Raw genomic sequence first — 65,042 nt, forward strand, 5'->3', positions numbered from 1 at the left:
ACCTCACTGGTTTTACGTATAATATCATCATAGAGATGAGTCTGTGCCGATGACGTGACTGTATGTGGACGACATAGTCATCGTTTGGCCCAATAATGGCAGATATAAAGGAGTTTGGTCCGTGGTCAGGCGTAAACATCAGTTGGGATAAGTCATCTATATTACCACTGACCCGCTCCCACAATTGCACCAGCTCGGACACAAGTGGTGGAACAGATTAAATATCTCGGTGTAGTGGTTGGTTCTAATATTACAGACTATATAGCGTTAAACATTAAAGTCTTACTAGACAGATTTAGATCCAAAATAATGTGTGGTGTAAATTTCCTCCGTCTGTAATAGGTCTGGAATCTCATTACACTGATTTTTTTAGGCCACAATTGTTGTATTTGCTTCACAATAACCCATGTGGGATCCCTCCTCCGATATTCCAAAAGGTGCGGTCATTGTTCAGAGAACTGATATGGTGCAAGGGAAATGCGAGGATGAAACTGGCGTCACCTCAAAGGGACAAAACTGAGGGAGGTTTGGAGATTCCAGATCCATGATTACATTTTATAGCTTTGCAGATACAATATTTTCATGGGTGGGAAAAAGAGAGAGTCTGGACAATGGTAGCCTCGTCCTACAACACAAAAAATGTGTCGCCCATACACGTGCTGGAGGTGGGCACTAATTTTACCCCATTATGGCAAAATCAGCAACTGGCTGAGTTTGACAAAATGGCTGGTCTCGGAGGTTGGGAATCAAGGGGAATTCAGACTTTAGATCAGTTAGGAGGAAATGGAAGACTTAAAAGCTTTATCAAACTACTGCAAGAGTTTGGAGTGCCTCACGGCCTCAATAACCTGCACTTAGGCATGGAGATCTGACACAATTTAACGCTGCGGCACCAGATATACAGAAAAAATATTTTCTCGCCGATATTCCTTACACATACAGTATTTAGAACACCGATCTTTCTTTTTAGAATTTAGGTACTTTAAAAGCAGATTGTCCAAGATGTGGAACTGGAGATGCACATTTGTTACACATGTTCCTGGTGTGCAGGAGATTGGGCTCCTACTGGAAAAACACACTAACATTAATAAAAAAGGGATTTGGTATGAAAATCCAAACAGATGCCAAAATAAGCATATTGGGATATTTGGGAGAATCGATACATCTCAAATCCATCCAGAATGGCTCTAGGTCTTTCTCAACCACTGTATCAGGCACGCAAACTTATTGCACAACATTGGCCAGACGCCCAACCAATGACCGTTAATGAGTTAATAAATAAGCTAAACAATATTATTTGGTTGGAAAAAGAAGTATATAGTGACAAGATCTGGGGAGCCTGGCTGAACGTTCCACACCAGCCATCTGCAGTAATCCTGAGAAGAGATAACATATGACACTTGCTGCAGGATCATTCCTGGTTAAATGATATTGGTATGGCCAGTACATATGCAAAACAATTATTAGAACTGAATGGCAGATATTCTAATGTATGTACACATCATTACAAAAATAATATGAATACAGAATTAGTTTGTTTCAATGAAAAAAATTGAATCCTTGGAAGAAGACGACAACTTTATTGTATTTTATGTATAAGAACAATGATACCATGTAACATTGAAAATATCTTTGTTCCACCGATGTCTCATTGTAAAAACTTTATTGTGTAATTTTCTTAATAAAAATGATCTGATTAAAAAAAAAAAGTGTTTCTTATAGTCCAAGAAATACGGTAAGTTCTGAAATAATTTCCCTTTCTCATCTAATTATATGACTGTCTCTTGTATGTGTTTCCACAATTTGTCAATAATATATATATAGTTTCTTCCTGTCCGAGTTATTTTTGATGGTCAACAAAGTACAATTTTCCAGTTATTCATTTTTCACACTCTATGTATGATAATGCCTTCTCTCTCTGCGGAATTTTTGACGTTTAAAGGGGTTGTCCACTGTTTGGTTCTGTTAAAATAAAAACACTTATATAAACCTCCCATGCCGGCACTGTTCCAGCACTTGTGTTTCGAGGGTGAGCCCTGCGTCCAATTAGCGATGGCCTCACTGTTCTTACCATCGAACAAATTGAACAGTAAAAGGAAGTCAGAGAGAAGTCATAGCCCTGGCTACCTGTTGATGTTGTGGACAGTAAACCAAGATTGATTGGCTCCGGGAACGCGAGTGCTGACAACGCTAGAACGGCACCAACACAGAAGGCGAGTATACAGTTGTGGCCAAAAGTATTGACACCCCTGCAATTCTGTCAGATAATACTCAGTTTCTTCCTGAAAATGATTGCAATCACAAATTATTTGGTATTATTATCTTCATTTAATTTGTCTTAAATGAAAAAACACAAAAAGAATTGTCCTAAAGCCAAATTGGATATAATTCCACACCAAACAAAAAAGGGGTGGACAAAAGTATTAGCACTGTTCGAAAAATCATGTGATGCTTCTGTAATTAGTGTAATTAACAGCACCTGTAACTTACCTGTGGCACCTAACAGGTGTTGGCAATAACTAAATCACACTTGCAACCAGTTGACATGGATTAAAGTTGACTCAACCTCTGTCCTGTGTCCTTGTGTGTACCACATTGAGCATGGAGAAAAGAAAGAAGACCAAAGAACTGTCTGAGGACTTGAGAAACCAAATTGTGAGGAAGCATGAGCAATCTCAAGGCTACAAGTCCATCTCCAAAGACCTGAATGTTCCTGTGTCTACCGTGTGCAGTGTCATCAAGAAGTGTAAAGCCCATGGTACTGTGGCTAACCTCCCTAGATGTGGACGGAAAAGAAAAATTGACAAGAGATTTCAACGCAAGATTGTGCAGATGTTGGATAAAGAACCTCGACTAACATCCAAATAAGTTCAAGCTGCCCTGCAGTCCGAGGGTACAACAGTGTCAACCCGTACTATCCGTCGGCGTCTGAATGAGAAGGGACTGTATGGTAGGAGACCCAGGAAGACCCCACTTCTTACCCCGAGACATAAAAAAGCCAGGCTGGAGTTTGCCAAATCTTACCTGAAAAAGCCTAAAACGTTTTGGAAGAATGTTCTTTGGCCAGATGAGACAATTGGGCAAAGGCATCAACATAGAGTTTACAGGAGAAAAAAAAGAGGCATTCAAAGAAAAGAACAAGTTCCCTACAGTCAAATATGGCGGAGGTTCCCTGATGTTTTGGGGTTGCTTTGCTGCCTCTGGCACTGGACAGCTTGACCGTGTGCATGGCGTTATGAAGTCTGAAGACTACCAACAAATTTTGCAGCATAATGTAGGGCCCAGTGTGAGACAGCTGGGTCTCCCTCAGAGGTCATGGGTCTTCCAGCAGGACAATGACCCAAAACACACTTCAAAAAGCACTAGAAAATGGTTTGAGCGAAAGCACTGGAGACTTCTAAGGTGGCCAGCAATGAGTCCAGACCTGAATCCCATAGAACATCTGTGGAGAGATCTAAAAATGGCAGTTTGGAGAAGGCACTCTTCAAATATCAGGGACCTGGAGCAGTTTGCCAAAGAAGAATGGTCTAAAATTCCAGCAGAGCATTGTAAGAATCTCATTGCTAGTTACCGGAAGCGGTTGGTCGCAGTTATTTTGGCTAAAGGTTGTGCAACCAAGTATTAGGCTGAGGGTGCCAATACTTTTGTCTGGCCCATTTTTGGAGTTTTGTGTGAAATGATCAATGTTTTGCTCTTTGCTTCATTCTCCTTTGTGTTTTTTTTTCATTTAAGACAAATTAAATGAAGATAATACCAAAGAATTTGTGATTGCAATCATTTTCAGAAAGAAACTGAGTATTATCTGACAGAATTGCAGGGGTGTCAATACTTTTGGCCACAACTGTAAGCATTATTTATTTTAACAAAGCCAAACATGGGGAATGACAAGGGGTTGCCTTAGTAGTGCACAATCCCTTTAAGAAAATACAATTTTCGGTTAAAACATTTCCAACATTCTGAACATGAAAAAGGCTTCTCCCCTGTGTGGGTTCTCTGGTGCTTAACAAAATGTGATTTCTCTGTAAAACAGTTCCCACATTCTGATCATGAAAATGGCATCTCCCCTGTGTGCATTCTCTGGTGCTTAACCATATTTGATTTCTGTGTAAAACATTTCCCACATTCTGAACATGAGAAGGGCTTTTCCCGTGTGTGGGTTCTCTGGTGGCTATTAAGATTTGTTTTCCATTTAAAAGATTTCCCACATTCTGAACATGAAAATGGCTTCTCCCATGTGTGAGTTCTCTGGTGACTAACAAGATTTGATTTCTGTGTAAAGCATTTCCCACATTCTGAACATGAAAATGGCTTCTCCTGTCTGTGGGTTCTCTGGTGGCTATCAAGATTTGTTTTCCATTTAAAACATTTCCCACATTCTGAACATGAAAATGGCTTCTCCCCTGTGTGAGTTCTCTGGTGACTAAGAAGATTTGATTTCTGGTTAAAACATTTCCCACAGTTGGAACAAGAAAATCTATTTTCTGCTGTGTACATTTTTTGATTTTTAAGAAAAGATTTTTCGAGGGAAAAACGATTTCCATATTCTGAACAGGATATTGGCGTCTTTGATTTAGGAGGAGTTTGTTTTTTCATGCTAATTTTGTGACTATGATTTTCTTTAGTAGTTGGTAAAGAATCAGAAGACAGGAACTGTTTCAAATGATCAGATGACAGATCTTTGCAGTCAAGGGATGATGGTATATCTGGAGTAATGACAGTCACTTCAGTTGTATCCTGTGGGATCTCAAGATCATCTGATTTAAAAATTGAAGACGTCAGCCGTCCCTCTGATCTGCTGGTACAGTCATCTGCTAAGAATAAAACCAATTATTATTTTAGAATAAAATATCCTCGAATTTTAGATTTAACATTTCTACTTAAACTGTCCATAAAAATGGCAAGTTATGTAAAAAATTTGAATTATTCACCAAGACAATGACAGTTCACGGTCTAATAGAAAACCACATAGGATGAACTAGTAGAGCGTGGAGTTCAACTGCTTGTTCATTCTGCCTCCCAAATATGGAATAAAAAGCCACCAAACAATGTTACGTTTTACTCTTCTTACAAAAAACCAAGTCCCCACTAAAGGTCCATCACCTGTCAATGGAAAAACTGAGGTTTCCATATTATTAGTGGCGCAAAGGCTCTTGAAAAGCAACATGGCTTCCATAAACCAAACCACCAATATCCGCTCTCCCAAAGTCAAATTTTCCCCCTCGCTTTTGAGCCCTGCAGTGTGCTCAAACCACATTTAGCATCCATGCATTTGGCATTTCTATAATGAGAAGAACCCACTAAAACTACTGTGTGTGCGTCTCCTGGAGAACAATCTGGGCACTATGTGTTGGGTAATAAAATGGCATATTTGCAATTTTTACTCACCAACATTATTTTGTGCCACTTACCAGGACGTGACTGTGAAGGAAAATAGTCACTACTCCGATAGATTAATTCACTGAGGGTTATAATTTCCAAAATGGAATCACCTCTGGTTTTCTGACATTTTGTAACGTTAGGGCTTCTATTATTATTCTACAAATGGTGTATCCCATCTCCTATGGAACCTGCTCCTGCAACGTCTGCTTCTGTCACCAGGCGCTGCCTCATTCATTTTGAAGGCAGCGCTGGTAATGGAGGAGACATCAGAACTAGAAGTGGCACCTGCTCTGTCCAGCCATTAGGGTGCCTTGGACCTGTAGTTGTTTCCAGTCTAGCAGTATGGGTGTGTGTGCTGTACAGCTGAAGTAATCTGCTCCCTACTTCAGCCAACTGGAAAGCACCACACCCTACTAAAGCTTGAAACATTGTCGGAAACTGCCAGATACAGCCTTGTTCTCCTCTGGTTCAGTCCTCTGTGCTCAGCTCCCGGCTGGTTTATTTGTTTGATGTTGTAACCCGGACCCATTTACTGACTACTCTTATGGCTTCTGATTTTGGATTTTCTCTGATTTCATGGTTGTGACCTGACGGCCATACTATTCTTCTTACCATCTCACGCTACATAAAAGCAAGTAACAACGTGGCCCAACCTAGAGGTCTCTGTGTAAGTTCAGATTTAGAGAGGTTAACCTTTTTCTGACCTCGGACAGGATAGTACGTGAGCCCGCATCAAAGCCGGGACATGTCAGCTGTTTTGAACAGCTGACATGTGCCCGTAATAGGCGCGAGCAGAATCGCGATCTGCCCACGCCTATTAACTAGTTAAATGCCGCTGTCAAACGCAGACAGCGGCATTTAACTACCGCTTCCGGCCGGGTGGCCGGAAATGATGTCATCACCGACCCCCGTCACATGATCGGGGGTCGGCGATGCTTCAGAATTGTAACCATAGAGGTCCTTGAGACCTCTATGGTTACTGATCGCACGTCGCTGTGAGCGCCACCCTGTGGTCGGCGCTCACAGCACACCTCCATTTCTGCTACATAGCAGCGATCAGCAGATCGCTGCTATGTAGCAGAGCCGATCGCGTTGTGCCTGCTTCTAGCCTCCCATGTAGGCTATTGAAGCATGGCAAAAGTAAAAAAAAAAAAGTTGAAAAAAATGTGAAAAAATAAAAATATAAAAGTTTAAATCACCCCCCTTTCGCCCCAATCAAAATAAATCAATAAAAAAAAATCAAATCTACACATATTTGGTATCACCGCGCTCAGAATCGCCCGATCTATCAACTAAAAAAAAGCATTAGCCTGATCGCTAAACACCGTAGCGAGAAAAAAAATTAGAAACGCCAGAATTACGTTTTTTTGGTCGCCGCGACATTGCATTAAAATGCAATAACGGGCGATCAAAAGAACGCATCTGCACCAAAATGCTATCATTAAAAACGACATCTCGGCATGGAAAAAATAAGCCCTCAACCGACCCCAGATCATGAAAAATGGAGACTCTACGGGTATCGGAAAATGGCGCAATTTTTTTTTTTTTTTTTAGCAAAGTTTGGAATTTTTTTTCACCACTTAGCTAAAACATAACCTAGTCATGTTAGATGTCTACGAACTCGTAATGACCTGGAGAATCATAATTGCAGGTCAGTTTTAGCATTTAGTGAACCTAGCAAAAAAGCCAAACAAAAAACAAGTGTGGGATTGCACTTTTTTTGCAATTTCACCGCACTTGTAATTTTTTTCCCGTTTTCTAGTACACGACATGCTAAAACCAATGATGTCGTTCAAAAGTACAACTCGTCCCGCAAAAAATAAGCCCTCACATGGCCATATTGACGGAAAAATAAAAAAGTTATGGCTCTGGGAAGAAGGGGAGCAAAAAACGAACACGGAAAAACGAAAAATCCCAAGGTCATGAAAGGGTTAAAGAAGTTAAATGGTGATGGGCAAAACTGTGACTATAGACAATAACACATCTACTGAAATGATCAAGCTGAATATTTTTCTTAGGTATAAAGAAAAAAAAGAATAGTGGTGAAACGTCTCTGAGGTAATTAGAGTATGAGGCTCTGTGGCTCTTGGCAATCTAAACTTTCGTAAGGGCCAATATTCTCTATCACACGATGTGAAGATCTGAGGTTGTGGGTTGTAATATTCACCTAGGCAGGTTAACGATGCAACTATTTTTAATTTTATTCCATAAAATCCATGGTTGTACAACAAATCCATTTAGATGGCCAACATACAATGTCCTCAGTCCATAAGTTCCCAGTCAGAAATCTCCAAAACTCCATAGTGCATCCATCCATCCCAGCTCAGATCTTCTCACATCGAAGTCACTCTCACCACTGCCTGATTCAACCCCTTGTGTCAATATCTCCCTCTCCCTTAAACATTTTTCTTTAGCTCACAGAACAAAGCATATTCCATCACTTAAGGCTGATGTGTGATGAGACCCCTGTGGTGATGGTTCCTCTGGGTCTATTATTTCCATCCACACAATGGACCTAAGTTACCGTCACATTTAGCGACGCTGCAGCGATATAGACAATGATGCCGATCGCTGCAGCGTCGCTGTGTGGTCGCTGTAGAGCTGTCACACAGACAGCTCTCCAGCGACCAACGATGCCGAAGTCCCCGGGTAACCAGGGTAAACATCGGGTTACTAAGCGCAGGGCCGCGCTTAGTAACCCGATGTTTACCTTGGTTACCAGTGTAAATGTAAAAAAAAAAAAAAACACTACATACTTACATTCCGGTGTCTGTCGCGTCCCCTGGCGTTCTGCTTCCCTGAACTGTGTAAGCGCCGGCCGTAAAGCAGAGCGGTGACGTCACCGCTGTGCTATGCTTTACGGCCAGCCGGCGCTGACAGTGCAGGGACGGCCGTCGTCACATCCTGCTCACCTCCTCCCTCCCTGCACTATCCCGAGCCGTGAAGATGCCGGTGTTGTACCGCACTTTTCAATAAAGGATTCAGACCGTACAAGGAAGGAAGATCTATGAGATGGAGGAAAGATGATGAGTTCGGATTTATCCACATTGAGTTTGAGGAAGCGAGAGGAGAAGAAGGAGGATATGACCGATAGACACTCCGGGATTCTGGACAGCAGAGCGGTGACGTCTGGGCCAGAGAGGTAGATCTGAGTGTCGTCCGCATACAGGTGGTACTGGAATCCATGGGACTTTATGAGTTGTCCCAGGCCAAGTGTATAGATTGAGAAGAGTAGGGGTCCTAGAACAGAGCCTTGGGGGACTCCAACAGAGAGAGGGTGAGATGAGGAGGTAGTATGGGAGTGGGAGACACTGAATGTGCGGTTGGAAAGGTATGAGGAGATCCAGGATAGGGCGAGGTCTTTGATGCTAAAGGAAGAGAGGATCTGTAGTAGGAGGCAGTGGTCAACTGTGTCGAAAGCAGAGGACAGGTCTAGAAGGAGGAGTACAGAGTATTGTGCAGTAGCTTTTGCTGTAAGTAGGTTGCTAGTGATTTTGGTCTACTATGAGTCCTGACCAGAAGAGTAGAGAAATTATTAGCGCCCCTCATTTCAGGAGAGATTGTGCAGTAATCTGAATCCCTTAGGATTGAAAAAACAATGGAATTTATGACGGAGTGAATCCATGAAACCAGGGCGCGAGCCAACACATCTCCTGCAGGCGTGGATGTATATATCAACCATCAGCCACGCACAGCTCAGAGATAAATCATGGCACCGGTGTGATGTTTTATGTAGTTTATCATAATCCCGTTTGAGGTTAGTCGATTGTAAAATAAATTGAAAAGTCAGAATAAAGGAAACTCTGTTGTTATTGTCCAGAAATTCACACTTGGCCTCACTGCACATTTAATGTTGTCAATCATAAAAGTGAAGTTTGGTGACAGCCGGGGACTGAGGAGAATCTGTGACCTCTCTGCATTTAGTGGTCACTACTCACCTGGGTAGCCATATGTAGGAATCTCCTCTTTACACCGCTCATCCCCCCTCACATATGTCTCTGTAGTATTATTATGGGTCAGATCTTCACCCTGAAACAAATATTGTAAAAGTCACCGACAGATGGAGAAGTCCCATCTATGATCAGCTCTAATCCTGCCGTCTCCACCGGTCTCATCACACAAGTATGAAACATATAATACTGGAGGGTAAAACAAGACTGAGCAGGGTAATTCCATGTCAAGTGATCCCAATCTGAATTTTTTTTACCCAATGGCTCCAGATATTTATTTTCTTTGTTGTTTGAAGTGCTACTTTAGTGAATTACAAAAGTAAATTTACATTTTTATCTTCATTAGTGCATTTTGTATAGATTTTTAAAGTTTGCAAAAAGTCTGAATTTTGGGGTTGGATAATGTTACATCTATTATCATATCTCGGGTTAGAAACAAGATAAAAAGACTGGAGAGACACCGTTTTGGTTAGAATGCTACAGGGTTTAATTTGATCTCTCACAAGATTATATTTGATGATATTTTGTTTTTGAGGAGTCAAATTCAAAATTTTGATGGGTAATTTTAAAAAAACAATATGTTACTTGAGTTGTTGGTTACATTTGTACAAGGATTCAAGTTGGGCTCTCCTGGGGGTCATATTTTTAAGTGATTTTCTAAATACAGCCTCATCCTAATTATAATGTTTAATGCTAAAGTAAAATCTTCCTTCATCTTCTTCTGTTTGGCTCAGTGGATAGCGCTGGGGTCCTGGGTTCAAATCCCACCAGTGACGACATCTGCAAGGAGTTTGTATGTTCTCCCCGTGTTTGCGTGGGTTTCCTCCAGGTTCTCCGGTTTCCTCCCACATTCCAAAGACATACTGATAAGGATTTTAGATTGTGAGCCTCATAGGGAACAGCGATGATAATGTGTGCAAAATGGAAAGCGCTGCGGAATACGTTAGCGCTATATAGCGCTATTTCACCTACCAGTTTTTGGGTCACCTTTTTGCTGCATTTTCTAATTTTTCTTTGGAATAACCTGGAAAACGCAATAGGTGACTCTTTGAAGTTAGAAATTTATTTATTCAAACACTTTATTATTAAATCAGGATTTGTAAACTTCTCATCCGTGTTTGAAGTTCCAGGTTCTGGCAAAGTTTCTGCCTGTATAGTATCTTTCTATTTGTATAGTATCTTTCTCTTTGTATAGTATCTTTCTCTTTGTATAGTATCTTTCTATTTGTATAGTATCTTTCTCTTTGTAAAGTATGTTTCTCTTTGTATAGTATTTTTCTCTTTGTATAGTATCTTTCTCTTTGTATAGTATCTTTCTCTTTGTATAGTATCTTTCTCTTTGTATAGTATCTTTCTCTTTGTATAGTATCTTTCTCTTTGTATAGTATCTTTCTATTTGTATAGTATCTTTCTCTTTGTATAGTATCTTTCTCTTTGTATAGTATTTTTCTCTTTGTATAGTATCTTTCTCTTTGTATAGTATCTTTCTCTTTTACAAGTTGCTTTCTACAATGGTCACAAATTTTCACGCCTGCTTTGATTGATGGATTTATATGAAACATCCAATCTTGCCTAAGATTTCTTATTGCAACAGTTTATACTAAAAGCCATTGGGAGGTTAGAGGTACCAGCCATTGCTGGGTGAGAAACAGACCAAACAGTTAATGTTAGGTAATAAAAATGGAGATTTTCAGTACTGTGCGCTCTGTAGCAGAGGTCCCCAACCTGTGGCTCGGGAGGCTCTTGTGGCTCACAGGCCCATGATGTGCGGCTCGTAGCTGTCTACAAGCTTGGTGCATTAGCACCAGGTCTAGCAATCAGCTATGAAGACTAGGTCTCCAGATGGTGACTGTTGTAAGTGGCCCCTCATAGAAGTGCAGATCGACAAGGGGGTAAGGTAGGAACCCCTGGAGCTCGGCATACTGCCTCAGTGTGATTTCTGTGGCCAAGCTTTGGCTGTCATAATACTGATAATGGGGGCTCTGGGAGTCACTACTGAGAGTGTGGCGAGAGCTGGATGTGGCGCTCAAGGTCAGAAGGGTTGGGGACCTCTGCTCTATAGTATCATAGTAGTAAAATGGAATTTTTCAGTACTCTACACTGTGAAGTTACAGTTTTAACTAAAGTCAGTTTTAATTTAAAAAAAAGAAAAACGTTAAACTATTAATACAAATGCACAGAAAGTGAACCCACCAGCCAGGATTGTAGTACACGGACTCAATGGATGCCTCTGTAGAGACTACTGTAACTCAGCAAGAGGGCAGAGGTCCAGGCTCGTCAGGACTTGGGTTCTCCTTTGCCTCTCTCGCTTTTAAAATAATACTTCACTCCTGTAGTAATAACACCTTAGTTTTCTCCTTTGGGTATTTATTCATTTGCTCCTTTTTATGTTAGTTATTGCTATATTCCTCACCCCGTCTGGGGCGTGCTTGTGGTACTCGACTTTCTAGAATCTGCTCAGGTTGTCTCCGTTACTGGGCAGATCGGGGAGATGTGACTGGATTGGTGGAGAGCAGTTTGAGCGGGAAGAATTGGGTGTTTATAAAGCTCATCTCATGTTACTGGGCAGATCGGGGAGATGTGACTGGATTGGTGGAGAGCAGTTTGAGCGGGAAGAATTGGGTGTTTATAAAGCTCATCTCATGTTACCGGGCAGATCGGGGAGATGTGACTGGATTGGTGGAGAGCAGTTTGAGCGGGAAGAATTGGGTGTTTATAAAGCTCATCTCATGTTACCGGGCAGATCGGGGAGATGTGACTGGATTGGTGGAGAGCAGTTTGAGCGGGAAGAATTGGGTGTTTATAAAGCTCATCTCATGTTACCGGGCAGATCGGGGAGATGTGACTGGATTGGTGGAGAGCAGTTTGAGCGGGAAGAATTGGGTGTTTATAAAGCTCATCTCATGTTACCGGGCAGATCGGGGAGATGTGACTGGATTGGTGGAGAGCAGTTTGAGCGGGAAGAATTGGGTGTTTATAAAGCTCATCTCATGTTACTGGGCAGATCGGGGAGATGTGACTGGATTGGTTGGGGGCAGTTTGAGCGGGAAGAATTGGGTGTTTATAAAGCTCATCTCCCAGTCCAGGCAGCTGTTCGTCGTGTGAAGAAGCAGCTGAAGGGTTTAGTCTTTTATTTGAAAACCGAGACCCTACACTACTAGACCCCAGGCTGAACAGATCTGAATTCAAGAGTTTCTAATTGACACTGTTTATATAGAGGTTTTCTTTGCTTTTCTTTTTTTTTTTTACTTAAGAATGATCACATTGAGAGTCCAACTTGAATTTTGGTACAGATGTGGCTAGGAGCACAGGAGACACATGGGATTTTATTGTAAATTTTATTTCATATTGATTTTTCGGAAATGCGTTTTGAAATTTTGCGTTTGATTCCTCACAAGATACTCTTGTGACAAATCTGTTGAAAGCTTGTATTGTTCCAAGTTGAAAGGTGTTTTTCCCAGAAATTCACATTATTTCCACAACTTTGAAAATTAATTAAAAAAAAAAAACAAAACCTAAAATTTATAGAATTTTTCTTCTTCACATTTTACATACTATAACATAGTATTACCAAAGAACAAATTGTCAAAAGAATTAAAAATCTAGTGGTAATATTCATTAGTTCACTTGACATGGAATGACTGAGCACAAGACATTCACCGGCGTCTACACATCATAGGGGAGATCTCCTGACACCTTCTCTCCATCTACCTGATGGTCCTGAGGACCATTGGGATCTTCTTGGTTACAGTCCTGTGGAAGAAGAGGACGGGGACATCTCTCTGGTGTTGTCCTCTTACTGGACAGATCTGGAGGAAACACATACAGGGAGTGAATTAATTCTTTACATACAGATAATTATAGGCCGTGTGTATTTAGTCCTGTATTACCTGGAGATGTGAGGGGCTGGGGAACCTCCATCGTGACGTCCTTGTACAGATCTCTGTGTCCTTCTAAATACTCCCACTCCTCCATGGAGAAATAGACGGCGACATCCTGACACCTTATAGGAACCTGACACATACAATGATACCGTCATCCCCCGATCCCTTCATAGTGTTACTGTATAATGTCCCAGCATTCCCAGCAGTGTCACCTCTCCAGTCAGCAGCTCAATCATCTTGTAGATGAGTTCTAGGATCTTCTGGTCATTGATGTCCTCATGGATCAGGGGGTGAGGTGGAGGCCCCGTGATTGGGCTCAGGGGTCTTCCCCATCCCTCAGACACAGGGTCCTGACAGCGATCACTAGAGGTCTTCTTCACCACTGTGTAATCCTGGTAATGGAGAGACACATTAATAAATCTCACTACAGACATTTCCAGAGTCCTCACCTCTCCAGTTCTGTCCATCTGTTATTCCCATAGATAAGAATGATGTAATGTGACGTCATCAGAATCTCTCACCTCTCCAGTAAGCCGGAAGAGGATCTCTAGGGTGAGGTGTAATATCCTCTCCGCCATCTTGTCTCTGTCCATATCCATCACTGATGGGTAAATCAGGACAATTCTCTTCTGTAGAAGATCTTCACTGAGAGGATCCGATGTTGTAGAGACCTGAATGAGAAGATGAGCCGATGTAACATCAGAAGAATCCTGTAATAATACAATTACTGGAGATAATAAGGGAAACATATGAGGAGATTTATTATTTTAGTTTTAGTTTCCTTCTTTACATCTACTAATAAATCCTATATATTTAGGCCACAGACAACAAGCAGTTTCTTCCTCGGAGTCGGCAGCTGAATACGTTCCTCATAGACTCATCTTCCATAACGCTAATTCTCGTCTCATCTACCGACCCTGGAATCGGCATTAGTAATACTGCAGGAGATATTCATTACACGCGACATGAGAAATAACTACTTCATGATGAGGACGACATCTTCATCTTCTACTACGGCTCTAGAGACAGATGTGGCCAGAGTCGGTCACTGACTCCATCACCACCGGCCTCTATATGAAGGTTTCCAGTCTTCCCCGCACTGTAATCTTCTATCACGTTAGATCTCAGCTCTGATTCACACACAGAAGTTTGAGGCTTTTATAAAAGCTTGTTTGTAAGAACATCAAGACAGGAGTCATGTAATGCCGATGTCTCCATGTAAAGTGCTTCTTTTTTTTGGATATCATGATTTTTTTTACATTTTCCTGTAAACTTCTATATATTACATGAGAAACACCCCCCAACAAACAAATGTTAAAAAATAAATTTGGGGTTCAAGATAATGTTGGAACATTATACCGTGTGGGGCCAATAAAGGGGCATTATACTATGTGGGTAGCACATGTTTCCTTGGTTCCCATCTTTTATTATTATTATTATTATTATACATTTTTATAGCGCCATTTATTCCATGGCGCTTTACATGTGAAAAAGGGTTCAAATATAGATAAATACATTAAACATGAGCAAAAAAAAACCCAAGGCACACAGGTACATAAGGAGGGAGGACCCTGCCGTGAGGGCTCACAGTCTGCAGGAGATGGGTGAGGATACACTAGGAGAGGGTAGAGCTGGTTGTGTGGCGGTTCAGTAGGTTGAGAATCACTGCAGGCTGTAGGCTTGTCGGAAGAGGTGGGTCTTCAGGTTCTTTTTGAAGGTTTCTATGGGAGGCGAGAGTCTGATGTGTTGGGGTAGAGAGTTCCAGCGTATGGGGGAAGCACAGGAGAAGTCTTGGATGCGGTTGTGGGAGGAAGAGATGAGAGGGGAGTAGAGAAGAAGATCTTGAGAGGATCGGAGGTTGCGTGTAGGTAAGTGTCATTGTAAGGGTTTTGAACTGGAGTCTCTGGGCGATAGGAAGCCAGTGAAAAGCTTGGCATAGGGGAGAGGCTGGGGAATAACAGGGAGACAGGTAGATTAGTCGGGCAGCAAAGTGTAGGATGGATTGGAGTGGTGCCAGAGTGTTAGAGGGGAGCCCAGAGTAGGAGGTTGCAGTAGTCAAGGCGGGAGATGATAAGGGCACGAACTAGTGTTTTTGTGGTGTCGCGGTCAAGGAATGCACGGATAGGGATGAGGTGGGATGGGAGCGGGTCAAGCGTGCAGGTCGTGAGGTGTGATCTTGACAGCAGGCTGGAGAGCTGATCTTCTGCCATAGTGGAGAAGCTGGTTTTGGAGGAACAGAGTTTAGCAGCTAAGAGGGGCGTTGGGCGCTGTGGGCCAAAGCTTTCTCTGATCGTATTGATCTTCTGTTTAAAGAAAGAGGCAAAGTCTTCGGCAGAAATGAGAGGGGAGGGAGGTGGTGCAGGGAGACGGAGTAGATAATTGAAAGTGTTGAAAAGCTGTTTAGGGTTGTGAGACAGGGAGGATATGAGAGATGAGAAGTTTATGTTGCGGCAGTGAGCGTGGACTTGAAGCTGGCGAGGGACTGCTTGAATGCAGTGAAGTAGTCGGCAGAGCGGGATCGCTTCCATCTCCGCTCAGCGATCCTGGAAGCCCGTCTCAGTTCTTTGGTCAGGCTGGTAAGCCAGGGCTGCCTGTTGAGTGTACGAGTTTTGCTACAGTTGTGGCCAAAAGTATTGACACCCCTGCAATTCTGTCAGATAATACTCAGTTTCTTCCTGAAAATTATTGCAAACACAAATTCTTTGTTATTATTATCTTCATTTAATTTGTCTTAAATGAAAAAAACACAAAAAGAATTGTCCTAAAGCCAAATTGGATCTAATTCCACACCAAACATAAAAAAGGGGGTGGACAAAAGTATTGGCACTGTTCAAAAAATCATGTGATGCTTCTCTAATTTGTGTAATTAACAGCACCTGTAACTTACCTGTGGCACCTAACAGGTGTTGGCAATAACTAAATCACACTTGCAGCCAGTTGACATGGATTAAAGTTAACTCAACCTCTGTCCTGTGTCCTTTTGTGTACCACATTGAGCATGGAGAAAACAAAGAAGACCAAAGAACTGTCTGAGGACTTGAGAAACCAAATTGTGAGGAAGCATGAGCAATCTCAAGGCTACAAGTCCATCTCCATAGACCTGAATGTTCCTGTGTCTACCGTGCGCAGTGTCATCAAGAAGTTTAAAGCCCATGCAACGGTGGCTAACCTTCCTAGATGTGAACGGAAAAGAAAAATTGACAAGAGATTTCAACGCAAGATTGTGCGGATGTTGGATAAAGAACCTCGACTAACATCCAAACAAGTTCAAGCTGCCCTGCAGTCCGAGGGTACAACAGTTTCAACCCGTACTATCCGTCGGCGTCTGAATGAAAAGGGACTGTATGGTAGGAGACCCAGGAAGACCCCACTTCTTACCCCGAGACATAAAAAAGCAAGGCTGCAGTTTGCCAAATCTTACCAGAAAAAGCCTAAAACTTTTTAGAAGAATGTTCTCTGGTCAGATGAGACAAAAGTAGAGCTTTTTGGGCAAAGGCATCAGCATAGATTTTACAGGAGAAAAAAAGAGGCATTCAAAGAAAAGAACACAGTCCCTACAGTCAAACATGGCGGAGGTTCCCTGATGTTTAGGGGTTGCTTTGCTGCCTCTGGCACTGGACAGCTTGACCGTGTGCATGGCATTATGAAGTCTGAAGACTACCAACAAATTTTGCAGCATAATGTAGGGTCCAGTGTGAGAAAGCTGGGTCTCCCTCAGAGGTCATGGGTCTTCCAGCAGGACAATGACCCAAAACACACTTCAAAAAACAGTGTGAGAGAGAGCACTTGAGACTTCTAAGGTGGCCAGCAATGAGTCCAGACTTGAATCCCGTAGAACACCTGTGGAGAGATCTATAAACGGCAGTTTGGAGAAGGCACCCTTCAAATATCAGGGACCTGGAGCAGTTTGCCAAAGAAGAATGGTCTAAAATTCCAGCAGAGCATTGCAAGAAACTCATTGATGTTACCGGAAGCGGTTGGTCACAGTTATTGTGGCTAAAGGTTGTGCAACCAAGTATTAGGCTGAGGGTGCCAATACTTTTGTCTGGCCCATTTTTGGAGTTTTGTGTGAAATGATCAATGTTTTGCTTTTTGTTTCATTCTCTTTTGTGCTTTTTCATTTAAGACAAATTAAATGAAGATAATACCAAAGAATTTGTGATTGCAATCATTTTCAGGAAGAAACTGAGTATTATCTGACAGAATTGCAGGGGTGTCAATACTTTTGGCCACAACTGTATGCATGAGCGGGATGGCCGAATCGCGTGTAGCTGTCATTGTGGTGTTATAAAAAGTGGCAGCAGCATCTGTGTCATGAATGGAGGCTATGTCTGTAAGAGGGAGAAAGGACTCAGAGTGATTGTAAATTGAGGTGTTTGAGATTTCTACGAGGGTGAGTGAGTTTGTGGAGTGGGGATTGCACACTAGGAGAGGAGAAGGAAGAGAATGTCAGTAGGTTGTGGTCAGACAGGGGGAGGGGTGAGTTTGTGACATTAGTAAGGGAGCAGAGGCGGGTGAAGATGAGGTCCAAAGTGTGGCCATCTTTGTGAGTGGCCTCAGAGGACCATTGAGTGAGGCCGAAGGAGGCAGTAAGCAATAAAAGTTTAGAGGCAGCTGAGGTGGAAGTGTCAATGGGGATATTGAAGTCACCTATGATGATAGTGGGGATGTCACCAGAGAGGAAATTAAATAGCCAGGTGATGATGTGGTCGAGAAAGGTGGAGATGGCTAGTTCTGGGGGCGGTAGATGACAGCCAGCTGGAGGTTGGAGGGGGAATAGATGCGGACGGAGTGCACCTCAAACAAGGGAAGAATAGCGGAGGGTGGTAGCGAGACTGGAGTAAAGGAGCAGGTGTCAGACAGGAGCGGCCAACCCCTCCACCACGTTTGTTGCTGGGGTGAGGGGTGTGACAGAGGTGGAGAGGCCGAGTCAGAGGGGGTGAGCCAGGTTTCAGTGATGCAAAGGAAGGAGTTTGTTGGTGATGAAGAGGTCGTGGATAAATGACAGTTTGTTGCAGACAGAGCGTGCGTTCCATAGTGCTCCAGGTAGAGGGGCCGGGGGAGTGGGGGCTGGATGGATGGGTATGAGGTTATCATGGTTGGGAAAACGTGCAGAGGATCGTGGCAGGGGGTTATAAATAAGTGTGGGGATGTGTTGAGGAGGGTCGGGATTTGGGGATACATCACCAGCGATGAGGAGTAGCAGAGAGAGCATTAGAAGGTGGGAGCAGGATAGGACATGATGTGGCCGTGTGTGTCTGGAGAAAAAGGGTTGTATGTGGAGGAACAGCTGTGAGGAGAAGGTGAGATGACTGGGGAGGATGGAGGAAGAAATGACTAGTTCTTTACTAGATGGAGGAATTGCAGGAGATTGTTTCGGTTTCTTTTCTCTTTCACTCCATACTACTTTCCTTCTTACATTGTAGTGGTTTGGTATTCTGTTACCTTCCAGTCAATTCCAGTCTAATTCAAAGTAATTAAAAATATATAATTTGAAAGATGTATGGATCAGACTACGTCTGGAGCAGACTCCAGCATCTGAATATATGTGCTGGTAACACAACTCAGCTGTGAGTGGATGTGGGTGTGTGTGTCCAGAACACATGTTCAGAGTTGAACAAAAGCTCATAAAAGGGGGGGAGGGGTTAGACTGACCACTCAGAGGTATTCATGGAAGACACCAGAGAAGTGAAATACATTATGGAGCAAAAGTTAAGGGTGTGCAGTGCATACCATAGAAAATCAATGCAATATACAGAGACATTCAGGATCCAGAAAGAGCTGGGGACATTCAGTGCATACCATAGAAAATCAATGCAATATACAGAGACATTCAGGATCCAGGAAGAGCTGGGGACATTCAGTGCATACCATAGAAAATCAATGCAATATACAGAGACATTCAGGATCCAGGAAGAGCTGGGGACATTCAGTGCATACCATAGAAAATCAATGCAATATACAGAGACATTCAGGATCCAGAAAGAGCTGGGGATATTCAGTGCATACCATAAAAAATCAATGCAATATACAGAGACATTCAGGATCCAGGAAGAGCTGGGGACATTCAGTGCATACCATAGAAAATCAATGCAATATACAGAGACAAAAGTGAAGGAGCCAATTTGCAGCTTAATGACCAGACCAATTTTTACAATTCCGACCATTGTCCCTTTATGAGGTTATAACTCTGGAAAGCTTTAATGAATCCCGCGGATTCTGAGATAGTTTTCTCATGACATATTGTACTTCATGTTAGCGGTAACACTTTTTCGATATTACTTGCGTTTATTTATCTAGTTGTACATATATTGCATAGAACAAGTCTGCAATGACTTTAGTCTGCTGTGTGATTCCTATAAGTGTGTCCTAGAAGTGTGAAGATTAATTTTAGAATTAAAACCAGAAGGATATATACAGATATACAGGTCCTTCTCAAAAAATTAGCATATAGTGTTAAATTTCATTATTTACCATAATGTAATGATTACAATTAAACTTTCATATATTATAGATTCATTATCCACCAACTGAAATTTGTCAGGTCTTTTATTGTTTTAATACTGATGATTTTGGCATACAACTCCTGATAACCCAAAAAACCTGTCTCAATAAATTAGCATATCAAGAAAAGGTTCTCTAAACGACTTATTACCCTAATCTTCTGAATCAACTAATTAACTCTAAACACATGCAAAAGATACCTGAGGCTTTTATAAACTCCCTGCCTGGTTCATTACTCAAAACCCCCATCATGGGTAAGACTAGCGACCTGACAGATGTCAAGAAGGCCATCATTGACACCCTCAAGCAAGAGGGTAAGACCCAGAAAGAAATTTCTCAACAAATAGGCTGTTCCCAGAGTGCTGTATCAAGGCACCTCAATGGTAAGTCTGTTGGAAGGAAACAATGTGGCAGAAAACGCTGTACAACGAGAAGAGGAGACCGGACCCTGAGGAAGATTGTGGAGAAGGACCGATTCCAGACCTTGGGGAACCTGAGGAAGCAGTGGACTGAGTCTGGTGTGGAAACATCCAGAGCCACCGTGCATAGGCGTGTGCAGGAAATGGGCTACAGGTGCCGCATTCCCCAGGTAAAGCCACTTTTGAGCTACAGAGAAGCAGCACTGGACTGTTGCTAAGTGGTCCCAAGTACTTTTTTCTGATGAAAGCAAATTTTGCATGTCATTCGGAAATCAAGGTGCCAGAGTCTGGAGGAAGACTGGGGAGAAGGAAATGCCAAAATGCCTGAAGTCCAGTGTCAAGTACCCACAGTCAGTGATGGTGTGGGGTGCCATGTCAGCTGCTGGTGTTGGTCCACTGTGTTTCATCAAGGGCAGGGTCAATGCAGCTAGCTATCAGGAGATTTTGGAGCACTTCATGCTTCCATCGGCTGAAATGCTTTATGGAGATGAAGATTTCATTTTTCAGCACGACCTGGCACCTGCTCACAGTGCCAAAACCACTGGTAAATGGTTTACTGACCATGGTATTACTGTGCTCAATTGGCCTGCCAACTCTCCTGACCTGAACCCCATAGAGAATCTGTGGGATATTGTGAAGAGAAAGTTGAGAGACGCAAGACCCAACACTCTGGATGAGCTTAAGGCCGCTATTGAAGCATCCTGGGCCTCCATAACATCTCAGCAGTGTCACAGGCTGATTGCCTCCATGCCACGCCGCATTGAAGCAGTCATTTCTGCCAAAGGATTCCCGACCAAGTATTGAGTGCATAACTGAACATTATTATTTGATGGTTTTTTTGTTTGCTATTAAAAAACACTTTTATTTGATTGGATGGGTGAAATATGCTAATTTATTGAGACAGGTTTTTTGGGTTATCAGGAGTTGTATGCCAAAATCATCAGTATTAAAACAATTAAAGACCTGACAAATTTCAGTTGGTGGATAATGAATCTATAATATATGAAAGTTTAATTGTAATCATTACGTTATGGTAAATAATGAAATTTAACACTATATGCTAATTTTTTGAGAAGGACTTGTATATATACAGATGCTATCTGCCACCATCGCACTCTAACCAGCATGTCTATTCTTCCTACAGGTATGTTCATGCATCCAGCTCTCCAGCCTGCTCTCCTGTCTTGTCTGTCTATGAAGTGCACATAGTAAATCACACAACTTTCCACACAGACTTTCCTCTGCTTCCAGCATTCACATGGTATGCCTTTCAGCTAACCCCAGCTTACCCCAGTGTTATTTATGACCTTGGTTACTCAGGCCTGATTGTATGCATCTGGTCCACTCTTAATTCTCTGACCATAATGAACAGAGACCACTCCTCTCTGCTTCACTCCTGAATGCACTTAGTTGTACATATATTGCATAGTACAAGTCTGCATAGACTTCAGTCTGCTGTGGGATTCCTATACCTGTGTCCTAGAAGTGTGAAGATTAATTTTAGAATTAAAACCAGAATTCAACCAGAAGAGAACTGAAGGTAACTGGCCAGTCACTGTAAACAATGTTTCTGTTTGCTTTCACTTTCACCCCTATAATCCTTCACTTTCTGCTACCTCCCCTGATCCCTACACTAAGTAAGGAACTGTTCATCTCCTCTTCAATCCTCCCCATCCATCTCACCTCCTCTGAACTGTTCCTTAACATACAGTCCTCTGTCTCCAAGCACAGACAGCCCCTCATGCCATCTCCTGCTCCCACCTGCTAACACTTTCTCTGCTCCTTCTCACTGCTGATGATATCTCTCCAAATCCTGCTCCTCCTCACCACATCCCCACAGTCGGTTCTACCTCCCATCCATGCTCCATCACAAATTACCGTAACCTCTCTAACCTTATACCCATTCGCCCAGCCCCCACTTCCCCAGTCCCACTAACAGGAGCTCTGTGGAACGCTCGCGCTGTCTGCAACAAGCTTTCCTACATCCACGATCTCTTTGTTACTACCAAACTTTCCTTCCTCGCCATCACTGAAACCTGGCTCACCCCTTCTGACACAGCCTCTCCTGCTGCACTTTCCTATAGTGGCTTCCACCTTTCTCACACCCCGCCCCAGCAGCAAGCATGATGGAGGAGTTTGGTTTTCTCCTATCAGATAACTGCTCCTTCACACCAATCCCACTGCCACCCTCTGTTACCCTCCCTTCCTTTGAAGTGCACTCTGTGCGCCTATATGCCCCCACCAACCTCAAACTAGCTGTCATTTACCCGCCCCCCAGGGCCAGCCACCACCTTCTTTGACCACTTCACCACCTGGCTACTTTATTTCCTTTCTGCAGACATCCCCACTATCATCATGGGCGACTTCAACATACCCATTGACACTTCCCTCTCAGCTGCCACTAAACTTCTATCTCTCACTTCCTCCTTCGGCCTCACTCAATGGTCTTCTGCAGCCACTCACAAAGATGGCCACACACTGGACCTCATCTTCACCCGCCTCTGCTCCCTATCTAACCTCTCTAACTCACCTCTAGCTCTTTCTGACCACAATCTACTCACATTCTCTTCCCTCTCCACTCCTTGTCTACAATCCCCACCCCACAAACTTGCACACCCTCGCAGAAATCTTAAACATCTTGACCTACATTCATTCTCTGAATCCCTCCTCCCTCTCACAGACATAAGTTCCATACACAATGCGGCAGACGCTGCCGCTCTATAGAACACCACAATAGCTGCAGCTTTGGAATCTCTTGCCCCTCTAACACATACCAAAGCTCGCAAAATCAACAGACAGCCCTGGCACACCAGCCTGTCCAAAGAACTGAGGCAAGCTTCCAGGGCTCCTGAGCGCAGATGGAAAAGATCTGACTCCAACAAGCACTTCATCACATTCAAACAGTCCCTCACTACTTTCAAGACCACACTCACCACAGCTAAACAAACTTACTTCTCATCTCTCATATCCTCCCTGTCTCACAACCCTAAACAGTTATTCAACACCTTCAACTCTCTCCTCTGTCCCCCAGCACCTCCTCCCTCCCCACTCATCTCAGCTGAAGACTTTGCCTCATTTTTCAAGCAGAAGATTGATAACATCAGAGACAGTTTTGGTCAACAACCCCCAGAGCCCTTCCTCCCAATTTCCCAGCCCTCCACCTCCAAAACCAACTTCTTCACCATTACAGAAGATCGACTCTCCACTCTACTCTCAAGATCACATCTCACCACCTGTGCACTTGACCCGATCCCATCCCACTTTATCCCAAACCTCACCACAGTCTTCATCCCAACACTAACCCATCTCTTCAACCTATCACTAACAACTGGTGTTTTCCCCTCAATCTTTAAACATGCCTCCATCACACCAATCCTCAAAAAACCCTCTCTTGACCCATCCTCTGTATGTAGCTATCGCCCTATATCACTTCTCCCCTATGCCTCCAAGCTACTGGAACAACACGTCTACCTTGAACTGTCCTCCCATCTCTCTTCTTGCTCCCTCTTCGACTGCTTACAATCTGGCTTCCGGTCACACCACTCCACTGAAACTGCCCTAACTAAGGTCACCAATGACCTCTTAACGGCCAAGAGCAAGCGACACTACTCTGTCCTCCTCCTCCTGGACCTGTTGGCTGCCTTTGACACAGTGGACCATTCCATATTATTACAGACCCGCTCATCCCTTGGCATCACAGACTTGGCCCTATCCTGGATCTCATCATACCTAAAAAAAACGGACATTCAGCGTCTCCCACTCACCCCCTCACCTCACCCCCTATCTGTCGGAGTCCCACAAGGTTCAGTCCTAGGGCCCCTGCTCTTCTTCATTTACACCTTTGGCCTGGGACAGCTCATTGAATCTCATGGCTTTCAGTATAATCTCTATGCTGGTGACACACAGATTTACATCTCTGGACCAGATATCACCTCCCTACTAACCAGAATCCCTCAATGTCAGTCCACTATTTCATCCTTCTTCTCCGCTAGATTTCTGAAACTTAAGATAGACAAAACAGAATTCATCATCTTTCCCCCATCTCACGTGACCCCCCCCAACGAACCTATCCATTACAGTAAATGGCTGCCCACTCTCCCCAGTCCCACAAGCTCGCTGCCTCGGGGTAATCCTTGACGCTGATCTCTCCTTCAAACCACATATCCAAGCCCTTTCCACTTCCTGCCAACTTCAACTCAAAAATATTTCACAAATCCGTTCATTCCTCAACCAAGAATCTGCAAAAACCCTAGTCCATGCCCTCATCATCTCTCGCCTTGACTACTGCAACCTCCTGGTCTGTGGCCAACCCTCAAAAACTCTCGCACCCCTCCAATCTATCCTAAACTCTGCTGCCCAACTAATCCACCTGGCCCCCCGGTATTCCCTAGCTTCTCCCCTCTGTCAATCCCTTCACTGGCTCCCCATTGCCCAGAGACTCCAGTACAAAACCCTAACCATGACGTACAAAGCCATCCACAACCTGTCTTCTCAATACATCTGTGACCTCGTCTTCCGGTACTTACCTACACGCAACCTCCGATCCTCACAAGACCTCCTTCTCTACTCCCCTCTTATCTCCTCTTCCCACAATCGTATTCAAGATTACTCCCGTGCTTCCCCCCTACTCTGGAACCCTCTACCACAACACATCAGACTCTCACCTACTATCGAAACCTTCAAAAAGAGCCTGAAGACCCACCTCTTCCGACAAGCCTATAACCTGCAGTAACCACCGATCGACCAAACTGCTGCATGACCAGCTCTACCCTCACCTACTGTATCCTCACCCATCCCTTGTAGATTGTGAGCCTTCGTGGGCAGGGTCCTCTCTCCTCCTGTACCAGTTATGACTTGTATTGTTTAAGATTATTGTACTTGTTTTTATTACGTATACCCCTCCTAACATGTAAAGCGCCATGGAATAAATGGCTCTATAGCAATAAATAATAATAATAATAATTTATGAAAAAAACGGAAATACGGTGAAAAATTTTTAAATTTTACAACAAAATTAACAAAACCATTTTTTTTAGGGACCACATCACATTTAAAGTCACTTTGAGGGGTCTATATGGCTGAAAATACCCAAAAGTGACACCACTCTAAAAACTGCACCCCTCAAGGTACTCAAAACCACATTCAAGAAGCTTATTAACCTTTTATGTGCTTCACAGGAACTGAAGCAATGTGGAAGGAAAAAATTAACATTTAACTTTTTTTTTTTTACGAACATTTTACTTAAGATCCAATTTTTTTTATTTTCACAAGTGTAAAAAGAGAAAATGAATAGTGATGAGCAAGTATACTCATTACTCGAGATTTCCTGAGCAGACTCGGGTGTCTTCTGAGTATTTTTTAGTGCTCTGAGATTTAGTTTTCATCGCCTCAGCTGAATGATTTACATCTGTTAGCCAGCATAAGTACATGTGGGTATTGCCTGGTTGCTAGGGAATCCCTACATGTAATCAAGCTGGCTAACAGATGTAAATCATTCTGCTGTGGTGATGAAAACTAAATCTCCGAGCACTAAAAAATACTCGGAGGTCACCCGAGCGTGCTCAGGAAATCTCGAGTAACGAGTATATTCGCTCATCACTAAAAATGAACCACAAAAGTTGTTGTCCAATGTCAATAATCAGAGTGACCTTTGGCCAACAGACGGCTATCACATGTGCAGGGGGGCTTATCTTAGTTATCCCACCACTGCTACAATGTGATGAAAACACAAATAAGGCTATTGACCTATCAATTTACCGCAGGGGCTTATTTAGGTATCCCACTGCTGCTACAATATATCACGAACTGCAGGAATTTATGTATATCCTGCTTTCCAGTTCCGCTTCGGAACTTGCAGCTCTCCGGCGCCCCCCTTAGGCTGTGTGCATACGTTCCGGATATTTCGCTATAAAAACGCTTAAAAAACGCATACATATGCATCCTATCATTTATAATGCATTCCGCAATTTTTGTGCATATGTTGCGTTTTGTTCCGTGAAAAAAAACGCATCGCGGTAAAAAACGCAGCATGTTCATTAATTTTGCGGATTTCCCACTGTATTATTGCATTGGGAACCAAAAATCCGCAAAAACTCAGCAAAAAAAAAGCGAAAAAAAACGCATGTGGATTTCTTGCAGAAAATGTCCGGTTTTGTTCAGGAAATTTCTGCAAGATAGCCTTACCCTCAGGTCAGTCCCTTTGGACTGGCTAGCAGGCACGCTGCAGCGATGGAATTATAAATGCTCAGGCCGCAGCCAGAGAATAGCTTATAAAACCCCATTCCGTCGCTGCCAGCAGCCCCCACCTAGCCCAGAACACACTTCGCTGCCACCAGCTCAGATTTCTCCACAGAGGGTTCGAGCCAACCCAAATTATTAGCGTAATTAACTTCAAGCACGTGAAAAATTCACATAGAACATGAAGAAGACAAACTAGTAGTTTTATAGTTTACTCCAAAAAGTAAGCAGTGTTTACAAAAGGTATATAAAGATTTTACAATATGAGACAATTTAAAGTATGTACAGCAATTATAAAATAAACAGGGATTAAAGAAGGATAAAACTCACATTTGCTTAGATCATTTCAGCTAACCATGCTGGTGGGCTGAGCCAAATGTCCAAGATCATCAGGGAGTCTGAACATTGTGAAGTCCCAGGCAAGAAAGAATGCTGGACACACTGGCAGTAACTTATACTTGTAGGCTGTGACATCACTAAAGGGGGTTGAGTTACCCTTGCCCTCCCCTTTCCTCCAAATTACAGATTTACCAGCAATACCTATAATTCTCCTAACTTGGCTTGAGAATCTAGCAGTGTCACAACACACACATCATTCATCTTATATTGAAATTAGCTATTCAAAGAGTCTAGACTCGGGCTAGCTGTTCCACACGGTTGAAGAGAAATCCATTTCTCAGGTTCTGTTGTAGCTAGCGTTCAGCGTCCGGTGTTGTAGTGAAGCTCTATTAACGCCTGTCCTGAATATGTTTCTGGCATGTCTCTATCATACACGGGCGGCGTGTTATGGCTTATTGAACATCTCCCCCTTTTCAGCAAACACATGGACTTGGACAAAAAAGTTTGCACACGCTCCTGGCTAATTAAAATTCTGACAGGAGGGGAACAAGAGCAGAGAGGAGTTTCAAGGCTGCCCCTGAAGTTTCAAGTTCCACAGGGATTGTGCCTAGAACAGCGAAGGCAATGAAAAGGGGAAGGGGGGTCGGAGCCCACAGTGTGTGTGATATCAAGGGGGAAATGAAAACCATACTCCATTTTAAACATTAACGTGACACCTCCCCCTTTTGGACTACGCTACGGAGGCAGAACCTCTCGGTAGCCTCATTGTGCACCTCAGCAGGTTCACCCCGGTGGGATAACCCATCCGCATTGCCATGCCACCTGATCGTTTTGTGTTCAATGGTGAAGTCAAACTGCTGGAGGGCAAGGCTCCAGCGTAGCAACCTTCTGATGGTTCCACACATGGCATTTAGCCAGCGCAGAGGGTTATGGTGAGTCACCACAGTAAAGGTCTGACCGTGCAAGTAGGGCTGCAAGCGCTACAGGGCCCAGACTATGGCCAGGCACTCCTCGATGGTGGAGTAGACCACTTCCCTCGGCAGAAGTTTCTGGCTCATGTACAACACGGGGTGCTCTTGGTCCTCTGAGGCCAAACTCGCTGGCGTCGGTCTGCACCAAGAACGGTCGACTGCTGTCGATTGCTTTCAACATAGGGGTGTTGCACAGTGCCGTTTTCAACGCCTGGAAGGCTCCCTGACAGCTGTTGGTCCAGTTGATGATGTGGGGTAGCTTCTTCCTGGTGAGGTCCGTCAAGGGTTTTGCCAGGCTACTATAGTTCTATATGAAGCGCCTATAGTATTCTGCAGTGCCCAGGAAGGACATCACCTGTTTCTTGGTCCTGGGGGTGGGCCAGTTCACGATCACTTCCACTTTCTCAAGCTCTGGCTTTAGGGTGCCCTCGCCTACCCGGTGCCCCAGGTAGCAGACCGCACTCATGCCCATCTGGAACTTTCCCGGCTTGATAGTCAGTCCAGCTCAGTGAATTCGCCTGAGCAGCTCCTCGAGATGCTGCAGGTGTTCATCCCAGGTGGAACTGAAGATGGCAATGTCATCCAAGTACGCCACCACGTACTTCTCCAGACCCTGAAGCAGGTGGTTGACCATCCACTGGAAAGTGGCAGGGGCATTCTTCATGCCGAAGGGCAGGACCGTGGACTCGTACAGTCCAAAGGGTGTGATAAAGGCGGACTTCTCCTGCACCCCAGGGCTCAGGGGAATCTGCCAGTATCATCGACTCAGATCCATTAAGGTCAGGTAATTTGCAACAGCTAACTTCTCAAGCAGCTCCTCGATGCGCGGCATTGGGTGCGCGTCAGAGGCTGTGATGGTGTTGAGCCCCTTGTAGTCCACGCAGAACCGGGTGGTCCGGTCCTTCTTTGTATGAGGACTACAGGTGAAGCCCACGCACTCTTTGACCGCTGAATCACCCCCAGCTGTAATATCTCATCGATCTCCTGGCGCATAACATGCTGCACCTCGTCAGAGATTCGACAGGGTTTTCACCGTAGTGGGGCATGATTCCCGGTGTCCACCTCGTGCACCGCTAACTCAGTCCTTCCAGGTCAGTTGGAGAACACGGCCCAAAAGGTTCCAGCTTGGTCTGCAACTGCAACCGCTGGGGTTAGGTTAGCGAGGCGCTTACCTCCACGTCCTCGATGGACCCACTGGCCTTGGTTTGGGCCAGCATGCCCAGGAGGGCGTCTTCCACCCCGTCTTCGGGCAGGCTGAAAGGTTCACGTTCGTGATGAGCCTTCATCATGTTGACGTGAAAGGCCTTTCGCCTACCCCGAGCGTGATAAAGCGTGACCACGTACGTGACCGGATTGAGCTGTTGGTGGACGACGTACGGGCTTTCCCAGGCTGCCTGAAGCTTATCCTTTGGTACGGGGACAAGCACCCACACCTTTTGACCCATGTGGTACGTTCGCTCCCGGGCGTTCTGGTCGTACCAGTGCTTCTGATCAGCCTGAGCCTGCGTCATATTGTCATGCACCAACTGCGTCAAGGTCTGCTTCTTGTCACGGAAGCGCATGACATACTCCACTATGGACACTTCCGAAGGGTTCGGCTCCACTTCCCAGGATTCCCTTACCAACCGAAGGGGTTCCCGGACTCGCCTGCCGTACAGGAGCTCAAAAGGGGAGAACCCCGTCGAGGCCTGCGGAACCTCTCGGTAAGCAAACAGGTGTGGGAGGTACCACTCCCAGTCGCATCCTTGGGTCTCAATAAGCATGCGTAGCATCTGTTTGAGGGTACCATTGAAGCGTTCACACAAGCCATTGGTCTGTGGGTGATACGCACTCGATACCAGACGCTTCACCTGCATTCTCTTACAGAGAGCCTCCATTAGGCGAGACATGAATTGGGTCCCTTGATCGGTAAGCATCTCCCTGGGAAATTCTACACGTGAAAAGATAGCCAACAGGGCATCCGCCACCTTATCTGCCCTAGTTGACGACCGAGCTACTGCCTCTGGGTACCGGGTTGCATAGTCTACCACAGTAAGGATGTATTGCTTTCCAGAGCTGCTGGGGACAGCCAGCGGGCCCACAATGTCCACCGCGATCCTCTGGAAAGGCTCCTCTATCACTGGCAAAGGGATGAGGGGAGCCTTAAGAGCAAGCCCCGCCTTCCCCACTCTTTGACAGGTGACACAGGAGCAGCATTTGTTTGGCACATCTGTCCCCATCTTGGGCCAATAGAAGTGTTGAGACAGCCGGGCCTTAGCTTTTCTGATCCCCAAGTGTCCAGCGAGCGGGATCTCATGGGCAATCCACAACAACTCACTCCTGAATGGGTGCAGGACGACCAGCTCTCTTTCCCTCAACCACTCCTTTTGCGATTTTCCAGGTACTGTCTCCCAGTACAACCTCCCTCGTTCCCAGAACACCCTCTCCTTGTCAGTCACGGAGGTGGGCGTCTCGGCAAGTTGTCTCAAATTCTCTAGAGTCGCATCTGCGCGCAGAGCGGCTTGAAACTCCTGGCTAGGGGAAGCATGAAGCGAAGTCAGGGTCCCTTCCCCATGGGAACCCTCTGGGACCTGCTCTGGGTCCATCTCTGGTTCAGTCATAACGATGACTGAGGAGGGTCCGGAAGGCAGACAGTTATCTGTGTTCCGGGCACTCTGACTGCAGGTGACAGCAGCTACGTAGGCTGTCTCCCCAGGGATTTCCAAAGACCCATCAGCAGGCGATGCTATGGGTATTACCTCCCCATCCACCCCCATTACCTCAGGAGCCGTGCTACTTAGGGGCCAGTTACCTTCCTCGGTGGCACTGGTCAGTTGCATGGCATCACCTTCCTCACGGTTCCCATGCACATCCCCATTTCCTTGAGCACCAATGCTCCTGTTAGAGGTTCCTCAGCCATCACACCCGGCGGAGTGACGTGGCTGAGCACTCTTGCACCTGTGGACACATCAACCTTTGCAGAAAAATGGTTATCAGGTTCAGTTGGCACATTTACATCATTTTCAGAATCATTCCTAGGAAAAAAATGGTTATCAGATGCATCATTACTCGATAAAGCATGGTCAGGAAACACATGCGATTTCCCATTGCTATCATAAGCATTCGATCGGGGAGGAGAGTCAGGGACATAGTATGCAACCATCCTCCCCAAATCAGTCCCCAATAAAACATCAGTGGGCAAATTATCCGACAGCCCCACTTCCTTCACCCCGCTCCCAGCACCCCAATCTATATAAACCCAGGCCATTGGCAAGGGACAGCTGATGCCCCCAATCCCAGTGACAGTTAGGGTTTTCCCCGGAATGATCTCTTCAGGGGCCGCCAGTTCGGGTCGGATGAGGGTCCGTTCAGCCCCTGTGTCCTTGAGGCCTGTAGCGACATGGCCCCCCACGGTGACGTGCTGCACATTGTCACACACCCTCCCAACCACCCCACCCACCAAAAGAACTGCTGCATTAGGCCCTGGGGCCTTGGCTGGGGGGTTCCTCTGCTTGTCTGGACAATAGGGACTGATGTGACCAGTCCGTTTGCAAACAAAACACTGGCGGTCGGTGGTAGGTCTGGTGCTGTTGGCAACGAGGACAGGGCCTCTGTTGTGTTGGCTGGCAGGGGCACTGGCGTTGGTTGCAGGCTTACCCCCTCTCCAGCTGGCGGTGACTAGCTTCCACACCTCCGATTTACAGTTGGCCTCATAGGCATCGGCAATCTGCGCGGCTTTCGTCACGTCTTTGGGTTCTCTGCCCATCACGAACTGTCGCACCTCAGCTGGGCAAAGATGTAAGAACTGGTATTTGATCATCAGGTCTCGCAGCTGTGCCAAGGTGGTCACTGACAGTCCTTGGGTCCACTGGTCAAAGTGGGTCCCAAGTCCATGCGCCACATCTCTGTAACTGTCGTGTGGGCCACGTTGGAGGTTCCGGAACTTTCTACGGTAAACCTCAGGTATAAGCTGGTACTTAGTTATCAGGGCCTGCTTAATGGCCTCCTAGTCACCATCCTGTTCTGGCGGGAGAGCATCAAACGCCTCCAGAGCTTTGCCTCTTAGCCCTGGGGTCAGGAATCGGGCCCATTGGTCCCCAGGCAGCCGGTACTGTCTGCAGGCTTTCTCAAAGGCCCGCAGGAAAGTGTCCAAGTCCCTGTCCTTTTCCATCACAGGAAAGTGCTCTGGCCGGGGTTTAGGGGTCTGAGTGCCATTAGGCTTGCCGCTGGACTGGGACACCACCTGCACTTGGGAGTCGGGCTAACTGCAGCTGGTACTCCCGCTTCGCTTGCAGCTTGGCTTGGGCCTCCCGCAGGGCTCTCTCAGCCTCTCTCTCAGCTTGGGCTTCCTGCCGGTATTGCTGAATCAGCTGCAGACGTCCATCACGGTTGTCAGTGGGGAGTTGTTCCAAGGCCGTCAGCAGGTGGTGGTCCAATTCGCCCTGGTTGCTTGCTAGTAGGGCCGGCATTCAGTGGTTGGACCTTAGCTGCAGCACCATCTCTGTTTTGGCCGAATTCTGCGCCCACTGGGCCCTGGCCGTTTTCCCGTTGAACCTGAGCCGCGACCAGTTGGTCTTTGGTTTTGTTCATGGCTTCGATCTGCCACATCCCGCAAAGGGCAATAAGAGTGTCCGTCATGCTGCTTATACCACTCTTCTCCCATCGCAGCCATGGTTGCCAAATAAAAGACAGGAAAGAAAAATGAAGAGAAAGGGAGAAGATAATGACAAGTACACACAATTGTCTCAGGACTAATAAACACTGAGTTCATTCTCCAAACTATTGCTGCAGGTCCTTGGAAAGAACCGTGCCAGTTTTAGTGAGAGGAATGATTCCTCAAACCAGATCACTAATACTCTATGATCCCATCACTCTGCCACCAATTTCACGAATCGGGGTGACCTTTGGCCAGCACACGGCTATCACATGTGCAGGGGGCTTATCTTAGTTATCCCACCACTGCTACAATGTGATAAAAACACAAACAAGGCTATTGACCTATCAATTTACCGCAGGGGCTTATTTTATTTATCCCACTGCTGCTACAATATATCACAAACTGCCGGGATTTATGTATATCCGCTTAGGAACTTGCAGCACTCCGGCGCCCCCCTTACACTCAGGTCAGTCAGGGAACTACACCTAGGATAATTGATCGCCAGACAGGCCGCTTCACTGTGGACTGGCTAGCAGGCACGCTGCAGCGAGGGAATTATAAATGCTCAGGCCACAGCAGGACAATAGCTTATAAAACCCCGTTCCATCACTGCCAGCTCACCTGCCTAGCCCAGAACACACTTTACTGCCACCAGCTCAAAATTTCTCCACAGAGGGGTTCGAGCCAACCCAAATTAGTAGCGCAATTAACTTCAGGCACGTGAAAAATTTGCATAGAACATGGAGAAAACGAACTAGTAGTTTTATAGTTTACTTCAAAAAGTAGGCAGTGTTTACAAAAGGTATATAAAGATTTTACAATATGAGACAATTTAAAGTATGTACAGCAATTATAAAATAAACAGGGATTAAAGAAGGATAAAACTCACATTTGCTTAGATCATTTCAGCTAACCATGCTTATGGGCGGAGCCAAATGTCCCAGTTCATCAGGGAGTCTGGATAGTGTGAAGTCCCAGGCAAGAAAGAATGCTGGACTCACTGGCAGTAACTTATACTTGTAGGCTTTAACATCACTAAAGGGGGTTGAGTTACCCTCACCCTTCCCTTTCCTCCGAATTACAGATTTACCAGAAATACCTATAATTCTCATAACTTGGCTTGAGAATCTAGCAGTGTCACAACACACACATCATTCATCTTATATTGAAATTAGCTATTCAAAGAGTCTAGACTCGGGCTAGCTGTTCCAGACGGTTCAGGAAAAATCCATTGCTCAGGTTCTGTTGTAGCTAATGTTCAGCGTCCAGTGTTGCAATGAAGCTCTATTAATGGCTGTCCTGAATATGTTTCTGGCATATCTCTATCATACACGGGCGGCGTGTTATGGTTTATTGAATATCTCCTGTTGTGAATTCTGCTCTTGGGCTCCCTCCGGTGGTTATGAGTGGTAGTGCTGCGGTAGTTGGATCGCAGCATTTATCAGGTGTTTCTATTTTTTGCAATTTGGGCTGGGCTATTTAGTCCTGCTTTATCCATTAGTCAGTGCCAGTTGTCCATTGTTTTTGGAGGATTCACATCCATACCTGGTCTCTTCTGTTCTGCTGTTCATTTCAACAAAGATAAGTTCTGGCTTTGTTTTTGCTGTCCACCTGCTGTGGACCTTATAGTTCTGTGCATTTTCATGTTTTGTCTTGTCCAGCTTTGTCTGTGAAGGATTTTTTGCAGCCAAGCTGTGTCTCTGGAGATGCAGATATACCCTCCATGTCTTTAGTCAGATGTGGTGATTTGTATTTTCTGTGGTGGATATTTTCTAGTGTTTTAATACTGACTGCATAGTACTCTGTCCTATTCTTTCTTTTTAGCTAGTATGGCCTCCTATGCTAAATCCTGATTTCATGTCTGCGTATGTTATTTTCCTCTCCTCTCACAGTCAATATTTGTGGGGGGCTGTCTATCCTTTGGGGATTTTCTCTGAGGCAAGATAGGTTTCCTGTTTCTGTCTTTAGGGGAAGTTAGTTCTTAGGCTGTGTCGAGGGGTCTAGGGAGTGTTAGGTACCCCCCATGGCTACTTCTAGTTGCGGTGCTAGGTTCAGGGTTTGCGGTCAGTACAGGTACCACCTTCTCCAGAGTACGTCTCATGCTGCTCCTAGGCCACCAGATCATAACAATCTCCCCCCTTTTCAGCAAACACATGGACTTAGACAAAGAAGTTTGCACACGCTCCTGGGTAATTAAAATTCTGATGGGAGGGGAACAAGAGCAGAGAGGAGTTTCAAGGCTCCCCCTGAAGTTTCAAGTTCCACAGGGATTGTGCCTAGAACAATTATAATGTAGAGCTGTGAAAATAGAAAATCATACATTTTTCCACAAAAATTATTATTTAGCCCCCAATTTTTTCTATTTTCCCAAGGGTAAAAGGAGAAACTGGACCCAAAAGTGGTTGTCCAATTTGTCCTGAGTACGCTGATACCCATATGTGGGGGTAAACCACTGTTTGGGCACACAGCAGGGCTCAGAAGGGAGGGAGCACCGTTTGACTTTTTGAAAGCAAAATTGGCTGGAATCAATGGTGGCGCCATGTCGCGTTTGGAGACCCCCTGATGTACCTAAACAGTGGAAACCCCCAATTCTAACTCCAACCCTAACCCCAACACACCCATAACCCTAATGCTCACCCTAACACACCCCTAACCCTAGTCCCAACCCTAACCCTAACTTTAGCCCCAACCCTAATCGAAAAATGGAAATAAGTACGTTTTCTTTATTTTATTATATTTTCCTAACTAAAGGGGGGGGGGGTTATTTAATCTTTTTATTTTGATCACTGTGATAGGGTTTATCACAGTGACTGAAATGAACCAATAGGAAAAATCTTCCTATTGTTGCCGGGCGCCGGCGGGCACCCCTACGTCACGGATCGGGGTGACTTTAGGCCACAGATGGCTATCACATGTGCAGGGGGGCTTATCTTAGTTATCCCTCCACTGCTACACTGTGATGAAAACACACACAAGGTTATTGACCTCTTAGTTTACAGCAGGGGCTTATTCTAGTTATCCCACTGCTCTTCAATATACCACGAACTGCAGGGATTTATGTATATCCCGCTTACAGTTCCACTTGAAAACTTGCAGCTCTCTGGCGCCCCCCTCACCCTCAGGTCAGATTAGGTACTGCACCTAGTGTAATTAATCGCCAGAAAGGCTGCCTGCTATGTACTGGCCATTGGGCACACGGCAGCGAGGCGATATAACTACTCCTACTCAGGCAGGAACAATAATTATCAACGACACCCAAAGGCACAGAACACGGTATGCTGCCACCAGCTTCGATTAAACGGGTCCGAAGCTAACCCAAAACAGTAGCGTAATTCCCTTCAGAAGACTTAGGGTACGTTTTAGAACAGGAGAACGAAACTAGTAATTTAGATATTTTACTTTGATAGATAAGGCAGTGTTTATAAAAAATATTACAAGGATGTTACAAAAGAGACAATTGAAAATATGTACAAAGGTAATTATAACATAACGGGATTAAATGAGAAAAGGTAAAACTCACATGTTCTCAGATCATTGCAGGCAAACCATGCTAGCAGGCAGAGCCCAGATGTCCCAGTGCATAGTACAGCTCCTCAGGCCAAAAACTCAGACTGAAGGCTGGGTAAAGTGGAGTCACTTAAAAACTGCAGCCTCGTAACATCACTAAAAGGGTTGGTTTACCCAGACCCTCCTATCTCTTCTGCTGTACAGTTTTCTCCAACAATTCTTATAATTCTTGTATTTTCGTTCCCGAACATGTCAGAATCATAACACACCCAGCATTCATCTTATGTTAAAATTGGCTTTCTAATGAGACCAAACTTGTCCTAGTTGGGACACACAGTTCCAGAGAAATCCGTACTTTTTACCTGTTGGAATTAGAAGCTCGCGCTTACAGTGGCTGACAGATCCGCCGACAGAGATTCGCAACATGGACTTATTATTTTCATAGCCTAAATCGGTAGCCCAATATCTCACTATAACAGGACAAAGAACCGCATGTCTTGAGAGGGCTATCAGACCAGTTCTAGCTGGTACAACCGTCCACTGCAGCTATAGTGGTCGTAAAAATTCGTCTGGGAGGGGCATGAGGGGTTTGGGATCTACACATACACATCTCCGCAAACAGAAACACACAGAGAAGAAGGGTTTAGCCCACAGTATGGTGCTAACAGGCAAAGCTACAAAATCATATTACATTTCATACAATATTGTGACAGGTTTATTTAATAATTCTTTTATTTTGATCACTGTGATAGGGTTTATCACAGTGACTGCAATGAACCAATAAAAAAAATCTTCCTATTGTTGCCGGGTGCCGGCCGGCAGATCTCAGCGGGCGCACTGCGCATGTGCTCGCCATTTTCTTCCCGGAAAAAGATGGCAGCATCCATTGGGGGAAGCAGGAGGGCCGAGGAGCACCAGGAGACACTGGTAAGTATCGGGGGCGATCAGGGACCCTATTTCTCTGTCCCCTTATGTGCAATCACATCGGCGGACAGAGAAATTACATAGCACAGCAGACTTTTTTTGTGATCGCAAGTAAACGGTAAATACCGGAGATCGTTGGTAAAAACCGACCCGAATCATGTTCTCTGGGGTCTTGGCTTACCCCGGAGAAAATCCAACTCTGGGGGGCGCTATACCCTTTTTCCACAGCACCGAAACAGCGCTGTGGTTTAAGTATCCTTAACTGCAGCCATTAAAAGGCGTATCGGCGGTCGTTAAGGGGTTAATAGTTGGAACAAAACCATTGTGATTTTTATAAGGTATAAATGTAGCGTTCCTATGCGGCCCCCACAGTCTGAGTGTTCGGGGGGAATCGCTTCTCCCCTTGGATTGGAGCTGATACTATGAAGCTACAGTCACTACAGACTTCCTGCCACCTCCATAAAGGGCAGAACTGTCCGAGGATTATTACAGCTGATAGTTCCCCAATTAGAAGGCACCTGTGGATATTGGGGTCTTTACCTGCTCCAGGTCTGGTGTGGAGCCTCCACCTGCAGAGCCGCCACCACATATATGGCTGCTGTGTGCGCACAGGACCTGTGATGAGGTCATCGGAGGGGAGGAGTAAGGGGGTCACATGATCTGAGGCCTTTGTGTGTGCAGAACAGGGCGTGTGATGAGGTCACAGGAGGGGAGGAGTCAGGGTCACATGATCAGGGCATCACTGTATACAGGACAGGACCTGTGATGAGGTCACTGGAGGGGAGGAGTCAGGGTCACATGATCAGGCCTCAGTGAGTGCAGGACTCTGCTGTGCTGGTTGTCATGGTGCCGATGAGGGGAAGTTGATGTGAGGGGTCAGGAGGGGTTTACAGTGTGGATGGAGCGGAGCCGTGTGTGTACGAGGTGTACGGAGCGGAGCCGTGTGTACGAAGTGTACGGAGCGGAGCAGTGTGTACGAGGTGTACGGAGCAGAGCCGTGTGTACGAGGTGTACGGAGCGGAGCTGCGTGTGTACAAGGTGTATGGAGCGGAGCAGTGTGTGTGTACGAGGTGTACGGAGCGGAGCAGTGTGTGTGTACGAGGTGTACGGAGCAGAGCCGTGTGTACAAGGTGTATGGAGCGGAGCAGTGTGTGTGTACGAGGTGTACGGAGCAGAGCCGTGTGTACGAGGTGTACGGAGCGGAGCCGTGTGTGTACAAGGTGTATGGAGCGGAGCAGTGTGTGTGTACGAGGTGTACGGAGCGGAGCAGTGTGTGTGTACGAGGTGTACGGAGCAGAGCCGTGTGTACAAGCTGTATGGAGCGGAGCAGTGTGTGTGTACGAGGTGTACGGAGCAGAGCCGTGTGTACGAGGTGTACGGAGCGGAGCCGTGTGTGTACAAGGTGTATGGAGCGGAGCAGTGTGTGTGTACGAGGTGTACGGAGCGGAGCAGTGTGTGTACGAGGTGTACGGAGCGGAGCCGTGTGTGTACGAGGTGTACGGAGAGGAGCCGTGTGTGTACGAGGTGTACGGAGCGGAGCCGTGTGTACGAGGTGTACGGAGCGGAGCCGTGTGTGTACGAGGTGTACGGAGCGGAGCCGTGTGTACGAGGTGTACGGAGCGGAGCCGTGTGTGTACGAGGTGTACGGAGCGGAGCCGTGTGTGTACGAGGTGTACGGAGCGGAGCCGTGTGTGTACGAGGTGTACGGAGAGGAGCCGTGTGTGTACGAGGTGTACGGAGCGGAGCCGTGTGTACGAGGTGTACGGAGCGGAGCCGTGTGTGTACGAGGTGTACGGAGAGGAGCCGTGTGTGTACGAGGTGTACGGAGCGGAGCCGTGTGTGTACGAGGTGTACGGAGCGGAGCCGCGTGTGTACGAGGTGTACGGAGCGGAGCCGTGTGTGTACGGAGCGGAGCCGTGTGTGTACGAGGTGTACGGAGCGGAGCCGTGTGTACGAGGTGTACGGAGCGGAGCCGTGTGTGTACGGAGCGGAGCCGTGTGTGTACGAGGTGTACGGAGTGGAGCCGCGTGTGTACGAGGTGTACGGAGAGGAGCCGTGTGTGTACGAGGTGTACGGAGCGGAGCCGTGTGTACGAGGTGTACGGAGCGGAGCCGTGTGTGTACGAGGTGTACGGAGCGGAGCCGTGTGTACGAAGTGTACGGAGCGGAGCAGTGTGTACGAGGTGTACGGAGCAGAGCCGTGTGTACGAGGTGTACGGAGCAGAGCTGCGTGTGTACAAGGTGTATGGAGCGGAGCAGTGTGTGTGTACGAGGTGTACGGAGCAGAGCCGTGTGTACGAGGTGTACGGAGCGGAGCCGTGTGTGTACAAGGTGTATGGAGCGGAGCAGTGTGTGTGTACGAGGTGTACGGAGCAGAGCCGTGTGTACGAGGTGTACGGAGCGGAGCCGTGTGTGTACAAGGTGTATGGAGCGGAGCAGTGTGTGTGTACGAGGTGTACGGAGCGGAGCAGTGTGTGTACGAGGTGTACGGAGCGGAGCCGTGTGTGTACGAGGTGTACGGAGAGGAGCCGTGTGTGTACGAGGTGTACGGAGCGGAGCCGTGTGTACGAGGTGTACGGAGCGGAGCCGTGTGTGTACGAGGTGTACGGAGCGGAGCCGTGTGTACGAGGTGTACGGAGCGGAGCCGTGTGTGTACGAGGTGTACGGAGCGGAGCCGTGTGTGTACGAGGTGTACGGAGCGGAGCCGTGTGTGTACGAGGTGTACGGAGAGGAGCCGTGTGTGTACGAGGTGTACGGAGCGGAGCCGTGTGTACGAGGTGTACGGAGCGGAGCCGTGTGTGTACGAGGTGTACGGAGAGGAGCCGTGTGTGTACGAGGTGTACGGAGCGGAGCCGTGTGTGTACGAGGTGTACGGAGCGGAGCCGCGTGTGTACGAGGTGTACGGAGCGGAGCCGTGTGTGTACGGAGCGGAGCCGTGTGTGTACGAGGTGTACGGAGCGGAGCCGTGTGTACGAGGTGTACGGAGCGGAGCCGTGTGTGTACGGAGCGGAGCCGTGTGTGTACGAGGTGTACGGAGTGGAGCCGCGTGTGTACGAGGTGTACGGAGAGGAGCCGTGTGTGTACGAGGTGTACGGAGCGGAGCCGTGTGTGTACGAGGTGTACGGAGCGGAGCCGTGTGTGTACGAGGTGTACGGAGCGCAGCCATGTGTACGAGGTGTACGGAGCGGAGCCATGTGTGTACGAGGTGTACGGAGAGGAGCCGTGTACGGAGAGGAGCCGTGTGTGTACGAGGTGTACGGAGCGGAGCCGTGTGTGTACGAGGTGTACGGAGCGGAGCCGTGTGTGTACGAGGTGTACGGAGCGGAGCCGTGTGTGTACGAGGTGTACGGAGCGGAGCCGTGTGTGTACGAGGTGTACGGAGAGGAGCCGTGTGTGTACGAGGTGTACGGAGCGGAGCCGTGTGTGTACGAGGTGTACGGAGCGGAGCCGTGTGTGTACGAGGTGTACGGAGCGGAGCCGTGTGTGTACGATGTGTACGGAGCGGAGCCACGTGTGTACGAGGTGTACGGAGCGGAGCCACGTGTGTACGAGGTGTACGGAGCAGAGCCGTGTGTACGAGGTGTACGGAGAGGAGCCGTGTGTGTACGAGGTGTACGGAGCGGAGCCGTGTGTACGAGGTGTACGGAGCGGAGCCGTGTGTGTACGAGGTGTACGGAGCGGAGCCGTGTGTGTACGAGGTGTACGGAGCGGAGCCGTGTGTGCACGAGGTGTACGGAGCGGAGCCGTGTGTGTAGGAGGTGTACGGAGCGGAGCCGTGTGTACGAGGTGTACGGAGTGGAGCCGTGTGTACGAGGTGTACGGAGCGGAGCTGTGTGTGTACGAGGTGTACGGAGCGGAGCCGTGTGTGTACGAGGTGTACGGAGCGGAGCCGTGTGTGTACGAGGTGTACGGAGCGGAGCCGTGTGTGTAGGAGGTGTACGGAGCGGAGCCGTGTGTACGGAGCGGAGCCGTGTGTACGAGGTGTACGGAGCGGAGCCGTGTGTGTACGAGGTGTACGGAGCGGAGCCGTGTGTGTACGAGGTGTACGGAGCGGAGCCGTGTGTGTAGGAGGTGTACGGAACGGAGCCATGTGTACGGAGCGGAGCCGTGTGTACGAGGTGTACGGAGCGGAGCCGTGTGTGTACGAGGTGTACGGAGCGGAGCCGTGTGTGTACGAGGTGTACGGAGCGGAGCCGTGTGTGCACGAGGTGTACGGAGCGGAGCCGTGTGTGTAGGAGGTGTACGGAGCGGAGCCGTGTGTACGAGGTGTACGGAGTGGAGCCGTGTGTATGAGGTGTACGGAGCGGAGCTGTGTGTGTACGAGGTGTACGGAGCGGAGCCGTGTGTGTACGAGGTGTACGGAGCGGAGCCGTGTGTGTACGAGGTGTACGGAGCGGAGCCGTGTGTGTAGGAGGTGTACGGAGCGGAGCCGTGTGTACGGAGCGGAGCCGTGTGTACGAGGTGTACGGAGCGGAGCCGTGTGTGTACGAGGTGTACGGAGCAGAGCCGTGTGTGTACGAGGTGTACGGAGCGGAGCCGTGTGTGTACGAGGTGTACGGAGCGGAGCCGTGTGTACGAAGTGTACGGAGCGGAGCCGTGTGTACGAGGTGTACGGAGCAGAGCTGCGTGTGTATGAGGTGTACGGAGCGGAGCCGTGTGTGTACGAAGTGTACGGAGCGGAGTCGTGTGTGTACGAGGTGTACGGAGCGGAGCCGTGTGTGTACGAGGTGTACGGAGCGGAGCCGTGTGTACGAGGTGTACGGAGCAGAGCTGCGTGTGTATGAGGTGTACGGAGCGGAGCCGTGTGTGTACAAGGTGTATGGAGCGGAGCAGTGTGTGTGTACGAGGTGTACGGAGCAGAGCCGTGTGTGTACAAGGTGTATGGAGCGGAGCAGTGTGTGTGTACGAGGTGTACGGAGCGGAGCAGTGTGTGTACGAGGTGTATGGAGCGGAGCCGTGTGTGTACGAGGTGTAAGGAGCGGAGCCGTGTGTGTACGAGGTGTACGGAGCGGAGCCGTGTGTGTACGAGGTGTATGGAGCGGAGCCGTGTGTGTACGAGGTGTACGGAGCGGAGCCGTGTGTGTACGAGGTGTACGGAGCGGAGCCGTGTGTGTACGAGGTGTACGGAGCGGAGCCGTGTGTGTACGAGGTGTACGGAGCGGAGCCGTGTGTGTACGAGGTGTACGGAGAGGAGCCGTGTGTGTACGAGGTGTACGGAGCAGAGCCGTGTGTGTACGATGTGTACGGAGCGGAGCCGTGTGTGTACGAGGTGTACGGAGCGGAGCCGTGTGTGTACGAGGTGTACGGAGAGGAGCCGTGTGTGTACGAGGTGTACGGAGCGGAGCCGTGTGTACGAGGTGTACGGAGCGGAGCCGTGTGTGTACGAGGTGTACGGAGCGGAGCCGTGTGTGTACGAGGTGTACGGAGAGGAGCCGTGTGTGTACGAGGTGTACGGAGCGGAGCCGTGTGTGTACGAGGTGTACGGAGCGGAGCCGTGTGTACGAGGTGTACGGAGCGGAGCCGTGTGTACGAGGTGTACGGAGCGGAGCCGTGTGTACGAGGTGTACGGAGCGGAGCCGTGTGTGTACGAGGTGTACGGAGCGGAGCCGTGTGTGTACGAGGTGTACGGAGTGGAGCCGTGTGTGTACGATGTGTACGGAGCGGAGCCACGTGTGTACGAGGTGTACGGAGCGGAGCCGTGTGTGTACTAGGTGTACGGAGAGGAGCCACGTGTGTACGAGGTGTACGGAGCAGAGCCGTGTGTACGAGGTGTACGGAGAGGAGCCGTGTGTGTACGAGGTGTACGGAGCGGAGCCGTGTGTACGAGGTGTACGGAGCGGAGCCGTGTGTGTACGAGGTGTACGGAGCGGAGCCGTGTGTGTACGAGGTGTACGGAGCGGAGCCGTGTGTGCACGAGGTGTACGGAGCGGAGCCGTGTGTGTAGGAGGTGTACGGAGCGGAGCCGTGTGTACGAGGTGTACGGAGTGGAGCCGTGTGTATGAGGTGTACGGAGCGGAGCTGTGTGTGTACGAGGTGTACGGAGCGGAGCCGTGTGTGTACGAGGTGTACGGAGCGGAGCCGTGTGTGTAGGAGGTGTACGGAGCGGAGCCGTGTGTACGGAGCGGAGCCGTGTGTACGAGGTGTACGGAGCGGAGCCGTGTGTGTACGAGGTGTACGGAGCGGAGCCGTGTGTGTACGAGGTGTACGGAGCGGAGCCGTGTGTGTAGGAGGTGTACGGAACGGAGCCGTGTGTACGGAGCGGAGCCGTGTGTACGAGGTGTACGGAGCGGAGCCGTGTGTGTACGTGTGTGTAGGAGGACCAAGAGTTCATCAATAACAGGGAAAGTATTTGCATTAACGGCTCAAAGAAATTCATGGAGCTTCTCATTAAGTTTAATCCCTTAAAGGGAACCTGTCACCCCGAAAATCGATGGTGAGGTAAGCCCACCGGCATCAGGGGCTTATCTCCAGCATTCTGTAATGCATTCTGTAATGCTGTAGATAAGCCCCCGATGTTACCTGAAAGATGAGAAAAAGACGTTAGATTATACTCACCCAGGGGTGGTCCCGCTGCTGGTCCGGTCCGCTGCGGTGCCTCCCATCTTCATTACAAGACGTCCTCTTCTGATCTTCAGCCACGGCTCCGGCGCAGGCGTACTTTATCATGTTGAGGGCAGACAAAGTACTGCAGTGCGCAGGCGCCGGGAAGGTCAGAGAGGCTCGGCGCCTGCGCACTGCAGTACTATCCTCTGCCCACAACAGGATAGATAAAGTACGCCTGCGCCGGAGCCGTGGCTGAAGATCAGAAGAGGACGTCTTGTAATGAAGATGGGAGGCACCGCAGCGGACCGGACCAGCAGCGGGACCACCCCTGGGTGAGTATAATCTAACGTCTTTTTCTCATCTTTCAGGTAACATCGGGGGCTTATCTACAGCATTACAGAATGCATTACAGAATGCTGGAGATAAGCCCCTGATGCCGGTGGGCTTACCTCACCATCGATTTTCGGGGTGACAGGTTCCCTTTAACCCCCGGAACTTTTTTCGTTTTTCGCTCCCCTCATTCACAGAGCCATAACTTATTTATTTTTCCGTCAATTTGGCCATGTGAGGGCTTATTTTTTGCGGGACGAGTTGTACTTTTGAACGACATCATTGGTTTTAGCATGTCGTGTAAAAGAAAAAAGGAAAAAAAAATCCAAGTGCGATGAAATTGCAAAAAAAAGTGCAATCCCACATTTGTTTTTTGTTTGGCTTTTTTGCTAGGTTCACTAAATGCTAAAACTGAGCTGCCATTATGATTCTCCAGGTCAGTACGAGTTCATAGACACCAAACATGTCTGGGTTATTTTTTATCTAAGTGGTGAAAAAAAATTCCAAACTTTGTTTAATTTTTTTTTAACAAAATTGCCCATTTTCCGATACCCGTAGCGTCTCCATTTTTCGGGATCTGGGGTCGGTTGAGGGCTTATTTTTTGCGTGCCGAACTCATGGTTTTAATGATACCATTTTGGTGCAGGTACGTTCTTTTGATCGCCCGTTATTGCATTTTAATATAATGTCATGGCAACCAAAAAACCTAACTCTGGCGTTTTGATTTTTTTTCTCACTACGCTGTTTAGCGATCAGGTTAACTATTTTGCTATTGACAGATCGGGCGATTCTGAACGCGGCGATAACAAATATGTGTATATTATTTATTGTTTCATTTTGAATGAGGTGAAAGGGGGTGATTTGAACTTTTATAATTTTTTTATATTTTTAAAAACATTTTTTTCACTTCTGGCATGCTTCAATAGTCTCCATGGGAGATTAGAAGATGGCATAACCTGATCGGCTCTGCTACATACAGGCGGTGATCAGATCTCCTGTATGTAGCAGAATACCTCACCTGTTATGAGTGCAAACGGATCCGATCTCACATTACACGGAGGACGGATCCGATCTCACATTACACAGAGGACGGATCTGATCTCACATTACACAGGACGGATCTGATCTCACATTACACAGAGGACAGATCCGATCTCACATTACACAGAGGACGGATCTGATCTCACATTACACAGTGGACGGATCTGATCTCACATTACACAGAGGACGGATCTGATCTCACATTACACGGAGGACGGATCCGATCTCACATTACACGGAGGACGGATCCGATCTCACATTACACAGAGGACAGATCCGATCTCACATTACACAGGACGGATCTGATCTCACATTACACGGAGGACGGATCTGATCTGACATTACACGGAGGACGGATCTGATCTCACATTACACAGGACGGATCTGATCTCACATTACACGGAGGACGGATCTGATCTGACATTACACGGAGGACGGATCTGATCTCACATTACACAGAGGACGGATCTGATCTCACATTACACAGGACGGATCTGATCTCACATTACACAGAGGACGGATCCGATCTCACATTACACGGAGGACGGATCTGATCTCACATTACACAGAGGACGGATCTGATCTCACATTACACAGAGGACGGATCTGATCTCACATTACACAGAGGACGGATCTGATCTCACATTACACAGAGGACGGATCTGATCTCACATTACACAGAGGACGGATCTGATCTCACATTACACAGAGGACAGATCCGATCTCACATTACACGGAGGATAGATCTGATCTCACATTACACAGAGGACGGATCTGATCTCACATTACACAGAGGATGGATCTGATCTCACATTACACAGAGGATAGATCTGATCTCACATTACACAGAGGACAGATCTGATCTCACATTATACAGAGGACGGATCTGATCTCACATTACACAGAGGATGGATCTGATCTCACATTACACAGAGGATAGATCTGATCTCACATTACACGGAGGACGGATCCGATCTCACATTACACAGAGGACGGATCTGATCTCACATTACACAGGACGGATCTGATCTCACATTACACAGAGGACAGATCCGATCTCACATTACACAGAGGACGGATCTGATCTCACATTACACAGTGGACGGATCTGATCTCACATTACACAGAGGACGGATCTGATCTCACATTACACGGAGGACGGATCCGATCTCACATTACACGGAGGACGGATCCGATCTCACATTACACAGAGGACAGATCCGATCTCACATTACACAGGACGGATCTGATCTCACATTACACGGAGGACGGATCTGATCTGACATTACACGGAGGACGGATCTGATCTCACATTACACAGGACGGATCTGATCTCACATTACACGGAGGACGGATCTGATCTGACATTACACGGAGGACGGATCTGATCTCACATTACACAGAGGACGGATCTGATCTCACATTACACAGGACGGATCTGATCTCACATTACACAGAGGACGGATCCGATCTCACATTACACGGAGGACGGATCTGATCTCACATTACACAGAGGACGGATCTGATCTCACATTACACAGAGGACGGATCTGATCTCACATTACACAGAGGACGGATCTGATCTCACATTACACAGAGGACGGATCTGATCTCACATTACACAGAGGACGGATCTGATCTCACATTACACAGAGGACAGATCCGATCTCACATTACACGGAGGATAGATCTGATCTCACATTACACAGAGGACGGATCTGATCTCACATTACACAGAGGATGGATCTGATCTCACATTACACAGAGGATAGATCTGATCTCACATTACACAGAGGACAGATCTGATCTCACATTATACAGAGGACGGATCTGATCTCACATTACACAGAGGATGGATCTGATCTCACATTACACAGAGGATAGATCTGATCTCACATTACACAGAGGACAGATCTGATCTCACATTATACAGAGGACGGATCTGATCTCACATTACACAGAGGATGGATCTGATCTCACATTACACAGAGGACGGATCTGATCTCACATTACACAGAGGACGGATCTGATCTCACATTACACAGAGGACGGATCTGATCTGACATTACACAGAGGACGGATCCGATCTCACATTACACGGAGGACGGATCTGATCTCACATTACACGGAGGACGGATCCGATCTCACATTACACGGAGGACGGATCCGATCTCACATTACACAGAGGACGGATCTGATCTCACATTACACGGAGGACGGATCTGATCTCACATTACACAGAGGACGGATCTGATCTTACATTACACAGAGGACGGATCTGATCTCACATTACACAGAGGACGGATCTGATCTCACATTACACAGAGGACGGATCCGATCTCACATTACACAGAGGACGGATCTGATCTCACATTACACAGAGGACGGATCTGATCTCACATTACACAGAGGACGGATCCGATCTCACATTACACAGAGGACGGATCTGATCTCACATTACACAGAGGACGGATCTGATCTCACATTACACGGAGGACGGATCTGATCTCACATTACACAGAGGACGGATCTGATCTCACATTACACAGAGGACGGATCCGATCTCACATTACACGGAGGACGGATCTGATCTCACATTACACAGAGGACGGATCTGATCTCACATTACACAGAGGACGGATCCGATCTCACATTACACAGAGGACGGATCTGATCTCACATTACACAGAGGACGGATCTGATCTCACATTACACAGAGGACGGATCTGATCTCACATTACACAGAGGACGGATCTGATCTCACATTACACAGAGGACAGATCTGATCTCACATTACACAGAGGACGGATCTGATCTCACATTACTAGACCAGTGAAGGACGATATTGTGATGATTGTAGATGATTTTGTTTTCAGCATTGACTTTCTTTGTGTAACATCTATTATATCTATTACTGAAGCCGCTCATCACGTGTGTAAAGATGCGGCTCCTCCAGAGCGGTTTCCATCGTGCTCGGCTCACCTGAGGTCATGAGTAAGAAGTATCACTTCACAACCCGGCACCCTGGACCTTGATTCTCTCTTGGATTTTTCCTCCAATGATTTTGCCAATGTTCTGATGATGAAACAGAACCAGGAGAGTAATAATCACATTTTGTGAGAACATCTTTGGGCTTCTGTCCTCTCATCCTGCAGTTGTATGAATGGATCTAATGTGGACTTGGGAACCAGCTAAGCCGCGTTGTGTTCACATCACACAGAGACCCCAAAAGAGTCTCCGTGCTGAAGGGGTTAATATCACCTCTGTCCCTGGCTGGCGTTAGGGGCAGGTACACTAGGCATATGCCTAAGGCCCCCACTACCACAGGGGTCCTTAACCAGTGGTGTGTCGCAAATAGCAGCACACCATGCGGCCGCTATGGGGCAAGAGGAGCATGGTGCCAGTGCCCCCCTCCCCACATTCATCTGTATTGGCATCTTCGATGAAAGCAATAATGGAGTATAGAGTGTCACGTGACATTCCCTCTCCCATCATCCCCCCTCTGCATCTGACGCAGCTGGCCTGATGGAGATGCTGAGGTGAGGAGACGTGCTGCGGCGGCGAACGAGATGGAGAGAATTGTAGTTACCGTATTTATATTTTAAATCAGTGAGTACGTGGTGGCCATAATAGTGGAGGATTATAGGGGCTGCATTATACTCCTATGGGGCTGCATTATACTCCTATGGGGCTGCATTATACTCCTATAGGGGGACTGCATTATACTCCTATAGGGGGGCTGCATTATACTCCTATAGGGGGGCTGCATTATACTCCTATAGGGGGGCTGCATTATACTCCTATAGGGGGGCTGCATTATACTCCAGTGGGGGCTACATTATATTCCTGTAGGGGCTAGATTATACTCCTATAGGGTGCTGCATTACACTCCTATTGGAGGGCTGTATTATACACTATGGGGGCTGAATTATACTCCTATGAGGGCTGCATTATACTCCTATGGGGCTGCATTATACTCCTAGGGGGGGGGGCTGCATTACACTCCAGTGGGGGCTACATTATACTCATGTAGGGGCTGCAATATAGTCCTATGGGGGGCTGCATTATACACTATGGGGGCTGAATTATACTCTATGGGACTGATTTATACTCCTATGGGGGCTGCATTACACTCCTGTGGGGCTACATATACTCTTTAAGGGGCTGCATTATACTCTTTTGGGGCTGCTTAAGACTCCTATGGGGGCTGCATAAGACTCCTATGGGGCTGCATTGTACTATATTGAGGACTATTTAGTACATTGTACTGTATGAAGCACTATCAGGTGTGTACTTTACTGTGTGGAGAACTATGGGGGTGGCATTATACTATATTGAGTACTATGAGGTGCATTATACTGTATGGAGGACAATGGGGTGTGCATTATACTATATGGGGCACTATGGGATGCATAGTTGGGAATCTCTCAGGTAAAACTAACAGCTCACGTAAATTCTTATCTTCTCTTGCTGACAACTTGCTGGATCTTTATTCTCATTTGCACAAGGAAAGACTAGAAGCAATGGGAGGAAACTGAATGGGAGGAGACACAGATTAGATATGAGCCCTCGTGGGCATGGTCCTCCCTCTTTATGTATATCTGTGCCTTGGTTTTTTTGCTCATGTTTATTGCATTTGTCTATATTTGCCCCTTTTTCACATGTAAAGCACCACGGAATAAATGGCGCTATAAAAATGTATAATAATAAATAATTAAACATTTTTTGACAGTTAGGGTGATCAATGAGTGGAACAGACTGCCATGAGAGGTGGAGAGTTCTCCTTCCATGGAAGTCTACAGACAGAGGCTGGACAGACATCTGTCTGGGATGATTTAGTGAGTCCTGCTTTGAGCCGGGGGTTGGACCAGATGACCCAGGAGGTCCCTTCCAACTCTACCATCCTATGATTCATTATACTATATAGAGCACTATGGGGTGCATTATACTATACTGAGGTCTATGGGGTGCATATTATATGGAGGACTATGGGGAGTGTATTATACTATATGGAGGACTATGGGGAGTGTATTATACTATATGGAGGACTACGGGGTGCATTATACTATATGGAGGACTACGGGGTGCATTATACTATATGGAGGACTACGGGGTGCATTATACTATATGGAGGACTACGGTGTGCATTATACTATATGGAGGACTACAGTGTGCATTATACTATATGGAGGACTACGGGGTGCATTATACTATATGGAGGACTACGGGCTGCATTATACTATATGGAGGACTACGGGCTGCATTATACTATATGGAGGACTACGGGGTGCATTATACTATATGGAGGACTATAGAGTGCATTATATTATATGGAGGACTACGGGGTGCATTATACTATATGGAGGACTACGGGGTGCATTATACTATATGGAGGACTATAGAGTGCATTATATTATATGGAGGACTACGGGGTGCATTATACTATATGGAGGACTACGGGGTGCATTATACTATATGGAGGACTACGGGCTGCATTATACTATATGGAGGACTATGGGGTGCATTATACTATATGGAGGACTACGGGCTGCATTATACTATATGGAGGACTACGGGGTGCATTATACTATATGGAGGACTATAGAGTGCATTATATTATATGGAGGACTATGGGGTGCATTATACTATATGGAAGACTATGGGGTGCATTATACTATATGGAGGACTATGGAGTGCATTATACTATATGGAGGACTATGGAGTGCATTATACTATATGGAGGACTGTGGGGTGCATTATACTATATGGAGGACTATGGGGTGCATTATACTATATGGAGGACTATGGGGTGCATTATACTATATGGAGGACTGAGGAGTGTATTATACTATATGGAGAACTGAGGAGTGTATTATATGGAGGACTGAGGAGTGTATTATACTATATGGAGGACTGTGGCAGTACATTATACTATATGGAGGACTATGAGGAGTGTATTATACTATATGGAGGACTGAGGAGTGTATTACACTATATGGAGGACTGAGGAGTGTATTATATGGAGGACTGAGGAGTGTATTATACTATATGGAGGACTAGGGGGTGCATTATACTATATGGAGGACTGAGTAGTGTATTATACTATATGGAGGACTGTGGCAGTACATTATACTATATGGAGGACTGAGGAGTGTATAATACTATATGGAGGACTGAGGAATGTATTATACTATATGGAGGACTGAGGAGTGTATAATACTATATGGAGGACTGAGGAATGTATTATACTATATGGAGGACTGAGGAGTGTATTATACTATGTGGAGGACTGAGGAATGTATTATACTATATGGAGGACTGAGGAGTGTATAATACTATATGGAGGACTGAGGAATGTATTATACTATATGGAGGACTGAGGAGTGTATTATACTATATGGAGGACTGAGGAATGTATTATACTATATGGAGGACTGAGGAGTGTATTGTACTATATGGAGGACTGAGGAATGTATTATACTATATGGAGGACTGAGGAATGTATTATACTATATGGAGGACTGAGGAATGTATTATACTATATGGAGGACTGAGGAATGTATTATACTATATGGAGGACTGAGGAATGTATTATACTATATGGAGGACTGAGGAATGTATACTATATGGAGGACTGAGGAGTGTATTATACTATATGGAGGACTGATGAATGTATTATACTATATGGAGGACTATGGAGTGCATTATACTATGTGGAGGACTGAGGAGTGTATTATACTATATGGAGGACTGAGGAGTGTATTATACTATATGGAGGACTGATGAATGTATTATACTATATGGAGGACTATGGAGTGCATTATACTATGTGGAGGACTGAGGAGTGTATTATACTATATGGAGGACTGAGGAGTGTATTATACTATATGGAGGACTGAGAAGTGTATTATACTATATGGAGGACTGAGGAGTGTATTATACTATATGGAGGACTGAGGAATGTATTATACTATATGGAAGACTGAGGAATGTATTATACTATATGGAGGACTGAGGAATGTATTATACTATATGGAGGACTGAGGAGTGTATTATACTATATGGAGGACTGAGGAATGTATTATACTATATGGAGGACTGAGGAATGTATTATACTATATGGAGGACTGAGGAATGTATTATACTATATGGAGGACTGAGGAGTGTATTATACTATATGGAGGACTGAGGAATGTATTATACTATATGGAGGACTGAGGAGTGTATTATACTATATGGAGGACTGTATTATACTATATCGAGGACTGAGGAATGTATTATACTATATGGAGGACTGAGGAGTGTATTATACTATACGGAGGACTGAGGAATGTATTATACTATATGGAGGACTATGGAGTGTATTATACTATATGGAGGACTATGAGGGGTGTATTATACTATATGGAGGACTGAGGAGTGCATTATACTATATGGAGGACTGAGGAATGTATTATACTATATCGAGGACTGAGGAATGTATTATACTATATGGAGGACTGAGGAGTGTATTATACTATATGGAGGACTGAGGAATGTATTATACTATATGGAGGACTATGGAGTGTATTATACTATATGGAGGACTATGAGGGGTGTATTATACTATATGGAGGACTGAGGAGTGTATTATACTATATGGAGGACTGAGGAGTGTATTATACTATATGGAGGACTGAGGAGTGTATTATACTATATGGAGGACTGAGGAGTGTATTATACTATACTAGATTGTGGCCCGATTCGAACGCATCGGGTATTCTAGAATATGCATGTCCCCGTCGCTGATTGGTCGAGCAACCTTTATGACATCATCGTCGCCATGGCAACCATTATGACATCTACGTCGATACTGTGCCCGTCGCTGAATCAGAAACGTGGGATTTATACGTCCTTTATGACATCATCGTCGCTGTGCCCGCTGCTGATTGGTCGATACTGTGCCCGTTGCTCGACCAATCAGAGACGCGGGATGTCTACGTCCTTTATCACATCATCGTCGCTGTGCCCGTCGCTGATTGGTCGAGGCCTGGCGGCCTCGACCAATCAGAGACGCGGGATTTCCTGGACAGACAGACAGACAGACAGACGGAAAAACCCTTAGACAATTATATATATAGATGGAGGGCTGAGGAGTGTATTATACTATATGGAGGACTGTGGTGCACATTATAATATATGGAGGACTGAGGAGTGCATTATACTATATGGAGGACTGAGGAGTGTATTATACTATATGGAGGACTGTGGTGTACATTATAATATATGGAGGACTGAGGAGTGTATTATACTATATGGAGGACTGAGGAGTGTATTATACTATATGGAGGACTGTGGTGTATATTATAATATATGGAGGACTGAGGAGTGTATTATACTATATGGAGGACTGAGGAGTGTATTATAATATATGGGAGGACTGAGGAGTGCATTATACTATATGGAGGACTGAGGAGTGTATTATACTATATGGAGGACTGAGGAGTGTATTATACTATATGGAGGACTGAGGAGTGTATTATAATATATGGGAGGACTGAGGAGTGCATTATACTATATCGAGGACTGAGGAATGTATTATACTATATGGAGGACTGAGGAGTGTATTATACTATATGGAGGACTGAGGAATGTATTATACTATATGGAGGACTATGGAGTGTATTATACTATATGGAGGACTATGAGGGGTGTATTATACTATATGGAGGACTGAGGAGTGTATTATACTATATGGAGGACTGAGGAGTGTATTATACTATATGGAGGACTGAGGAGTGTATTATACTATATGGAGGACTGAGGAGTGTATTATACTATACTAGATTGTGGCCCGATTCGAACGCATCGGGTATTCTAGAATATGCATGTCCCCGTCGCTGATTGGTCGAGCAACCTTTATGACATCATCGTCGCCATGGCAACCATTATGACATCTACGTCGATACTGTGCCCGTCGCTGAATCAGAAACGTGGGATTTATACGTCCTTTGTGACATCATCGTCGCTGTGCCCGCTGCTGATTGGTCGATACTGTGCCCGTTGCTCGACCAATCAGAGACGCGGGATGTCTACGTCCTTTATGACATCGTCGCTGTGCCCGTCGCTGATTGGTCGAGGCCTGGCGGCCTCGACCAATCAGAGACGCGGGATTTCCTGGACAGACAGACAGACAGACGGAAAAACCCTTAGACAATTATATATATAGATGGAGGGCTGAGGAGTGTATTATACTATATGGAGGACTGTGGTGCACATTATAATATATGGAGGACTGAGGAGTGCATTATACTATATGGAGGACTGAGGAGTGTATTATACTATATGGAGGACTGTGGTGTACATTATAATATATGGAGGACTGAGGAGTGTTTTATACTATATGGAGGACTGAGGAGTGTTTTATACTATATGGAGGACTGAGGTGCACATTATAATATATGGGAGGACTGAGGAGTGCATTATACTATATAGAGGACTGAGGAGTGTATTATACTATATGGAGGACTGAGGAGTGTATTATACTATATGGAGGACTGTGGTGTATATTATAATATATGGAGGACTGAGGAGTGTATTATACTATATGGAGGACTGAGGAGTGTATTATAATATATGGGAGGACTGAGGAGTGCATTATACTATATGGAGGACTGAGGAGTGTATTATACTATATGGAGGACTGAGGAGTGTATTATACTATATGGAGGACTGAGGTGCACATTATAATATATGGGAGGACTATGGGGTGCATTATACTATATGGAGGACTTTGGTGTGTGCATTATACTATATGGAGGACTGAGGAGTGTATTATACTAAACAAGCAAACTGCTGCCTATTCATCGAGTGATTGGATTGTTTATGTGGGAACAGAAATCCTTGTTCTCAGCAGCACATCGCCGGTGTAAACTGTAGTTGTGCTGCTGATAACATGATACTGTATGGGGATCGGTTAGGGATCTATTAGTGATCGTTCTGTTCCCTTCATTCTTCCTCAGCTGCTGTAAAGAGGCCGGGAAACAAGCGAACGGCTTCAGTATTGTCAATCACACTCATTTAGCGGCCTGAGATCAGCGCATGTAAATACAGCAGAAATGTTTCTATGTGATGGAGCAATATGAGAGCATTTGGGGCCCCACTGAGTCTAACACCGGCCTTACCTGGGTCCAGGAATCTCCACATCCCTCCACCTGCAGAGCCGCACTCCACATATATGGCTGCTCTGTGTGCGTACAGGACCTGTGATGAGGTCACCGGAGGGGAGGAGTCAGGGGTGACGTGATCAGGGGCCTCAGGGAATGATGTTCGGAGTGAAGATGTCGTACTACATGGAGGTTGGGAAGGTCCCTGGATATTGGGCCCCTCCCAGCCCGGAGCCCCCCAGAAGTGGGGCGTCACATGACAGCCACTAATTATGGCATTTTGCCTTTGCTCTTCCCAAATGCCCTGGTGTTAGTTATGGACAGGTGTCTATCAGACGCCCCCATTACTGACCCAGTAATCAAAAATAAAACAGCCAAAAAAACACGTAATGTGAATAAACGCTCCCCAATACTATTTCTGGCTCAATAATTTATTAAACCCCACAAAAAACTCATGAAGGTCCGACGTAGTCACCGAATGCGACCATTCCCACCATATACGGAACAGGATTTGGATGTTTCGCCCCCGGGTACATTTACTTCACCTGTGGGAAGGTATACCAGTCTGTCACTGTAAACGATATCTATAACCCTCTATGCATACCTCCCAACTTTTGAGGAAGGGAAAGAGGGACAAAGTTAGCGGCGCGCGCAGCGCGTCACGGCAAATTTCAAGTCACACCTCTGACCACACCCATTTCACAACTAGTCACACCCCAACCACACCCATTTAGCACTTCTGATCTCAATGTTTCGTAAACAATAATTATACACTGCAACCTCCTGCTCTGTGGCCTCCCCTCTAACACTCTCGCACCCCTCCAATCTATTCTAAACTCTGCTGCCCGACTAATCCACCTGTCCCCCCGCTATTCCCCGGCCTCTCCCCTCTGTCAATCCCTGCACTGGCTCCCCATCACCCAGAGACTCCAGTACAAAAGCCTAACCATGACATACAAAGCCATCCACAACCTGTCTCCTCCATACATCTGTGACCTTGTCTCCCGGTACTTACCTACCCGCAACCTCCGATCCTCACAAGATCTCCTACTCTACTCCCCTATTATCTCCTCTTCCCACAATCGCTTACAAGATTTCTCTCGTGCATCCCCCCTACTCTGGAACCCTCTACCACAACATATCAGACTCTCGCCTACCATTGAAACCTTCAAAAAGAACCTGAAGACCCAGCTCTTCCGACAAGCCTACAACCTGCAGTAACCACCGATCGACCAAACCGCTGCACGACCAGCTCTATCCTCACCTACTGTATCCTCACCCATCCCTTGTAGATTGTGAGCCCTCGTGGGCAGGGTCCTCTCTCCTCCTGTATCCTCACCCATCCCTTGTAGATTGTGAGCCCTCGCGGGCAGGGTCCTCTCTCCTCCTGTATCCTCACCCATCCCTTGTAGATTGTGAGCCCTCACGGGCAGGGTCCTCTCTCCTCCTGTACTAGTTGTGACTTGTATTGTTCAAGATTATTGTACTTGTTTTATTATGTATACTCCTCCTCACATGTAAAGTGCCATGGTATAAATGGCGCTATAATAATAAATAATAATAATAATGATGCATAACGGCAATAGACGTGTGGAGTTCTGTTATATCCTTTTCGGAGGATCTGACTTCTAGCTTATTTACACTTCAGGATTAACTTCCCTGACAGGAGACTTTGTGTCATAGATTCCAGATATTCCTTTTTTGCACAACATGTAATGAATTCCAAACTAATGGGTTCTCCAAATTTGGAGACATTTTGTTCAGTATATGTAGCTTAAGCCTGCATAAGACATGTGCACAGGGTACTTATTCCTTTCTCCAAAATTGACCGAAAGGCTAGGTTGCTACATCAGACCTGTTATTAATTATATTGATTTTTCAGTACTTATAATACAAAATAACTATGCAGAATGAAATTACATTCATCCTAGAGGTCTTTTATTGCCACAATTATTTTACAGGATTTTGGATCTAAAAATTGATCGCTAGAATTAGACCTGTCTCTATATTGGATGTGCCATCAACTGCAGTGAATTTTCTGTGTTTATAAAATAATGATGTTAAATGAAATTTCATATATTCTAGATATTTTTACTGCTACTTTTATTTAACAGGATCTGAGATCCAAAAACTGTTTAATACTGTGAATAATACATCGTTCACATTGTATCTCCACCCAGCCAAAGTACTTGTTTTTAATTTGTGTTCACTCTCATATGTTTTCACTTTGCTCAGCAATTATTCCAGCTCAAAAATATCTCCAGGATCCGTCCTTTCCTCAACCCCCAATCTACTAAAATGCTTGTGCACACCCTCATCATTTCCCGCCTTGACTACTGCAACATCCTTTTCTGTGGCCTCCCTGCTAACACCCTTGCACCTCTCCAGTCCATCCTTAACTCTGCTGCCCGACTAATCCATCTCTCTCCTCGCTACTCCTCCGCTTCCCCCCTCTGCAAATCTCTTCACTGGCTCCCATTCCCTCAGCGTATCCAGTTCAAATTGCTAATACTGACCTACAAAGCCATCCACAACCTGTCTCCTTCATATATCTCTGAACTAATCTCTCGATATCTTCCCTCACGTGACCTCCGGTCCTCCCAAGACCTCCTTCTCTCCTCCACACTTATTCGCTCCTCATCCAATCGCCTCCAAGACTTCTCCCGAATATCCCCCATCCTCTGGAACTCTCTGCCCCAACAAGTCCGACTATCAACCACAGTCGGATCCTTCAGACGGAACCTGAAAACTCATCTCTTCAGGAAAGCCTACAGCCTACACTGACACCGCTGCTGCCTCATCACTATCGAAGCTACCGCCTCACCAACACCGGAGCTACCGCCTCGCCAACACCGGAGCTACCGGAGGAGGTGTATCGCCCCTCTGTATCAGTCCGTCATTGTTAGTTTGTTTACTGTATGTGATATTTGTAACTTGTATGTAACCCCTTCTCATGTACAGCACCATGGAATCAATGGTGCTATATAAATAAATAATAATAATACACAAAAATATGGCCACACACAATGCTCCATACTGTATAATGGCCACACATGATGCTCCATACTGTATAATGACCACACATGATGCTCCATACTGTATAATGGCCACACATGATGCTCCATACTGTATAATGGCCACACAGTGCTCCATACTGTATAATGGCCACACATGATGCTCCATACTGTATAATGGCCACACATGATGCTCCATACTGTATAATGGCCACACATGATGCTCCATACTGTATAATGACCACACATGATGCTCCATACTGTATAATGGCCACACATGATGCTCCATACTGTATAATGACCGGACATGATGCTCTATACTGTATAATGACCGCACATGATGCTCCATACTGTATAATGGCCACACAGTGCTCCATACTGTATAATGGCCACACATGATGCTCCATACTGTATAATGGCCACACATGATGCTCCATACTGTATAATGGCCACACATGATGCTCCATACTGTATAATGGCCACACATGATGCTCCATACTGTATAATGACCACACATGATGCTCCATACTGTATAATGGCCACACATGATGCTCCATACTGTATAATGACCGGACATGATGCTCTATACTGTATAATGACCGCACATGATGCTCCGTACTGTATAATGGCCACACAGTGCTCCATACTGTATAATGGCCGCACATGATGCTCCATACTGTATAATGGCCGCACATCATGCTCCATACTGTATAATGACCGCACATGATGCTCTATACTGTATAATGACCGCACATGATGCTCCATACTGTATAATGGCCACACAGTGCTCCATACTGTATAATGGCCACACATGATGCTCCATACTGTATAATGACCACACATGATGCTCCATACTGTATAATGGCCACACATGATGCTCCATACTGTATAATGACCCCACATGATGCTCCATACTGTATAATGGCCACACAGTGCTCCATACTGTATAATGGCCACACATGATGCTCCATACTGTATAATGGCCACACATGATGCTCCATACTGTATAATGGCCACACGATGCTCCATACTGTATACTGGCCACACATGATGCTCCATACTGTATAATGGCCACACAGTGCTCCATACTGTATAATGGCCGCACATGATGCTCCATACTGTATAATGGCCGCACATGATGCTCCATACTGTATAATGACCGCACATGATGCTCTATACTGTATAATGACCGCACATGATGCTCCATACTGTATAATGGCCACACAGTGCTCCATACTGTATAATGGCCACACATGATGCTCCATACTGTATAATGGCCACACATGATGCTCCATACTGTATAATGGCCACACATGATGCTCCATACTGTATAATGGCCGCACATGATGCTCCATACTGTATAATGGCCACACATGATGCTCCATACTGTATAATGGCCATACATGATGCTCCATACTGTATAATGGCCACACATGATGCTCCATACTGTATAATGGCCACACATGATGCTCCATACTGTATAATGGCCACACATGATGCTCCAAACTGTATAATGGCCACACATGATGCTCCATACTGTATAATGGCCACACATGATGCTCCATACTGTATAATGGCCACACATGATGCTCCATACTGTATAATGGCCACACATGATGCTCCAAACTGTATAATGGCCACACATGATGCTCCATACTGTACAATGGCTGCACATGATGCTCCATACTGTATAATGGCTCCACATGTTGCTCCATACTGTATAATGGCCACACATGATGCTCCATACTGTATAATGGCCACACAGTGCTCCATACTGTATAACGGCCGCACATGATGCTCCATACTGTATAATGGCTCCACATGTTGCTCCATACTGTATAATGACCGCACATGATGCTCCATACTGTATAATGGCCACATTATGCTCCATACTGTATAATGGCCACACATGATGCTCCATACTGTATAATGGCCACACAGTGCTCCATACTGTATAATGGCCCCACATGATGCTCCATACTGTATAATGGCCACACATTGCTCCATACTGTATAATGGCCACATTATGCTCCATACTGTATAATGGCCACACATGATGCTCCGTACTGTATAATGGCCACACAGTGCTCCATACTGTATAATGGCCGCACATGAAGCTCCATACTGTATAATGACCGCACATGATGCTCTATACTGTGTAATGACCGCACATGATGCTCCATACTGTATAATGACCGCACATGATGCTCCATACTGTATAATGGCCACACAGTGCTCCATACTGTATAATGGCCACACATGATGCTCCATACTGTATAATGACCACACATGATGCTCCATACTGTATAATGGCCACACATGATGCTCCATACTGTATAATGACCCCACATGATGCTCCATACTGTATAATGGCCACACAGTGCTCCATACTGTATAATGGCCACACATGATGCTCCATACTGTATAATGGCCACACATGATGCTCCATACTGTATAATGGCCACACATGATGCTCCATACTGTATAATGGCCACACATGATGCTCCATACTGTATAATGACCGGACATGATGCTCTATACTGTATAATGACCGCACATGATGCTCCATACTGTATAATGGCCACACAGTGCTCCATACTGTATAATGACCGCACATGATGCTCTATACTGTATAATGACCGCACATGATGCTCCATACTGTATAATGGCCACACAGTGCTCCATACTGTATAATGGCCACACATGATGCTCCATACTGTATAATGACCACACATGATGCTCCATACTGTATAATGGCCACACATGATGCTCCATACTGTATAATGGCCGCACATGATGCTCCATACTGTATAATGGCCACACATGATGCTCCATACTGTATAATGGCCACACATGATGCTCCATACTGTATAATGGCCACACATGATGCTCCATACTGTATAATGGCCACACATGATGCTCCATACTGTATAATGGCCACACATGATGCTCCAAACTGTATAATGGCCACACATGATGCTCCATACTGTACAATGGCCGCACATGATGCTCCATACTGTATAATGGCCGCACATGATGCTCCATACTGTATAATGGCCCCAAATGATGCTGTGTACAGTGTACTGGCCCCACGTCATGCTCCATACTGTATAATGGCCACACATGATGCTCCATACTGTATAATGGCCCCACATGATGCTCCATACTGTATAATGGCCACACATGATGCTCCATACTGTATAATGGCTCCACATGTTGCTCCATACTGTATAATGGCCACACATGATGCTCCATACTGTATAATGGCCACACATGATGTTCCTTACTGTATAATGGCTCCACATGATGCTCCATACTGTATAATGACCGCACATGATGCTCCACACTGTATAATGGCTCCACATGATGCTCCATACTGTATAATGACCGCACATGATGCTCCATACTGTATAATGGCTTCACATGATGCTCCATACTGTATAATGACCGCACATAATGCTCCATACTGTATAATGGCCACACATGATGCTCCATACTGTATAATGGCCACACAGTGCTCCATACTGTATAACGGCCGCACATGATGCTCCATACTGTATAATGGCTCCACATGTTGCTCCATACTGTATATTGGCCGCACATGATGCTCCAAACTGTATAATGGCCACACATGATGCTCCATACTGTATAATGACCGCACATGATGCTCCATACTGTATAATGGCCACACAGTGCTCCATACTGTATAACGGCCGCACATGATGTTCCTTACTGTATAATGGCCACACAGTGCTCCATACTGTATAAAGGCCACACATGATGCTCCATACTGTATAATGGCCTCACATGATGCTCCATACTGTATAATGGCCACACAGTGCTCCATACTGTATAATGGCCACACAGTGCTCCATACTGTATAATGGCCACATTATGCTCCATACTGTATAATGGCCACACATGATGCTCCATACTGTATAATGGCCACACAGTGCTCCATACTGTATAATGGCCCCACATGATGCTCCATACTGTATAATGGCCACACAGTGCTCCATACTGTATAATGGCCACATTATGTTCCATACTGTATAATGGCCACACATGATGCTCCATACTGTATAATGGCCACACAGTGCTCCATACTGTATAAAGGCCACACATGATGCTCCATACTGTATAATGGCCCCACATGATGCTCCATACTGTATAATGGCCACACAGTGCTCCATACTGTATAATGGCCACACAGTGCTCCATACTGTATAATGGCCACACAGTGCTCCATACTGTATAATGGCCACACATGATGCTCCATACTATATAATGGCCACATTATGCTCCATACTGTATAATGGCCACACATGATGCTCCATACTGTATAATGGCCACATTATGCTCCATACTGTATAATGGCCACATTATGCTCCATACTGTATAATGGCCCCACATGATGCTGCGTACAGTATACTTGCCCCACGTGATGGTCCATACAGTATAATGGCCCCACACAATGCTGGGTACAGTATAATGGCCACACGTGGTTACCCCCACCCCCATCATTGCCTTCTCCATCACTACACACACACACCTTTCACCGCGCACCCTCACAGCAGCCGGCAGCTTCCACTCCCACGGCGCTGAAGTGTCATCCAGCTGCGCAGCTGACTGCTCACATTGCTGCAGCTGTGATACGCCACTGATAAAGACCTCCGTGTCTCCTGTGCCAGAGCGAGGAGCAATATCTGCTCCGATCCTACACAGCCAGCATCCGCTCCGTACACCTCGTACACATGCGACTCTGCTCCATACACCTCGTACGCACACGACTCCGCTACAAACACCTTGCACATGCGGCTCCACTCCGTACACCTCGTACACACACGGCTCCGCTCTGTTCACCTCATACATACACGGCTCCTCCCCATACACCTCGTACACACACGGCTCCGCTCCGTACACCTCGTACACACACGGCTCCGCTCCGTACGCCTCGTACACACACGGCTCCGCTCCGTACACCTCGTACACACACGGCTCTGCTCCGTACACCTCGTACACACGGCTCCTCCCCATACACCTCGTACACACACGGCTCCGCTCCGTACACCTCGTACACACTCGGCTCCGCTCCGTACACCTCGTACACACACGGCTCCGCTCCGTACACCTCGTACACACACGGCTCCGCTCCGTACACCTCGTACACACGGCTCCGCTACGTACACCTCGTACACACGGCTCCGCTACGTACACCTCGTACACACGGCTCCGCTCCGTACACCTCGTACACACGCGGCTCCACTCCGTACACCTCGTACACACGGCTCCTCTCCGTACACCTCGTACACACGGCTCCGCTCCGTACACCTCATACACACGGCTCCGCTCCGTACACCTCGTACACACGGCTCCGCTCCGTACACCTCGTACACACGGCTCCTCTCCGTACACCTCGTACACACGGCTCCGCTCCGTACACCTCGTACATACGCGGCTCCACTCCGTACACCTCGTACACACGGCTCCTCTCCGTACACCTCGTACACACGGCTCCGCTCCGTACACCTCGTACACACGGCTCCGCTCCGTACACCTCGTACACACGGCTCCGCTCCGTACACCTCGTACACACGGCTCCGCTCCGTACACCTCGTACACACGGCTCCTCTCCGTACACCTCGTACACACGGCTCCGCTCCGTACACCTCATACACACGGCTCCGCTCCGTACACCTCGTACACACACGGCTCCGCTCCGTACACCTCGTACACACGGCTCCGCTCCGTACACCTCGTACACACACGGCTCCGCTCCGTACACCTCGTACACACACGGCTCCGCTCCGTACACCTCATACACACGGCTCCGCTCCGTACACCTCATACACACGGCTCCGCTCCGTACACCTCGTACACACACGGCTCCGCTCCGTACACCTCGTACACACACGGCTCCGCTCCGTACACCTCGTACACACGGCTCCGCTCCGTACACCTCGTACACACACGGCTTCGCTCCGTACACCTCGTACACACGGCTCCGCTCCGTACACCTCGTACACACACGGCTCCGCTCCGTACACCTCGTACACACGGCTCCGCTCCGTACACCTCGTACACACACGGCTCCGCTCCGTACACCTCGTACACACGGCTCCGCTCCGTACACCTCGTACACACACGGCTCCGCTCCGTACACCTCGTACACACGGCTCCGCTCCGTACACCTCGTACACACACGGCTTCGCTCCGTACACCTCGTACACACGGCTCCGCTCCGTACACCTCGTACACACACGGCTCCGCTCCGTACACCTCGTACACACGGCTCCGCTCCGTACACCTCGTACACACACGGCTCCGCTCCGTACACCTCGTACACACGGCTCCGCTCCGTACACCTCGTACACACACGGCTCCGCTCCGTACACCTCGTACACACGGCTCCGCTACGTACACCTCGTACACACGGCTCCGCTACGTACACCTCGTACACACGGCTCCGCTCCGTACACCTCGTACACACGCGGCTCCACTCCGTACACCTCGTACACACGGCTCCTCTCCGTACACCTCGTACACACGGCTCCGCTCCGTACACCTCATACACATGGCTCCGCTCCGTACACCTCGTACACACGGCTCCGCTCCGTACACCTCGTACACACGGCTCCTCTCCGTACACCTCGTACACACGGCTCCGCTCCGTACACCTCGTACATACGCGGCTCCACTCCGTACACCTCGTACACACGGCTCCTCTCCGTACACCTCGTACACACGGCTCCGCTCCGTACACCTCATACACACGGCTCCGCTCCGTACACCTCGTACACATGGCTCCGCTCCGTACACCTCGTACACACGGCTCCTCTCCGTACACCTCGTACACACGGCTCCGCTCCGTACACCTCATACACACGGCTCCGCTCCGTACACCTCGTACACACACGGCTCCGCTCCGTACACCTCGTACACACGGCTCCGCTCCGTACACCTCGTACACACACGGCTCCGCTCCGTACACCTCATACACACGGCTCCGCTCCGTACACCTCATACACACGGCTCCGCTCCGTACACCTCGTACACACACGGCTCTGCTCCGTACACCTCGTACACACACGGCTCTGCTCCGTACACCTCGTACACACACGGCTCCGCTCCGTACACCTCGTACACACGGCTCCGCTCCGTACACCTCGTACACACACGGCTTCGCTCCGTACACCTCGTACACACGGCTCCTCTCCGTA

General features: G+C 46.8%; 1 protein-coding gene across 1 annotated transcript; it reads right to left on the reverse strand.

Moving 5' to 3' along the window:
• Positions 1 to 1,446: 1,446 nt before the first annotated feature.
• On the reverse strand, positions 1,447 to 37,380 carry LOC138671505 (oocyte zinc finger protein XlCOF8.4-like). The gene is made up of 7 exons (XM_069759680.1): positions 37,291 to 37,380; positions 13,735 to 13,884; positions 13,426 to 13,605; positions 13,220 to 13,343; positions 13,041 to 13,138; positions 9,318 to 9,408; positions 1,447 to 4,808 (listed from the first exon to the last, which is right to left on the reverse strand). The coding sequence occupies exons 1-7, from the start codon at positions 37,378 to 37,380 to the stop codon at positions 4,045 to 4,047; spliced, it is 1,497 nt and encodes a 498-aa protein (XP_069615781.1). The 3' UTR covers positions 1,447 to 4,044.
• Between the last annotated feature and the right edge of the window lie 27,662 nt (positions 37,381 to 65,042).

Source organism: Ranitomeya imitator, chromosome 3 (genome assembly GCF_032444005.1).
Source record: "Ranitomeya imitator isolate aRanImi1 chromosome 3, aRanImi1.pri, whole genome shotgun sequence".
NCBI lineage: Eukaryota > Metazoa > Chordata > Amphibia > Anura > Dendrobatidae > Ranitomeya > Ranitomeya imitator.

What these genes read in the sequence shown, in the direction of transcription:
- LOC138671505 (XM_069759680.1), bottom strand. Translation starts at nt 37,380, where the DNA reads ATGACCTCATCACAGGTCCTGTGCGCACACAGCAGCCATATATGTGGT. An exon ending in TCTTCCGGCTTACTGGAGAG is followed by an intron (nt 13,606 to 13,734) that starts GTGAGAGATTCT and finishes CTCCATTACCAG; the next exon opens with GATTACACAGTGGTGAAGAA. An exon ending in CCAGCCCCTCACATCTCCAG is followed by an intron (nt 13,139 to 13,219) that starts GTAATACAGGAC and finishes TGTTTCCTCCAG; the next exon opens with ATCTGTCCAGTAAGAGGACA.